Raw genomic sequence first — 72,089 nt, 5'->3', positions numbered from 1 at the left:
GATAGCAGGAAAGTGGCCTTCCATTAGTCATCTGTTGAAAGTGGTGATCATGGTGTTTGGGAAGTAGGTTGCAAATTTCTTGATAACATCCACCTCGAGGAAGTCATTGCCAGGAGTTTTATTTTCATTAGTTTTGTCCAGTGCTGCTTTTAGATCGTCATTTGTAAAATGTTCTTCAGTATTTTCTGTTGTATAAGAATCGTTAGTGGTAACAATCTGTAATTGCTCTTCAGTTAGCTGTGCATCATCTGATGGAAAGAGGGCATTTAGCATGTTGTGGACAGAGTCCTCCCACGTGAAGGTGAGAGAACTATCAGGCTTTACAGTTGTACTGAGGACTACTCTAGGGAGTTTGTTCACAACGATACGATAGACAACTCCCCAGGGGTTATCATTTCCTGTGATCGAGACCGAATTCTGCCATGAGGCTTTTTTGCAGCGTCTAATCATGGTAGTATAACTGTTCCTTAATAATCGGTAACTGTCTTTTGCGGTTTCGACCTCCAAGGGTGGGAGGTGAGCACGGGCTCTCTGAAAAGTCTTACGCGCTTGGTGGACTCTCTTCCTCATGTCTTGTAGTTCAGCATTCCATCAAGGGACTGCGTTTTTGAAGGGGATTGCCATAGCACAGGCCTCTTTGATGGTATTGGAGAGGGAAACTGCACAGTCCTCAGAGGTGATGTGATTCAGTTGTGAAGAATCTTCATGAAGTCTTCTTACAAGTTCGGCTTGAAAACGTGGCCAGTCAGCTTTCTTTATGCAGAATCGCGCTACATCCATTGGTATTGGGGGAACGCGATCCACAGAGCTGCCAAGAGAATAGGTGATCGTTCTGTGGTCATAAGTGGTCCATGCTTCATTAACCTTCCACTTGCTGAACTTTTCAGAAATAGTCGGCATGGTCAGGGTGATGTCGATGGTACTTTCCCAGAGGGTGCTACTGTATGTGGGGAGATTTCCAGGCTGGTTGAGTACTCGTAGTCTGGAGGCAAGGATGAAGTTTTCAAGTTCCTCCCCATTTCGAGTGACCGTACGATAAGGTGTTTGACTATGCCACAAGGGGGAGCAATAATTCGCGTCCATGGCTATGAGTAGCTAACCCCTTGAGAGAAAGTCAAGTGCTGTTTGTATTATGGCTAGTTAGTTAGTTAGTTATTTGGTTTTTAGGAGCATTAGCAACTAAGGCCATATTGCTCCTGTATTATGGCGATCGCAATTGAGATGTCTTCACCAGGTCTACTATAGAGTGAGAGCAGATGTAAGGATCACATGGCAGTAAGAACTTGAGCACAGGCACTAAGGGATGTACAAAGTGGAGCTACTTTAGCTACAGAGATTTCAGTGTTACTGACTAGGATTGTGGCCCCTGGTGCATCTGTAGTACCTTAAATGATTTTGCATGAAGCTGGATAACCTGTGACCTTACCCTTGTAGGCATAAGGCTCCTGGAGCATAATTATGTCAATGTTTTCTTCCTCTGTTTTTAATTTAATTTGTTCAACCACTGCTCTGGCATGCTGTGCATTAATCTGCAAGAAATTCAGCTTCTTCTGTGTTGGTGGTTGGGTGGACCGTCTATCCATAATTGGTTCTGTCTTGGTATATTCCCTTAAATTTTATATATACAGGGCAGTTTGCATCCTTGACGGAGTGCAGATGGAGTATTTTAGACCATTCGCAGTTTGCGCAAGCTGCTGGTTCCTCCCTTTTAGGACAGTCTTTAAAATCACGTCCCTGCTGGGCACAGTGACCACACGTTGTGACCCGTTGATTACAGGTGTGCGATGTGTGCCCAAATTGCAGACACCTGAAACATTTGGGAACTGGAGCCGAAGTGGACATAGTGGCATAGTGGCATAGTATTTAGGTTCAGGCGCCACCGGTGGTTTCCCAGATCTGCACCATATGTACTCTGTGATGAAATGCAGAACTACTGCACAGCCAGAAAAAAGTGTAATGTCTGGTAATGTAGCATTGTGCTTTGCTCTGTTGTTGTGTCTGGCTGCTTGGCCGCGGGGCCCCTACTGGGACTCCACGTTTCCCGCCACAACCACTGGGAGGTTAGCCAGGCTGCCCATTATACTCTGGCTGCCTCTGCCAGGGTTGCCTGAGATTCCTGACAGAAGCCATAAAAAAATAATAATAAAAAAAATAAAAAAATAAAAAATAATAAAAATAATAATAAAAAATAAAAATAAAAATAATAAAAAAAATAAAAATAAAAATAATAAAAAAAATAAAAATAAATTAAATTAAAAAAATGAAGAGTGAAAAAAAAATGAAGAGTGAGGAAAAAAAAAAAGTTGAGGCTGTAAAAAAAAAAATAAAATAAAATAAAAAGATAAGAGAGCATATGGGGGAGTAAGAGAAAAAGAAGAGGTCAAAATGTGGGGAACAGTAGTTAGAGTGGACCAAAGAGGGAAGGCAGTCCACTATAAGGAAGAGGATGGAGAAGGAAGTTGAAAATTACAGGAGCAGGTGTTCCTGTGTGTATCCTGCAACCAGGGTGAATTGCATTATGCTATCCCAGTAGGGGATCGCGGGGTTGGCACGTTATTCTATTCTGCCCTGAATTCCGCAAGTCTTGCTCTTCTACAATTGAAAACAGCCTGGGCCTAGCGTGTTAAGGCTAGGTAAGTGGCCTCTTCTTGAAGTAAAGTTGGCTCCTGATGCGGGGGTTTCCTTGAATCTCTGTGAGGAATTGAAGTCTGGAGTTGGCGTAAGTGGGACACTCGTACGAAAGGTGTTCCCAGGACTCCTCTTCACCACAGTGGCAATATGGGTTATTTTCTATTCCCATGGCTGTTAATTTTTGCTGGAAAGGTCCATGGCCTGTAAGCAGGAAGGTTACTTGCAATCCAGGCGAGTACCAGGGAGGAGGCTTTGGGGAAGTCCTACTTATTGAGGGAATAAACATTTTCGTGATTGCTCCTTTCGGCGTTGTGTCCCATGTTTCTTGCCAGAGGTTTTGTAGGTGGTCTGCAATTTTTCTTCTTTCCTCCTTAGGGTCATTTGCATGGTTCAATTGCAGGTTTAACAATTGCGTTGGGATTCCCTTCTTCAGGCGCTGGAAGAGACCCCTCTTGACAACTTCCAGATAGAGAGGTAAGTATCCTGCAATGACTTGTAATGCAGGGGTGCTGACAGTACAGCACGCCCTGGTGACCGATAATAACATAAATCTTTGAATGAAATCAAGCTTGCGCTTGTTCCTTTCCAGGATTGCCTTTTCACACCAGATGGAGGCTCCATAGCACACAATCGGGACATATACTGCCTTATATATTAATGATAGAGCTTTATTTTTTAGCCGAAGTGGACAGAGACGAGCAAAAGAAATTCAGAATAGAAGATTACTTCATATTTCAGGACTTTTGAATTCTCTTCTGAAATGAAGTGTGGTCTGCGCGAACAGAACATTGGTATCGTCACCGTCCTCCCCCACACCAGATTGAAAAGACCAGGGTTCGAATCCCATCGATGACGCGAGGAACTTTTAATGTGGGCTTTTTTCACTTCGTGGCTAAATTAGTCGTTCTCAGGGATAGATAACAAGGTTTTTTTGTCTAGAAAAACAAGTAAATCCATCAGAGAACATTTCAGAATAGAATACTATTGAAAGAAGGGGCCCTAATAGAATTCGAGGGAATGGACCCCACATAGACCCAGTGATACCGACACAGAGATCCAATAGAATTGTGCTGCCATAGCAGCCAGTAGGATTAATGGAAGAGAAACGAGAGACCAGCAGAAGAAGAAGCGAAAAAAACAAGGAACCGAACCGCCAGCTAGAAGATAGAAGAAATAAGAGTCAAGATAGGCCAATTGACCCAGTGCCAATGGGGTAATAGAAGTATGAACTTGATTTAAAAGTTAAAACCATCCTCAAGAGAGAAAATGTCCACAGCAAACAAGAGACCGAAGATCAGAGAATAGAAGAATACCTACACACATTGAAGCAGAATCTCCTCACACTCAGCAAGATACTACGCCGATGCAAAGAGAGCTCCCAGAGCTAAACAAACAACCAAATCTTCGATGAAATCCAAAGAGCCTTCTACAGGAGTATCGCATAATACGGGAGAAATAGAAAACGACCACCTGAAGAAGACGATTGAGGAGTTCTGAGGAAACATATGGTTTCCTCAGAATTCCTCAGATTCGGGAAGAAAAAGGACAACAGTCGATCAGGAAGTCTCTCAACTGGCGAACCCAGAAAAAGATAACTTTCACAAATATTGCAACAATATTTTAATAATGTTGCAAGAATATCACTTACACACGTGAGTAACCTGCAGAGCAGTTCACCCAGATGATACGTCACGCAAAGACAATGCTTGAATCAGACTCTTGTACACGGCCTACCTCGACTACCGGAAGGCTTTCGACTCGGTGCTCCACAGCTCTCTGATAGAGACACTAAAGATCAACAAAGTCAACCCGACCCTGCACAATCCCTAAAACCAGCCAGAGCAAAATGGAGGACCGCCATCAAAGTTCAGAACATCACAACCAGATCGATACCCATCAGAAGAGTAATCTTCCACGGAGGTGACCTGAGCCCACTATGGTTCTGTCCAGCACTGGTGGGGGGGATAATATAATGTTATTAACTGCAATTCACAGAAGATTGCTACCTTTCCTTGTGTATCTGTTATTTAGATTTTTCTTAGGTGCCCACACACTTACCAAGGCCCACTTTTTGCCACCTGACTGCTGTACACTGTATATCTCAGAGAAGATTCTCAGGATCGTGAGGATAATTTTTGTTTCCTTTGTTTCCCCTTCGTCAGTTTCCAGGATTCTCTAGCCAAATTGTGGGAGAGCAAACACTTAACTAGGCAAGCAAGACGTGTGTTGCTTAGAATAACAGGACTCAAAGTGAAAATAAAACACGAAATTTATTACATACAACATAATATACAACTGAATTAGAAAGCATATGATCGTAATATACAAAGTTGACTCAGAAATACCTTGCATATATTATTCTTATTCCAGCTTTACTTCACTAGTTAATCCGATTTGACAATTATACAAAGAAACATGATTCATTCTTCTTGTCTTATTTCCTAATCAACTCCTAACACTTGAACATTCACTATATCTATTTCCTTTACTTCTGGATACAAAACTGTTTCAAAAAGTAATAATCAAATATGCTATATTCATCATTCTTTGTTCTCGCTACACTGTTGCAATATACTTCTAGACCAATCTTCAGTATCCTAAAGTCCGTCCTTGTTACTAATCATTCAGATAAACCAATCTTCATCAATTAAAATCAGAGTTGTTCATATAACTTCATTATCTATAATTTAAAACATATTCCAAATCTTTCTTTATTCTAGTGCTACCCCTTTCAATAATTACCCTACTATTTTACTAACAGTCCTTCTTGTTAACTTAGAATATATACCTAATATATCGCTCACCTACTTCTTTCTCTTCTTCTCCACAGAGGTTGCAGGCTTTCATCTTAGGCTCTCCAGGCTGTCATCTTGGGCTTTCCTTTCTCGATTCCTTCATTTGCTTCCTCCTGACTCTGCTTCAGATAATTTTCCAGAACTCTTAGCTGCTTAGGTCTGGCATCTTTGATCTCTTGGACATCCTGCTCTGAATACACAACTCCTCCTTTACTACGGATCACTCAGATGTATCTTTCCCCAAGAGATCGTCATCTTTCCTGGTTCACTTAACTGTTTTTCATAACTTTTTTTTGCTTATCATACTTGAAACTTCCCTTTATGTACTGCTCTTAACTATTTTCCCCCTTACTGTCTAGGAGGACACGCCCCCACTCCAAGCACACAGGTGTGCTTGGAGTGGGGGCGTGTCCCTTCAATGTGTTTCGCACTTGACACTCATCACAACTGCAACAGAACCGTCACATCACGATCTAAACCCTTCCAATGGTAGCGAAATTTAACTCTTTCTCTAGTTTTCTGGTATCCCATATGCCCGGCTATCGGATGAGGATGATACTTCCTCAATACCCACCCCACCATCTTACTTGGGGGCCACAATCTTACTACCAGCCTCTGGTCCCCTTAATCCATCCATCCCAAATCGAAATATTCCTGCACTGTCCAACCTCGTGGAGCCATTTTCTCCGCTACTACTATGCCCACTACTACGTTCTCCCATTCTAGGTTCTGTATGATCTTTATAAGTTCTGGGTCCTCTCTCTGTGCCTTACTCACACGATCCTTTCCCAATTCGTCCTCAGGTTCCACTCTGGTTTTTATTCCCAGTATGTCTATAGGTTTCGGGTACCCATGTTCTCCTGGCTGTTTAAAATACTGTGCCCGACTCAACAAGTCAGCAACTACATTTTGGGATCCGGGTACATATTTTACCTCGATGTCGTATTCCTGCAACGCTGTGCTCCACCTGACAAGTCTGTCATTCTCATCCTTAATATCCCGTAGGATTTATAATGGTTTGTGGTCAGGTGAAACTATTATCTTGCACCCGTATAATAAAAACCTAAATTCCTTCACTGCAAGCGCTTCTTTCTCGCAGGTGGCCTAATTTTTTTCTTGCTTTCCCAGGGGTCGACTACAGTAGCCTATGGCTGCCTGCCCACTTCTTTTTCCTGTTCCAACACCCTGGCTATAGTCTCTTTTGACGCATCACAAATCAGAAACAATGGTTTCGGATGTGCTAGCAGAGGCATCTGTGTTAGAATTTCCTTGAGGGCTCTGAAGGCGTTCTCTGCCTGCTTGTCCCATATAAACCTCTGCCCTTTCTAGGTCAAAGCTGTTAAGAGCTTCATTATTTCTGCGCCATTCCTTATGTAACGTCGGTAATAGTTTACCGTACCAAGCACTCTCCTAACCTCTCTCACTGTCCTGGGGGGCTTCAAATTTTGAATTGCTTCTGTATTCCTCTTGTTAGATTTTATTCCCTCAGCGGAGATGGAATGACCCAAATATTCAATCTCTGGGATCAAAAATCTGCATTTAGACGTTTTCAAGGATAGACTGGTGTTGGTTAGCCTTTGGAATATATCCTCGAGTAACTCTCTGTGTCTCTCCAGCGTGGAGGAATAGACAATAAAGTCATCTATGAAGCACATGACTCCCAGATCAAGTAGGTCAGCAAAAATGGTGCTCATAACGCACTGAAAAGAGGCTGCAGAATTTCTTGCCCCTTGCGGCATCCTAGCCATTTAATATTTACCAAATGGGGTTTGGAAGGCAAAATATTTCTTGTGCTCTGGGTGGAGTGGAATTTGATAGTAACCTGAGTTTAAGTTCAGCTTTGAAAAGTAAATGCTACCTGTAGACTGCTCAGCATCTCAGACTCATTTGGCATGGGGAAGTCAATTGATTGCGTGATTCAGTTTACCTTCCTAAGATCTAGCCCTGTTCTTATTCCCCCTTCAGGTATATTGACAACTAATAGTGGACTATTCCATTTGAACTGCGACCTTTCTATTATTCCCACCCTTTCCATGAGTAAAATTTCTTCCCTTAAATTTGGAACTTGGGCTTGAGGAATTTGGTATTGAGAGGTGAAAATGTGGTTTTCCTGGGTCACATTCACCGCATGTTCTGTCAAATTCGTAGTTCTGATTCCCTTACCTCTGTGGGCCAATGATATCCTTCATCAAATCCGTCTACGTTTTCTCTTTCTTGCGCTACACACGTCTCTACTTCTTTACAGGCTCCTTAGATATTCATGACTGGTGAATGGACCCCTTGGTCAAACAGTAACCTGTCACTTTACAGATCAATAATGCACCCAGTTCTTCTCAACAAATCTACCCCAACTACCACATCGTACCCAGTGTTTATTACGCCCGGCGCAACTAGAAACTGATGTTTCACTAGCTCATCTACCCTGCCCATCACTGCCTCCTCTGTAACTAAATATTTGGTAGACTAGTCGCCTCTTCCTGTACCTTTCAGGGTGTATTCCATTCCCCTAATGTCCCCGTATTTTAAAATCCACAATTCGCTTTAATTAACTCATTACACTTTCAATATTTCAACATTTCTTTTTCTTTGCTTAATTATTTCTCCCAAATGTATCATTAAACTTTCTGGCTCGCCAGCTGAATTTTACAGTTTCAGCAACTGACTACAGTGAATCTTAGTTATTCTAGAGAGACACAGCTTGCACTTGCCATTTCGGGGAATTTTCCTGGCTGGCGTATTGCCAATTGTGGGTGGGAGGGAATAATATAAAGTTATAAACTGCAATTCACAGAAGATTACTACTTTTCCTTGTATATCTCTCATTTAGACTTTTCTTAGGTGCCCTCACAAAGTCCCACCTTTTGCCACCTGACTGCTATACACTGTGTATCTCACAGAAGATTCTCAGGATCTTGAGAGTAACTTCCTTTGTTTCCCCTTAGTCAGTTTCCAGGATTCTCTGCCCAAATTGAGGGAAAGCAAATTCTTAACTAGGAAAGCAAGGCGTGTGTTGCTTAGAATAACAGGATTCAAAGTGAAAATTAAACATTAAATTTATTACATACAACATAATACAACTGATATGATCATAATATACAGTTGACTCAGAGATACCTTGCATATATTATTCTTATTTCAGTTTCCCTTCATTGGTTATCCTGATTTGACAATTAAATAAAAACGCCTGATTCCTTCTTCTTGTCTTATTCCCTAATTAACTCCTAAATAGTTGAACATTCACAATATCTATTTCCTTTACTCCTGGAAACAATATTGTTTCATATATTAATAATCAAATATGCTAAATTCATCATTCAGATCTTTGTTCTCACCACACTGTAACAATATACTTTTAGAGTCAGAGCCAGCGGTTCGCAACCGGTGGTTCGCGAACCCCTGTGGGTTCAACTTCTCGAATATTTTCATTAGAAGTGAACTTCTAATGAAAATATTCGGAAGTTGAAGCTCTTTGAGCAGGGCAAGGTTTCATAAACTGGAAGGTGGACTGCAATGTGCTATCATCGGCAAAACTATGGATAGGACCCCGGTCAATGGAAGAAGGTCATTAACAGGCCTGACGTAGCCGAGTGGTCAGTGCGAAAGTGCGATAACATGCGCTCTTTGAGTGGACCGGGGTTCAAGCCCGCGACTACTAAATACGATTAATGTTTGTACTGATGATTTATTGTACACTCCACTGACCTGGTGGTCGTACCGGAGTGTAAACAAGAACAATATACAAGAGGAAAAAGAGTGAGAGAAAGAACTGAACCTTGGGGAACACCAGCATTAGTGGAAAAGTTAGAAGACAGAGATCCGTCTACCATAACCCGCAGTGAGTGGTCAGAGAGAAAACTGGATATCCAGTTTCAAAGAATAGCTGGCAAACCACAGGATGGAAGCATATTTAGAAGACCTTTATACCAAACACGATCAAAAGCCATAGAAATATCAAGAGAAGTGGCTTGAGTTTCACCAAACTTTTACATTAAATTTGTCCATAGATGGGTAATATAAGCCCGAATATCACCAGTGGAACGACACTGACGGAATTCATACTGGTGATCGTTGATCAGATGAAAGATTTTCAGAAAGTTTAAGAGTTGGCGGTTAATTCATTTCTCCATTACTTTGGAAAGAGTATAACTAATCGCAATTGGACGGAATGCATTTGTCACCCTTTTTAGGAACTGACTGGATATGAGCAAATTTCCAAGAAGGAAAAACACGTTTGGAGTAAGAAAGTGAAAAAAGTACGACACCAAACAGGAGTAAGTTCAGGAGTACAAGTTTTGAGAACAAGTGAAGAAATACCATGAGGACCTGGAGCTTTCTTAGCATCAAGATTCGTCAAAATCCTTCTCACATCCTTTTGACGGAAGACCACAAGAGACATTGAAAGGAGTCTACTGGGAATGGTTTGAAGTGATTTACCAAGATAATCAATACATGAGTTGGAAGAAAGATAGGCTGCTAGTAGGTCAGCTTTATCTTTGGTTGATTTGGCAACAGAACCATCTGGTTTTGTCCGAGGTGAGCAAATATTGCGACCAATAGCTTTTGCAAGAGACGAGAATGCTCAATTACCATTTGGACAAGAAGCACGTTTTCTACTTTTAGCCTGTTTAAAATCTAGTTTGGACTGATTAATAATTGCATTACAAAGTTTAAGTAATACTTAATAATAATTGTTAATTATTACGCAATGTCGCATATAAAAACGTTGCACTGGAAGTATTTTATAATAAAAATTCAGAAATATCATACGATTTCAGAGAATATAGACTTAGTGGTTCGCATTAAAAATATTAGTTGAAAGGGGTTCGCGATGAAAAATATTACGTTGAAAGGGTTTCGCGAGTCAAAAAAGGTTGGGCACCCCTGTTGTAGACCAATCTTCAGTATCCTAAATTCCTTCCTTGTTACTAATCATTAAGATAAACCAATCGTACACAAATCTTCATCAATTAAATCACTCTATTCAGAGTTGCTCATATAACTTAATTATCTATCATTTAAAGCATATTCAGAATCTTTCTTAATCTCTTCACTTCCCTTTATTCTAGTGCTACCCCTTTCAATAATTACCCTACTATTTTATTAACAGTCCTTCTTGTTAACTTAGAATATACCTAATATATCGTTCACCAACTTCTTTCTCTTCTTCTCCTCCAGCGAGGTTTCAGGCTTTCATCTTAGGCTCTCCAGGCTGTCATCTTGGGTTTTCCATTCTCATTTCCTTCATTTACTTCCTCCTGACTCTGCTTCAGATAATTTTCCGGATCTATCGGCTGCTTAGGTCTGGCATCCTTAATCTCCTTGACTTGCTGCTCTGAATACACAACTCCTGCGTTTGAACCTCTCCACCAATCCCAAGAATTCTCCTAACTTTTCCTCTTTTCGATTCGGTCTTCTCCGAGACTTATGTCCAGCTTCTGCATACATCAAACGTTTCTTGATCACCCGCATTTCACTGGCCTGTTCTGCTTCTACTAACTCTTTTTCCGCCAGTTCCCTAATGACCACACCTTCCCTAGTACAGGCTGCTGCTGCTGCCGCGTTTGTTTACTGTCAGTTCACCCCTTTTCCCACGCATTTACATTTATGTTACTTTCTCTTCCATTTGAGTGCTATTCAATATGCAGATCTATAATCGCTTATTTCTAAATCCAGTATTCTTGCCATATATGCATCTCTTTGATGTCAAAATTCCCTTTCCATATCAAGGATTTGCCATGTCAAAGAATAATTTATTCCCAACTCACCAAACAAAAACTTCCAATAAACTAACGCTCCATATTTGTAAGATCCACTTCTTACAGTGTGTTCACTGATCGATTTTCCTGTTTGTTGGAAGAAAAAACCCAGTTTCTGGGAGGGGTGGGGGGGAAACCTTGCTATCTACGCCTGAGACCGACTAACTCAGCCAAGGAGTGAACAAAGCCCACTGAAGTTCTTCGCGTCATCGACGGGATTCGAACCCGGGCCTATCCATCCCGTGTGGGATGGACGGTTATGATACCACTGTGCTACCTGCGCAGCCTCCTGCTGACGACAGTGGAGTGAGTGCCACTGTCTCCCATATGGCTACAAAACTAAGAGCAAGACCATTCACCCCATCCTGCCGGAAGTGCTTGCTGTGCAATCGTGCTAGTGACCACCCAGGAAGGAAAAAGAAGCCAGCGCATGAAGTGGAGCATCAAAACGAATGCGTTCTTCATACGAGCACACTACGAAATAATCAAGCTAGAAACCAATATGATAATGTACAAGATGAAACTGCACATGAAGTAGTTGGAACGATTCCCGACTGTTCACGTCACCGAACAGGAATTGGAGACCAGAGACAGACCATCATCAAGAAGACTCTGATAGCTATTGCAACCTTGAGAAGAATCAAGCAGGACCTGAGCGAGCAATTACAAAGAACTTTGACGACATGGAACCAGAGGAAGATGAAGAGCAAGAAAAATTCAACCCAGAGTACCTGAATTGGACAGAAACGAGCAAAATATATCCAGAATAGAAGACTAGTGGAAGAAGGGGCCCTAACAGAATTGGAGGGAATGGACCTCATAAAGACCCAGTGATACCAACGCAGAGACCCAATAGAATACGATGGAGAGTTACAGATCACCTCAATCGACAAATAATACCACATTATCTAGAAAACAAGGGTGCAAGACTGGAGACCATCCATATACTGTGCTGCCATAGCAGCCAGTAGGGTTAATGGAAGAGAAACTAGAGACCAGCAGAAGAAGAAGAAGCAAAAAAACAAGGAACCACCAGCTAGAAGATAGAAGAATTAAGAGTCAAGATAGACCAATTGACCCAGTATCATTACGGTAATAGAAGTATGAACTTGATTGCAAAAGTTAAGAGCATCCTCAAGAGAGAAAATGTCCACAGCAAACAGGAGACCGAAGATCAGAAAATTGAAGAATACTTTGACACACAGAAGCAGAATGTCCTCGCATTCAGCAAGATACAATGCCGATTCAAAGAGATCTCCCAGAGGAAAATAAACAACCAAATATTCGATGAAAACCAAAGAGCCTTCTACAGAAGTATCGAACAAGACGGGAGAGGTCGTTTTCCACCTGAGCAGAAGACGATCGAGAGGTTCTGAGGAAACATATGGTGCAGTGAACTAACACATAACATCCGAGCCCCTGGAGAAAACTAGAACGAAAAAAAAAAAAAAAAAAAACAAGGATGTGAGCGGAAAAATCAAAGCTATGAGAGAATGAGAGATTCGGGAAGAAAAAGGACAACATCAATCAGGAAGGCTCACAACTGGCGGACCCCGGAAGAGATAGCGTTCACAAATATTGGAATAAGAAGCTCACTTGCACACGTGAACAACTAGCAGATCATTTCACCCGGATGATACGTCACGCAGAGACAATCCTTGAGTCAGAGATCTACACGGCCTACATTAACTACTGGAAGGCTTTCGACTCGGTGCTCCCTAGCTGGTTGATAGAGACATTGAAGATCTACAAAGTCAACCCGACCCTGCACATTTTCTAAAACCTGCCATGGAAAAATGGAGGACCACCATCAAGGCCGAAAATGTCACGACGAGATCGATACCCATCAGAAGATTCCACGGAGATGACCTGAGCCAACAATGGTTCTTTCTAGCACTCAAACCGCAATCCACCATGCTCAATAACAGCAAACACGGGTATACCAAAACGAAGGGAGGAATCATCTGTACATCCTCTCTCTTATCTGATGTACATAGATGGTATAAAACTTCATGCTACAATTCAGAATCATTTCCAACAGCTGCTTCAGATCACCGAAGAGTTCAGCACTGACATCATGATGCAGTTTGGCCTAGACAATTGCAAAACCCATGGATTGCATCAATAACATCCACATTTTTGTGGGGAGGGGGGAGATTCTTTCTATCTACGCCAGAGACCAATTACCTCAGCCAACGAGTGAAAAAGCGCATAAAGATTCCTCGCGAAATCGACGGGAATAAATAAATAAATATTGAAAGAAGGCGCAAAGGATGTAAAATTGAATAGATCCCTTAGTAAATAACTTCGCATCCAGTATAAAATCTTCCATGACTTTGGGATGGTAATTTCCTTCACATTAAAACTGTGAATTAATGCGGTTAATTCACAGTTAATTGAGGAGTGGTTGGTAAGTTTCTTAAACTTGAACACACAAATGAACTTTAGACCATTTGGGTCAAAAAATACATTAATCACAGATTTTTGGAGATAAGACGAGCACTTTCTGAAAATAAACAGGAGGTGTGGTCGGCTCACCTTTGCATTTGCATTATCCCTCACAATGGGAAGTGGGTCAAGGTTAGAAAGACTTTCCTTGTTAGCGGATTTACGAGAGGGACAGTATGGGGTCAATTTGGACAATAGGGGAACACAGAGATAGCATGGAAAAAGAAAGTTACAAAAAATAAAATAAATAATAATGGGAAAATGAAAAACAGCTGTAAGACAATAAAAAATGTTGTGTACTCATGGTCGAACCTAGAGTTCAAGGGGCCAGGCGATGCGGATATCTTACCTTGTTGAGATAGAAGGAGGGGTCTTCGTTTGGATTTGGGCCTTTTATTTTGAAAACTGGATTATTATAAATTTGCTGGCCTGCAGCAGTAATACAGTCTGTCTTTCTTGAAACCAAAATGGTCCCCCCCCCCGACTGTGTGGATATCTTTAAAGCCTAAACTTTGCTGTCTGCTCAAATATTCCTCATCTCATTTGATTTTTCATTTTCGGTGAAAATGCACAGTTATCTGGCAATTATCTAAAAGATACAACGTTGGTTTTCTTTGTCTCAAGGAAGTTTAGTGCCCCCCCTCAGCAAGAAGGAAGAAATTCTGCTAAGCTGGTGTTGCTCTCAGTTCTTGCAATACCGGAAAAGAGGTAGTGGGGAGATACTGATGACGAATTTCCGTTACTGGTTTCTTGTCGTAGTTTTGAATAGGACGAATTAAGTTCTTGCTTGGATGTGCCAACGGCATGTCAAGTTCTTACCTCACGATCACCTCCGGGCACCACTGTCAACTCCATTGCCGCAACCAGCAGTATAAGGTAATCAAACAGCCATTTTGTTCTGCCAGTAGCCTTCAACCACATCAGCTGTTCTATCAAGTTGAATGAGTTGCTTTTTATATGACAACGCTAACTCCAGCATCCTCTCATTAATTTGTTCTGTTTATTTTAATAACCTCCGATCTCTTGTAATATTTAAACCAAACACTTCAAAGAGGTTATTTCAAATTTTACAAATATCGCTTTTGCGAGCTTCAATATACGTTCGCCATTATCCAATTTTCAAGTGAATACACTAGATGGCGCTTATGACCATTGAGGGCATAGTGACGTCAAATCTTCTAAAGTGAAACTTGTTTGGTTTTCGCATTCATTTCTTATGTTAAGTAGAAATTAACTCAAATATATTTAAAGTTTCACTGGATTCACCTCAATCTTTGCAGGTAATTTGAATGCAAGATGACCAATGAGTCGATATTTGTAAGAAGTTTATTGAAATGGATATTGGTGTGCTTCTGTCTAGCAGGTAAGGCCCTTGAACCATTTTACCGCAATGTACCATTTAACTCCTGTTTATATTCTGTAAATGTACCAAAAGCACTATAGTTTATTACTACATTATTATTATTATTATTATTATTGTAAACGAATTCTCTTGATAAATAAAATTGTATTGTATTGTAAAAAAAAAAATTGTATTATTATTATTATTATTATTATTATTATTATTATTATTATTATTATTATTATTATTATTATTATTATTATTATTATTATTATTATTATTATTATTATTATTATTATTTGTTTATTTCCATAAGGAAACGCCGACCGGGCTAGCCGAGTGGGTAAAAAGTACCTGCCTGGCAACCCAAAGGTCGCGGGTTCGATTCCCGCCTCGGGCTTGGATCAAAGTACTGCAAAAACCTTGGGAGGTGCAATGTGGCCACAGAAGCCGATGCGCCAACAACTACCAAAATCAAAAAAAATCAATCAAAACCATAAGGAAACCACCCCGGGACGGCAAAGTGCCAGGAGGGTGCTGTACATATCAGGGTATAAGATACTACGTGCAGTGGGTTACATTTACTCAACACGTAGTCTCGTCCCGAAATACATTTTATGTTTAATATATACAGTATTTACACATTAATCATTCTGTACATACATTATACAACTGATATATTTACAATTCACTAATAATTCCATCTATAACTTACATATTAACATAACTGTTACAGAAGGTATATTTTTACAGTCAACAAATTATTATTGTTCTTAAAGCAAAAAGTTTCACTTTTATTCACAATTCTTTGGTACTTTGCAGCCGATTCATATTTCGGTAAGTCTGTACGAATTCTGGAAGATCTCTTTCCGGTATAGGTATGTTGAGGGTCTGACGGCTCCGGGGATTTCTCCCATCTCCGCGTATGTTCTTTGTGTCGAGTGACAGTACCCTGTCTATGCCAGAGGTTTAAAAATAATGTATGGGTCATGTGGTATGTAGTTTGTTGTGCCCATTGTTCATCCGGCCTGTTGGCCGCCGGGCCCCCAGTGGGACCCGGCGTTACCATACCTAGCGACGGGGACGCCGGCCGGGTGTACCAAGAGACTAATTATACTCTGGCAGGTCCTGTCACTTACTTTCCTGGGATTTCGGTGACGAGGACCTAAAATAAAGGTTGGAGTTATCGCTAAGTTGGAGTTATCGGTTTAAGTAAAATTGTATTTAGAAAGCGCTGCGTGGGGTTTTACGCTGAAAGAACTATTTCTAGAGAGCCTAAAAGGTCGGGCAAAATTTGATGTGATTTAAATTTGGACATGTCGGGCAGTCGCTGTACAAGAGAAAGTGTTGGGAGGGGAGGGTGAAGACTGGGGGGATGAAATAGGAAGAAGAGGGGTCGGATAGAGAGGTGACCCCCCATTATCAGTGGGGCATGCCCATGCCCCACCAGAGTGAAAATATGAGGAGGCGAGGAGAGGAGAAGAGCAAATACCCCCTCCCCCTCCCCCTCCCCGGAAAAAAAAAAAAAAAAAAACCGCACAAGGGAGTGCAGTTTTGGGTCGACAGTAGGCCATTCAAATCATCCTAAAGTCTTGTCTTTCTGTGGTATGGTGAGTTTTTTGCTTGTGTTTTTTTATTATTATTTTTTTTATTTTTTATTTGTTTGACCTCCTGCATTCTTTCTAGTTGGGTTGCCTTTGGTATATTTCTATCATTGTTTTCCTTCTAGAAAATAGATCCTGGGCATATTGACTGAGTGCCTTGTAGTCCTCTTGAGTGCCTAGCAGTCTGGGTTCTTGGTTGTCTGGGATATATTGGATTGACGTTATTAGCTGTAGTCGTAGGTCGTCATACAAATCGCACTCAAACATTAAGTGTCTCCAGGACTCCGGGTTGCCACAGGGACAGTCCGCGTTATTTATGATACCAAGTTGGTGTAGTTTAGCTTTAAACGGGCCGTGTCCTGTAAGGAGGAAGGTGGTATTTCGACCAGGGTGAAACCACACTGGCGCCTTAGGGTACAGCTTGGGGAGGAATCTTCTGGTCACTGCACCTTTTTCTGTGTTGCTCCATCTCCTCTGCCAAATCTGGATGAGGTGGTCGGTGATTCTTCTCTTCTCATAGTTGCGGTCATTAGTGATGTCAGTGGTGAGGTCATACATTGTAGCCGATGTGTTTCTGGCAAGATGGTAGAGCAGACCACAGCGGGTAGCTTCGAGATCCAGGGGTAGAACTCCTACCAGGACTTGGAGGGCAGCCGTGCTAGTCGTTCTAGTTGCTCTCGACATGGTAAGGAGGATGGTCCTCTGAATGGTTTCGAGGATCCGTTTATTCACTTCTAGTGCCGCCCTCGCGTACCAGACAGGGGAGCCATATGTGATGGCAGGGATGAAGAGAGCTTTGTAGTACAAAGACAGGGTAGTACGTCTGAGTTCCCAGTCCCTGCGAGTGACTCTAGCGAGGAGGGCCGCGTATCTTCTTATCTTTTGTTTAATATATTCTAGGTGTGGCTTGAAATTTAATTTTCTGTCCAGGATTATTCCTAGGTATTTAATCTGTTCGCACAGCTTAACTGTTTTGTTCTCAATCTTAATTTGTGGTGGTCTTCTTAAGTCTAGCGTACCTTTTAGCAGCACCGAATTTGTCTTGTCGGGTGCTAGTTTGAGCAAGTGTAGCTTCGTCCAATCTAGCAGCTTTTGCAGGGCATCATTTGCTTGGATTTCTAAGGAGGATCTGCTGTCAGCCTCAATGGTCAAGATCAAGTCATCTGCATAGGCCTGGGCCTCCACACCACCCAGATCCATGGCGAGGAATTCGTCCAGGACAAAGTTCCACAGGAGCGGCCCCAGGACAGAACCCTAGGGGCAGCCCCTGCGGACTGGGCGACTGAGGCATTTATATGGTGTGGTAACTTGCACTGCTCTATCAGCCAGGTAATCCTTCATGCAATAATAAAGATTCAATGGAAGGTTGGCAGCTCTGAGTCTCGCCAAGACGCTCGGCCACCAGAGGGTGTCAAACGCCCCAGCGAAATCCACTGCGATGACAAGGAAGTATTTCCTTTTACAATGGGCGACTCTAGAGAGGAGGTTCTGTATTGCTTCGATAGTGGATTTGCCAGGAGTAAATCCGTATTGCTTTGACATGTTAGGATTTGTCATTACAATGCCTTGTGATTCTTGTATGTAGCAGCCGTTCGAATATTTTACTGATGGTTGGTAGCAGGGCATTGGGTCTGTAGGAACTAGGTGTCTCTGGTGGCTTTGTTGGGTTTTTTAGGATCAGTTTTAAATTTGCTTTTTCCCACTGTAGTGGAAATTTACCTGCTTCCAGGCAGCAATTGAATAGTTTTAGCAGTAATTCAGGTATATGTTCCGTTGCTTCTTTTGCCATCTCCGGTTCAATTAGGTCCAGTCCAGGGCATTTCTTATTTTTCGCGCAGCTTGCTGCATCCTGAATTTCTTCTAAGGTGAAGGGGGTTTCTATTTGGTCATTATTATAGGAATTATTTGCTTGGCAGATAGCCTGCTGCTCATCTGTTAGTGTTGTTGGCAGCTCCTGAAGGATGTTGTCCAGGATGTTCCCAATCGACTCCTCCCAGGTTATGGTTAAATTTCCTTGTGCTGTTTTGGTGGCTGTCACGACTTCCCCCCTGGAGAGTTTGTGAGTGGTAATTTTGTATACCACCCCCCAGGGGTTGCTGTTTCCTGACCCTTGTACCAACCTCTCCCATGATTCCCTTTTATTTTTCTTTATCTGTTCAGTATAACAATTTCTAGCGATTCTATATTGGTTCCTGAGTTCAGTGACTTCTTGTTGCGGCCAATTCCTCCTAGCCCTCTGAAATTGTTTCCTTCTGTGTTGTACTATTTTCCTCATTCGTGTGAGCTCTGGAGTCCACCAGGGCGTGGCCCCTGCAATGGGGATTCTTCTCTTCATGGCTTTCTCTGCTGCTTCTGTTATTATTTTTGTTAAATCCTTCTGGAGTCGTTCTGGGTTTTCGCTCCCGCATTCCTGCTCCCTCAGTGTGTGCAGGTATTGCTGGCCTGCTGTGCGTAGAGTCTCTCGGAAGGTGTCCCAGTTTGCCTTGCTTAGGGCGAATCTATTTAGCATGTGCCTGTCGGCAGCTGTCCTTGTCAAGTTCCTTTCTAATGTGAAGGTTATTGTACGATGGTCCGAGGTCGTCCAGGCATTTCTAACCGTCCAATTTGTGATGTGGGTGTCTATGTTTCTTGTGGCTAATGTTATGTCAATCTCTGCTTCCCGTAAGGTGTTGCAGAAGGTCGGGAGGCAGAAGGGTTGGTTTTTAACAACAAATATGGAGTTGGCCAGGTGCTCCTCGAGCCTTTGCCCATTTGTTGAGCCTCTTCTTTCAGGCGTGGTACTGTGCCAGAGGGGGGGATCTGCAGTTGACGTCTGCCCCCACTATTATCTTGTTTCCGCTTAGTGCAGTTTGAAGATTCTCCAGGTATGTTATCGCATAGTCGATTTCTGCCCCTGGCCTGCAGTATAGAGCAACCACATAAAGACTTCCCAGAGAGGTGACAAGGTGGGCACATGCTGCCCATGGTGTGCAGAATTGTGGGATTTTTGTGACCGTGATATGGGGGTTCCTGATTATCACAGTTGCCCACGGGGTTTCATCTGTGTACTGCACAATTTTGTATTTAATAGGATACCCCCGTACTTGCTTTTGGTGCGTGTACGGCTCCAATATTATGAGGATGTCAGCATTTTCATCGTCAGCTTTTAGTCGGACTTGCTCCGCCACCGCTCTGGCACGCTGTGCATTGAGCTGGTGGAATGTGAGAACGCTGGAGTTGAATTGTTTATGGTGTGTGGCCATAATCTATTCTCTGTTGGTAGGAACTCTTGATTTTTTGGTATGTCGGACACCCAGTATCCCGGATGGAGTGTGAGTGCTCCAGTTTCAGACTCTTACAGTTTGCGCAGGTTGGTGCGTCGGTTTTGTTGGGGCAGGTATTGTACTCATGCCCTTTGCCAGAGCAGTGGCCGCAGGTTGGCTCTCTTTGTGTGCAAGTATGAGTGGTGTGGCCATATCTGCAGCAGCGAAAGCACTTGGGAATGGATATATGTTCCCTGTATCTCAGGCTGCTCCATTCTATATATATTCTGTTTTGGGTGCTTAAGATTTGCCAAGCAGATGGCGCCAGTTCCACCGTCCAATTTACTCCCATCCCGTTCTTTGCTTTTATTTTGAACTTTGGAAAAATCAGCTCAGAGGGTTCCAACTCTGGGAAGTGGCTCTGTAAGTTCTTTCTATAAATCTCGTTGGTTAATTGCTGCGGATCCATGTCATACTCTACATCAAATATTAGTATAGTTGGGCCTTTCTTTTTCGGTAATTCTGCCTTTAGCCCTAATGTGGTTATTTTCTCATTTGCTTTTATTTCTTCTATCTCCTTCTCGCTCTCAGTCTCAATCATCTCTTTCCGGTATGAATTCTGGAAGATCTCTTTCCGGTATTTTGCATCCTCACACAGTTTTTCGGCATCTATGTGTAGTGAGTTAAATATTTTCGCTGCATTTGATGGGAAGAATCCTTACAGGCTACTAAGATTGTTCCGGACTGAACGCAGTGGATTATTTACTTCTCCGCAACGTCTACCAGTGGCACGCGGTTTGACTAGAATATTATCCAGGACTGGAGCATCTACTCTGCCTGTGAGCATTTGTGCGAGAGTGTGTATGTTCCTGTTAATTTTCCGCTGCATCCAGGGTGTGATGTTAAGGTTTGAGTAGAGAATGGCCCTTGAGATAGTAAAAGGGTGGCCAGCAACTCTGTTAAACCATCGCAAGAACCAGTACTCGATCCCAAGGACGGACTTATAATGTGAATCTGGAGCTGAAGCCAGATTTGCGAGGCATACATTGCAATTGGCAGGACACACATTAAAATGTACTTGGTCGCTAGATGATGATCACTAATTCCTACCAGTTCCTGTCTAGTAGCCCATAAAGCGGCGAATATTTTTGTCTTCATATGGGCGAAGTGTTGAGCAAAGGTGAGTCTGTCATCCCACTTAAGACCCAGGTCCAGGTGAGAGTGCACTTTTTCCACACTAGACCCGTTCACAGAGATCGAGATGTCATTTTTATTCTGCTTGTAAGCTATGGTCATTTGGGCAGACTTCTGTGCATTAATACGGAGCCCGATGCAATCCAGGTAGCTCTCAAATTCTCGAATTGTGCTATTTGCCATCTGACAAATACCTTCTGCTGATTCATGGTCTTTGGAAGTGATGAAGAATTTTACATCGTCAGCATATGTTATAAAGTCATGGTACTGTGCAAGAAACGGCTCCAGGGCGGCCGCGAAAAGGGTAGCCGAAAGAACTCCCCCTTGTGGCACTCCTCGCGAGATGGTAAAGCAAGATTGTAGCTTTTGGTGCTTAACAATAAGTTTTCTACGTTCTATCAGGCTGGTTATTAGAGTTAACAAATTTCTTCTTACATTAAAATAATTCCTTAAAATCGCAATGAGTGCTGGAGTTGAGACGTTGTCGTAGGCTGCGGAGATATCCAAAAAAATAATATCAATTTGCTTTTTCTCATTTAGTGCTTTCTGCACGCGAAAAAGGGTTTCCAGTAAGTTTGTTATTGTTGATCTACCCGAAATAACTGAGTGCAAATGTGGTGGTCTATGGCTGAAGCAGTGTTGATTGATGGTGGGAAGAAGCGCTTTTTCGAATACCTTCTGTAGGGTGCAACTGACAGAAATTGGTCTGTAATCCTTAGCCAGTTTTGGGTGTTTAATCTTTGGTATTGGGGTTACAATGTAATTTTTCCAAGCTTGCGGGAAAGCTCCTGACCTGATGATTTCCTGATAGATGTGCAGTAATAAATCTATTATAAATGGGCTACTTATTTTAAGGATGAACATTGGAAATTTGTCTGGTCCAACAGTGGCCTTATTGGGCAGATCGTTGATTGCTTTCATTACGCTCTCTTTGGTGATCTGTATTCCACTCAAAGGAGGTCTTGTTGGTTCCTCTCTTGCCGAATAGTTTCGCATGTTTAAATCTTTCAGGAGGTCCAAAATGTTGTTACCATTATCAGTGTTCTCAATTTGATTCAGTCCATGCAGGTTACCAAAAGTGTTATTAGCCCATTCCTTGAAAATGCATTCGGTCATATTTTCGGTGCTATTTCTATTGCTAGTAATTCTTTTTGCTCGTTTTAGTTTGTTACGAATAAAACTGCAGTGTGCCTGTCGTTTTGCTTTGATGAAATGTGCTCTTTCCTTCTTGTAACGAATGTGATCGAAGGGATGACCCGTTCTTTGCCATTTTCTATACAGTTTTTGCTTCCTGAGGAAACTTGCTTTCAGTTGTGGGTTAAACCATTCTTTTGTTTGGTATAGCTCTATTAGAGTGATCATTTCTAAAGCTTCGTCTACTGGCTTTTCTTGCAGGTCATTCCAGTTGTAACTAGTCAGGTGACTGAGAATGACCTCTGCATTAATATACTTCACGGAGAAAAGATACTTACTTTGCTTTTCCCAGTTCGTGTGGTTACCCTGCATGCATTTGTGTATCTTTAGTGCTGCTTCTATTTCAATGGGATTGTGGTCCGACTTAAATTTTATGCAGTTTTGCGCTAGCCTTATGTCTAAGGAACTATGATACAACAGGTCAAGTTGCTGCATTCCCCTTGTCACTGGTGTCGGGAGCTGCGTTAAGTGCAATGCACCCAATGTCGCATCCAGCTCTTTCTTGGCCTCCCTGTGTTTCGGAAGAGGCAAATTAAAGTCTCCCGCTATTATTGTGTCGACTGATGGCTTTAGATTTGTAGCAAGCCAAGCATAGAGTTCGTTTCTTGTCTCCTTTGTGTGCTCAGGTGGGAGGTATATGATGCATATCTGTATTTTCACGTGCTCTTTTGAAAAGGTAACGCAAATCCCTTCAATATTATTTGAATTGGTTGTTCGTTCTCTTATAGGCTGGTATTTATTTTGATAGCAAATTATAACCCCCCCCTCCTCCTCGCCTATCTGTTCTTCCGGTTCCCACACATTTGCAGTTTGCTGCCGCAGTTAGCCGATCTAACTGTTTTCCATTTCCCAACCAGGTTTCGATTAGGCAAATGAAATCCAGGTCCTCGTACATCATCATCGTTTGTAGGGTGTGGAGCTTATTTGAGATGCTCCTCACGTTTTGTGCAAACAGGTGGATGTGATGTTCTGCATCCCCAGCTGGGGGTAGTTTTCTTGATTGCTATTGAGCCCGATTCCTTGCATCATTTTTATCCAGTGGTCTGGCCCATCTGTCTCTGTAGGGCTTGACTAAGGTACCTACTGGCCAGGCGCTTACGTCTTGTAGGCGAGTTGCTTTATCTGGTGGACAAGAGATTATAAAGGAGGAGTAAGCTGGGTGTCGTGTTTTCACTTGCTTTACTTCTACAGTTATCCCATGTTCGCCCTCACACATGGCTTTAATGTTTCTGGGCTGTGTTGTGGGTCCCAGCCTTGATACAAAAATTTGCTCTCTGGTTGCAACGGAAGTAATGTACATTTCAGAAAACCGTTTGTTTGTTTCAGGTGTGTTACAAGAAGTCACGTTAATACTTTCTCTGTGAACTGGATTACGTCGTCGGCTGTCCTCGGCGAGAGTAGGCATGAAATTTTGGGATGGGCGGGTTTTTCTACCCTCAAAAGTGTTATGCTTTTTAGGTAGCATAGTGATATGCGCATAAGTGAGTGGGTTTGCAGGAACATGATTTGAGGGGGAAGATGTAACTTTGGCGTTCGTGCTCTTGGAATACATGCATGCCCCAGTCATTTCAGTGGATTCCTGTTGTTCTAATATTTCTGAGACTTCTTTATTTTGGTTCCGACTTTTCCTAGTGGAATGTGTGGAGCCATTTTCTTGTGCTGCCCCTAAAGTTTCACTGGGTTTGGTGCTATTGCTTGCGAGGTCCTGCTGCAGACAGACAGTTCGCGGCTGGGCTTGAAATTCACATATTATTTGGCTGTCTTGTAGTTTTACAATTTGTTCTGATATGTTTTCCCCGAATTCAATTCTTTTCTTGTCTTCTGTTTGTGATTTTCAATGCTCATTTAAATATTTTGTTTTCAGGAGATGTGGGACTCTTTCGTCTCCAAGATCCGGACCAAAGACTGGACGATAATGCTGTGCCTCTGCATGTTCCAAAGAATTTTTCTCGACCTCGCGTACGAAGACAAACGTGGAAAAGAGGTAAGAGTCATAACCCCCCCCCCCCCATTAAATATGCTTAAATCCATAAAGTAGTCTGAAACCAGTGGGAGTTCCAGTTACAAACTTCCTGGATTAATTAAACTCAAATATTGGAGTTTTCGAAATGATTAACTCTTCGTAGATGAACTTCGGTTCGCCTCAATCCCCCCCCCCCCCCCGAATAATTGGAGGTGGCAAGAATTTCACCTGATCGTACGTTTAGGTGTAACACTCATAGAATAAAACTGTGCGCTGTTATATTGGCTGCCATTAAACCACTTCCAATGGACTTGTAAACTCCGTTTGACTCTAGTTGGCTTTGCTGTATTATAGAAAGAGTTCATCTAATAAATATTATAACTGGTTGCATCATATATTGCTTTATATAAGAAAATAAGTATTTTTGTGTCTCAGATCTCTATCCGTTTTCTTTCAGAATGCGGGTTCTCTTTGAATCCGGAGTTTATTGGTTTTGGACAGCGTGGCCCTAACCGAAAATATCCGTGGATGGTAAGTACTATTTATTAAGAAGTTTCTTGTTTAAGATAAAATTGCTTTTTTTAAGCAAAAATTGAAAATTAAACATTGGAAAGTTTTTAATTAACTTGAGGGCATATACGTGGGAAACTATTAAGCAGTGATCCAATAAAAAATCTTTTAACTACTGAAATATTACAATTGTTCAATATTGGTAGATGTACAAATGAATATATAAATTTATTCAGTTTTAAAACAATCCAGCAACTTAGTAAAGGCTAAGATCCAAATTTATACATTGAATCCAACATCGAAGAGGAATTTCAATATGTCAGTCCGAAATATAATTTCAATATGTCAGTTTGAAAAGTACGTGGCCTGAATATGAAGAGTTTAGTTGAGGAGTGTGGTAACGTGTTACTTTTTCAATGTAGCAGCTTTCGAGTCAGTACACTTTTACCACTGGTGCTGCGATACGATGGTTCCAGCTGAAAAGAAAGTCCCACATGGGCCTCCAAGCATTGATATTACTGTCGGTGGGAAGGTAAACGACAGCCAATATAGAAGATGGTCCAACATTTCAAAGCAGCACTCATGCAGTGCAGTTATGTTAATGGGAGACTTGTGAGCAGTCTCGTTGTCCTGGTGGAACAAGACTCATTTGCTGAGTTTTCCTTGGTGTTTTTCTTTGATGTTTTCATGCAGATGCCTCACAAGGTCTGTAATATACCCCTGTGACTGACTCGCCTTTCTGAAGGTAGGCCACTATCAACAGTCCGCCAGTGTCCCCTTCATCTTGCCAGCAGACGGAATCGACTTGGCTTTCTTTGGATGAGGAAATCAGCTGTTTCCACGGTTTAGATTGCTTCTTTGGCTGAAAGTGGTGGACCTACGTCTCACCCCTGGTCACCAACCTGGCAAAGGAAATTACTATTTAATGTGGTATACATTATGTACAGAAATTTTTCGCACTGTACCACTACCCATTCTTACTCGGGCTATGAACTTTTCAACCCCTCATCTTATATTTGGACTGCATTGCACATAGTGTTTAGGGTGAAACGACACCAATGGTTTCTCAGAACTCGAGATCAGTTCTCTTGTGTTGAATACAGTGCATATAAAGGCCAGATAGTGTGTGATATGAAGTATATGTAGTGAAGTGTACAGTTTTGTTGTTCATCTGGCTTTTTAGCCTATAGGGGATCCATGGAGCACCACCGACCACTAGTTACTTTACCAAGAGAATGAAGCTGGACCAGGTGGTAGAGATTAAGTACTGTGGCAAGGCGAATCCTGGTTTCGCCTGAGTTTACCAGGGAGGACCTATAAAAAAAGAATCAGCACTTTTTAATGGAAAGAAGATCGTGGGAGATAGCATAAGTTTGGGAGTACAGATGAAGGCGAATGATAAGAAGACTTCTACCAGGAAAAGAGGAGTCAAAGGGACAAAGGAGCACTCCCGTACAGGAAGCCTGTCCTTCACAGGCAGGCACTGTTAAGAGCAGAAAAAGATTTGAGGTTGTAGAGCCCACCTGACGAAACGTTTGGGATAGGAGGTGGGGGAAGTGGCTAATTGAAGGGTTTTAGGCATTGCTCACTGCCCCCAATAAAGACATAAGAAAAGGTGCTGTATGCAAGGGGGGAGGCGCTATGGTGCGCTTTGTAGACATGTAAGTATAAATTCCACACTGGCAAGACCAGCTAGAGCCTGTGTAAGCAGATTAGCATTAATAGAGGCATGTGATGCAAGGAAGCAAGCTTATACAGAATCAGCCAAAAAATGAATAAATAAATAAATTAAAAATTCCCATTTCACTCCCATTCATTCGAAATGTTCTTCTATATCTGCCTTGAATTCATTTAAGATGCCAACTTCCAAAAGGACAGATGGAAGTTTGTTCCAGCAATCAACCACCCGCTGGCTAAAGGCAAATTTCCTCACATCTATCCTACAACTGTCTTTCCTCAATTTGAATTATGCCCCGTCAAGTGCGGAATCTGATCAAAAGAAAGAATCCCATCAGCCTTAAACACTTCAATCAGATCGCCTCGCAGGTGCCTAGTCTCCAGACGTTGCAATTTGCAGAACTTTAGCCTTTCTTGGTAATAGCAACCCTTATTTCTCCTCACCAATTTCGTTACCCAACTCGTTCCAACAGTTCTACATTCTTCCTAAAATGAGGACTCCAGACCTGTACTCAAGGCATAGCCATACCATTGCCTTATACAAAGAAATAATCACCTCCTTGTCCCTGATAGCTAAATTCCTGTATAGAAATTTTGCAAAATTCCAATAAGAAAACGTTATATTTGACTGCACAATTACTCCCAAGTCCTTTTCATTCTCCACTACCTTGAATGTAGTAGCTCATATTTCATACATTACTCTGGGACTACTGCTACCCATATTCGGTACTTTACTTTACATTTGTCAATGTTAAACTTCAGTTGCCGCCTCTCAGCCCATCTGCCCCACTCCTTTAAACCTAGTTGCAGTAGCGTACTGTTATTAACAATCAATATCATTGATAAATATAGAAAACTTCATCAATATCATTGATAAATATGCAAAACAGCGATGTGCTCAGCACAGACTCCTGGGGATACCACTAATAACATTAATCCAAGAAGACCAGTGTCCATTGATTACCACTCTCTGTCTTCTCCCACACAAACATCCCTTTATCCATTGCAGCAACTTGCCCTTAATGCGATAACTCCCCAATTTGTACAGCTGTCTTCCATGTGCAACAGTATCAAAAGCTTTTTCTGAAATCCAAGTACATGATATCAAAATTAATTTTTTTGCATCCAGTCTTTTGTGATCACATCATAGTATCCTATCACATTGGTCAGACAAGACTCCCCCTTAACAAACCCATGCTGCGACTGAACTATAACTGCAGTCTTGTCTAGATGATCACACAGTGCATCTTTAACCAGGGACTCCATTATTTTACCCGGAACAGAAGTTAAACTAACAGGTCTGTGACTCGTATCCCCCTTTGATCCCCTCTTTGTGGATTGGGGATACTTTCGCACATCTCCAGTCTGTGGCGACCTCCCCTCAGTCAAGGATTTATCATAATAATGGCTAAGAGTTTGCTTACTTACTTTGCTGCTTCCTTTAATATAACTGGATAGATCACATCCACCCCAGGTGCCTTTCTTATGTTAATCTTCAGAAATTTCTCCTCCACTTTGCTTTCAGTTATTACCAAATCATTGAACTGCCTGTTAGAGTTTGATTTGCTTCTGTCCTCCACCTCCTTTCAGACTTCCTCATATCAGAATGTAGATGCAAAATATTCATTCATTTGGTCAGCTACCTCAGCAGGATCATCAACAGTTGAATCACGGATATCAAAATCTCTTGCTCCATGTCGGCCATAGGGGACATTGCATCAGCAAGGCAGGGAATGTGTCCTAAATAGGTCTCTCCACTGGTCAATGTGATTTTGGATGGGGCTATCAAAAAAAACAAGCACTCTATATATATATATGCCAACCACATAAACTCACCTGTCATAGATGTACACGACACATTTTGTTTTTCAGTCTCAGCTTTACAAGCACTCAGGAATCCCACGTGCACCCATTCATGCCCGGTACTTTCATTACCAATGCACTGCCCACTTAAACATCCATGATTACATTGGGTGGGAAACATATGCCGACAGACCAGTCTTGTCTTGGTTTGCCTGAATGAGGACAGGACCTCATGTGGGATAAGTCCTTGCGAAGAAATTTCATCTGCTGATTAGTATCTTGAAGAAACAATTACTGTTGTGTTATTTGCTCGCGTGCTGCAAAAACCGCTTATGCATATTCATCAACTGGCCAGTCGATGAATTGCTGGGCAATTGCACTAATGGCAAAACGTGAGGTCAATGTCATTCTCCCATTTGGTGCTACTGAATATTGATAATTTATGAAGTCTGTTCAAGGCTGTGCCACAGGTCCTCCAGTTGCTGTCCGTTGCTTGTGCCCCTTCGAGCATCTGTGCAGCTGAACCAGAGACCTTATCTACAATTTTCTCCACAGACACTGGCAACCTGCAGCCAGATTATGTGGCAAGGGTAGTCTGAAGGTAGTGGATGCTGGGGGCACTATCTTCACCTATAGTAAGGAGATATTACGAGGAGGATTCCCAACTGTATTTTGGGTCCAAGTTCCAGAGAAGAATTGACGAAAAAACTGATAAAAGTTTTATTAGTTTTTTTCACCAGTTTTTCCTTCTCTAAAAGGTTTCAAATTTGAAAATTTGTAATCATAACTTCTGTGCTAATCGTAACTCAAGTTAGGACCCCTATCCTGAGTTGGTGGAAAGAAATGTAGAGGTGAATAAGAATATCAGCGTGGTGGTCAACGTACATTAACCTGTTTCCCACTTTTCTTCGAGATACTGTGGATCGAAATTAAGTTCTTCTTTTGCCACTTAAGTACAGACTGTCTGATGGAAGAATTCTTATGACAGCATCATACGAATCCTCCAATCTTAAATGTAAAAAAATTAATTAAATAATAATTGACAAATAATTTATTAAGTTAATAATTAAGTTTATTTTTATTTTTAAAATTAAATTTAATTATTTAAAATTTAAGTTTAAATTTTTAAATTGCCAGCGTTCTTTTTTTAATGTTTTATTAATTTAATGAAAAATCGCTCGTGAAATTAATAATTTATAGGTGGCGCTAATTCGGGTTCGTCGTTCTCAAAGAGGTCAGGAGGCTTTATTGTTTCAATGTGGCGGGGCCCTTGTTTCTCCTCGATATGTCCTCACAGCGGCTCATTGTCTTGTGGATATTAACGGAAATAATATGTAAGTGAAAATATCTTGTGTGCTTTTAAAAATTATGTAAATTGGTTAAATTTCCTCTCAGAATTTTTTGATTAAATATTAACTCGAAAAGGATGACCTTTGGAATTATTCTTTTCGATGACCAGTCAAGGGCACCTTCAACAAACTTTTTTTTTTAACTTCAGGTCACCAAATGAACTCAAAATTAGACACGGATGGGTTTATCTTGAGTATGGGCAGAACTACAACGTCGAAAATATCACAATCCACCCTTATTATAACGAGACTGACTTGAGCAACGATATCGCCATGGTGAAGCTAACCAATGCTGTTAGGCCTGTTGAGGATGATGTCATGGCAATATGCCTACCATCTAACGCTACCCTTGATAATAAATTAGATACCACAGTCACAGTTGCTAATTGGGGACAACCCAATTCAAGTAACTGGAACAGCATAACTGGTTGGAGAAATCCTCTATGATTCAAATTGAATTATGATGTTTTTATGTCTTCTGTTATTTACTGATAACTTGAATGACTGTTTTTTTTTTTTTTTTTTTCGACAGCGCCCAGTTCCCCCATTTCCTTGCAGGAAGCCAGCATTCAAATTGTAAGCAGAAAGCATTGTGAGCCAGTTTCACCTCTTGTGACTTCTAACGAAAACTCTAGGAGTTACCTCTGTGCAGGAGACGTCGATGAAAAAAGAAGGGCATCCAAGGTAGATTATTAATTCGTTAGATCCCCTTTTTTATATCATGTAAACGATCCCATTTTCCATCTTTGGAAAAGGGGATCTCTTCCTCAGTATAAAATTAGAATCCCTTTTCAAGTTTAAATATCGTATTTATTTGGACATGAAGCCGCATTTTGGGGGTGGGAGAGTCACAGTATTTCCACAATGTTGACAATTATTTTTATAATTTCAGGGTGACCCTGGCGGTCTGCTGATGTTAAGAGAATCTCGGAACAGATTCACTATAATTGGTGTGGTGTCAGCAGGATCTGAAGAATTTTCTCAATCTCGAACTCCCGCCATTTATACCAGAGTCTCACAGTTTATGAACTGGATTCAGCAGTCCATGATATCATAACAGACTGGTACCTTTCTCTTTGTCTTCTTAAAATGTCCGTACAAATGTTTTATGCGTGGTTTTCAATGCCATGGATTATTTCTATTCTGTTCAGCACCATGAAACACTGTTGTTTGGAGTGTTATGAGAATATCATCCCCTGATGAAAACGTTTTTACTAGAGGGTGACTTCCCCGGAGGGGAATAACACAGAGGTTGAAAATTACTGTGAAACATTGATGAACAGCACTTCCATTTTAGGCTTTTAATATTTCTTCTCGGTGTTTCTCTGGATAGATCTTACAAGATATCACACGTGCCATTTTCATATGCTCATGAGCCATTTGAATAACTGTAATTTCAGATTGAAATTTGTCCAGTGTTTGTGCATTATTAAGACACATTAAACGAATATCTCACTTACCTTTTGTCCTAGTATAATAAAACGTTTTTGAGTTAGTGTTTGTTTCTTACATTTTTAGTGAATAGTGTAGGTGAATCCAAAAAAAAAAAAAAAAAACTAGATGGAACAGCATTACAATTATTGTAATTTTTAATATAAATAATTTAAAGCTAGAAAATTTCTGCTACTCCAGAACTTCGATTGGGCATCGAGGTCCTGGAGGAGAAGAAATGGTGAGGAGGAGCTTGTTCTGGTGTCGCACCCTTGGTCCCACTAGAAAGTTGCACTCTGAATGCCAAAACATATCCTTGATAACCAGCATATATTTGATCAATGAGGAAGGTTTGAAATACCTGTCCTGGTGAAACTAACCTGGAGAAGGTCAAACATTGACCATTGGCGGGATGGATTGAAAAGCAATGTTCTTCAGCGCAATCTTCTCTGTTGTCCCGATGAAGAGACAGTGTGTTTTCTTGCTACCATTCTACTCACAGTCTGGATGAAATTACAAAAGAATTCATCACAAATTGTTTGAGCTGTGACAAGAAGTTTCTTCTCTTTGCAGGTTCAGAGTTTCTGAAGAAGGTGGCGCAGCTATTTAGTATTTTCTTTTATCCATTGAAGGTAGCTGGATACCTTGACGAATACTGAGGGTCGACTTCCACTACAATTTATTCCGTAAGATACAATGCCAATAAGAATCCATTGGTTATTGACTTTCACCATCAGGGGACTTCCTGAATCTCCCTGAAAGAAATAGAAACAAATAATTAGTTTATATAACATTTTGTTATTTTACAACGTGATTCAGCAAGCATTTCCTCACTTTGGTCACTGCTTATTGAATCTTAACTTTTGGGCAGTATATTTGGGATTGATATGTGGATTTGGAGCTTTCATTGTTAAACTTTATTAAAACATATCTTCATAATAATTAAGTTTGTTGTAATAACACGAACAGATTTATTGCTAAAATAATATCTTTGAGTGCCTGATTTAGGTGGTCTGGAGGCCCTGACCTGATGCACATATGTTCAGGTCCTAACAGTAAAGATGTGGGAGATCCTGGCCCAACAGTAATTGCATTGCTTCAGGGATCTGTTGTTTTACAAATCTCAGAGGTATGCATAATTTTGGTATTATATTGTCCTTCAACGTGTATTGGAACATTATCCGAAAAATTCTATTTTTTCTGATTAGAAAAAGTAAAATTTTAATGTAAAAAATTGATTCATGGCCCAAGTAATATCAATAACTATTCTACAAAGTAATATTTCTTCGTCTATTAGAAGAAATTTTCATTAATTTGGATATATCAACTTACAGGACATGCACCAATATTGCCTTGGATATTTCCAGCGCAGATGGTATTGGACAAGTGCTCCCCATCCATGTTTCTGAAGATTTCTCTACAGATGGTCCCGTTCAATATGGGAACTGATGCTTCTTGAAGGACTGCTGCCATAACATTTCCTGAAAATATAATAAAAATTTTAGTTTGTGCAAAAATATTTGAAAAAATATCTCGCCAAAATCCAAAATCTCAAAATGTTTTGCATTGATATGGGTTGGGCAAAAGGTTTGCATATCGATATGGGTTGGGCACAAGAAAATTATATCCCACTGTACTTACTGTGGTCTGTGTATCCCCAACCAATGAGGGTGGCATTTTCTGTTATGCCGAGTAGGTCAATCGATGGCAGACATACAGGTTGGAACATGGATAAAGATCTTGCAATCTTCACGATGGCCAGATCATCTTGGAGGATCGTATATACAAATGATGGATGAATTTTGATCTCCTCAATGTCGAGCTCGACACTGTTATTAAGGCTCTCTGATCCAGCATGCACGTACATGAGAGATTTGGATCTGAAGATAAATAATAAAAAATGAGAGATGGTGGGAGAGACTGGCTACAATTACTTTCTTTTTTATTCAGAAATGGGAAGATCACTTGAGATGAACTTACATTGGCTGTCCAGATGTGTTGTGAAAACAGTGAGCGGCAGTGAGGACGTATTGGTCCGATATCACAACGCCCCCGCACTGATAGGTTTGAGGCTCCAAGAAAAGAGCGACCTGTAAAACACCAAACGGCTAATGGAGTTTGAGTCTGGGTCAAGGAACTAAGAATTCGCAGCTGATGTAACTAACATGAGGTAATTGTTTAAGAGAAAAATTGGCTTTGTGCACTTACCATCCAAGGCCACTTGTTCTGTGATGTAGGCGAACCTCCTGACACGAAAGGATTTGAATCACCGGGTTGGTATCCGCATTCTAAAGAGAGATCAGATAGTTTACAGAACAGTGCTGTTCGTTTAAGTGCTGTTCAGATAGTTTACCGAACAGCACTTAAACGTGGTGGAAATAGTATTTTAAAAAAAATGAAAATTTTCTCAGAAATCTAAAACCGCAATGTACGCGCACCGATGAACAAAAGTTAAGGTACTGGTGACGCAAGTGCAACAGCTGGCAATGTATTTGTCATAAGCCAGTGAAATCTTGTATTGAAATACATAAAGATCTAGCACAACAGTTCAATCAGGTAACGTTCAAAAAGGAATCTCATGCTGTTAATGACCATATCCAAAGACTTTAATGGTATCCACAGGGAGGCGTATTGTCAGGACTACCATTTACTGCGACCCTAATTGTAAGCTATCTGCGAGCAGTATCAGTGCTATTTTATTTGTAATGTCCAACATGAGAAGATAACACGCGTAAACCCACACAACCCTCTCCTGTGATCTTCCAATATAGCTCGAAAATATAAGAAAATATTTCATTCCTCCCTTTATGCAAGAAGCAAAAATTAAGTGATCAGAGAGGGGAGGAGGTTACTTCACATTTTTAATAAGTAACATAATAGTAATAATAATACTTACTTATTAATAGTAAACATGGAATAACTCGTGATGATAGCCATGAAATTTTAAAGATTAATGGTCTTTCATTATATTGGGTCTTTTTTACACCTCTGCTATAAGAAATTGATGTAAGTTTTATTTTAAATAAAATGCGAATTCTCGTAAATGGTCCTGGAAACAAAACTTACGAATAGGTGACTGTCTCTTGGAGCTTGATGAATCCGACTGCCCGGCCCCTTCTGAATTAACTCCATTCTGCCCCTGAGGAACACCTGCAAGAATATTTCATAAGTCATGTTCTCCTTGAGCTGGAATGGAAAACATATAATGAAAAATATATTGAATGTAGGGCTGTTTGAAAAGTAAGTGGCAGATGTAGTAATATGTCGTTCAGCTGGAAAACATGTACTGAAAAATACAGAAGATATGAGCACCATTTAGAAGAATTAAGAGGTTTGGAATTTGGTGCGTGTTTTTGTTGAATATATATTTTTTTAAAAGAAAAAAAAATACTTACCTAAACTTGGTAGATAATAATCGGTGAATGGATTGTTACCCAGTTGTCCAGTGCTTCCAGGTGCACTTCCACTTTGCCCTTGATTAAAGCCAGGAATTTTTAGGAAGTTATTTTTCCGTACACCTAGGAAACATTTAAAAAACTGTGGTGTCACTGCAGACTCCAATAAAAAATTCATCTTAAGATTGTTAATGGCTCAGAAACTCAGTTATAAACAAACAATCTTGATTGTACAGGTGACGTGTGTACAATGATATCATCATGGTAGCAGTGCCAGGAGGTTACAAAGGTTGGATTACATAGGACAGTATTAGGGGCATACAATATAAAAGGACAAGGCCATGACTAATTACACGAAGGTGATCAATTATACTCATTAAACATAAGACACCAGGAATTTATTGATATATAACGTGCCACTATCATTAGATTATCATTAGAATTTAAGATTGCATCAGTCTGGGTAGCTGCATCGATCACTTTCCAATGATATCCGGTGTTTTTAAGGCATTCTGGCAGGTGACAGATTTACCATTTTGCTTCTATACCTCTTACTAGTGGAAAATTTCATGAGGAATTGGTGGAATTTCAGATTTAACCATCAATGCCTTCTAGCACGATTAGCTTTAGGTTAGACATGAATTGGTTAGATAAGACAAGCCTGTTGGAATTCGCAGTCAGTACAGGTGTGGCTCGTAGGTGGGGTTGAAAAATCTACTAAGTGCAGCTTTTTAAGAGGTTAGGTTGGGAGATAAATCCAGTCATCATTTTTGCAATGAAGATGAGTCTTTCTTTTGTTTAACAAAGGATGGTAGCCTTCTTACGATTAGCGATAATGTCAGGGAGCATTCAGAGATATATGAGGCCTATCTCACTAATCAATATTTTGCTGCATAGGTTCGCTTAACAATAGTTGGGGCAGCAGATGCGCAGGTTTCAACACCATAAAGGATTACTGAATATACACAAGACTCGAAAACAAGTAATAATCATATTGCATCAAGTGTGGCCCCGGATAAAGTCATTCTCTTTCAGGCCTTAGGTAGAGGGATCGGTTCGAAAAGTCGGAGATAGCCTCCTGCTGACGACAGTCGAATGAGTGCCACTGCCTCCCGTATGGCTACAAAACTAAGGGCAAGCCCATCCACCCCAACCTGCTGGAAGTGCTTCTTGTGCAACTGTACTAGTGATCTCCCAGGAAGGAAAAAGAAGCCAGAGCATGAAGTGGCGCATCGAAATCAATGCGTTCATCATACGAGCACACTACGAAATAATCAAGATAGAGACCGATATGACAATGTACAAGATGAAACTGCACATGAAAGACTTGGAATGATTCCCGACTGTTCAGGTCACCGAACAGCCAATTAGAGACCCGAGTCAGACCATCATCAAGAAGAATCTGATAGCTATTGCAACCTTGGGAAAAATGAAGCAGGATGGAGCGAGCGATTACAAAGAACAAAGAACTTGGACGACATGGAACCAGAGGAGGAGGAAGAGCAAGAAGAAATACAATCCAGAGCACCTGAAGTGGACAGAGACGAGCAAAATATGTACAGATTAGAAGACGAGTGGAACGAGGGAATGAACCTCACAAAGACCCACGTGATACCGATGCAGAGACCCAATAGAATCCTGTGTAGGTTGCAGATCACCTCAATCGACTAATAATACAACATTACCTCGACAATAACGGTGCAAGATTGGAGGCCATCCATACAGCCGTACACTGTGCTGCCATAGCAGCCAGAAGGATTAATGCAAGAGAAAAGAGAGACCAGCACAAGAAGAAGAATAAGCAAAAAACAAGAAACCACCAGCTCGAGAAATAAGACTTCAGCAGAAGATATAAGAATTAACAGTCAAGATAGGCCAATTGACCCAGTACCAATGAGGTCATAAAAATATGAAACTGATTGGAAAAGTGAAGAGCATCCTTAAGAGAAGAGAGAACACGTCCACAGCAAACAAGAGACCAAAGATCAGAGAATAGGAGAATAGTCAGGTAATCTCCTCGCACTCAGCAAGATACTACGCCGATGCAAAGAGAGCTCCCAGAGGAACATAAACAACCGAATCTTCCATGAAAATCAAAGAGCCTTCTACAGAAGTATCGCACAAGACGGGAGAGATGGAAAACGGCCACCTGAACAGAAGACGATCAAGAAATTCTGAGGAAACATATGGCGCAATAAAGTAAGACGTAACATTCGAGTCCCCTGGATAGAACTAGAACGAAAAAAAAAAAAAAGAAACCAAGGACGTGAACGCAAAAATCAAAGACATGAGAGAATGACAGATTCAGGAAGAAAAAGTACAACAGCCGATCAGGAAATCTCACAACTGACGAACCCCAGGAAGAGATAACTTTCACAAATATTGGAATAAGAATCTCAGAATGTTCAAATCCAGTCGATAACGCGAAGAACTTTAATGAGTTTTTTTTACTCCTTGGCTGAGTTAGTCTGTCTCAATCATAGATAGCATGGTTCCCCCCCCCCCAGAAACTGGAATTTTTCGTCCAGCAAAACAGACAAATAGACCAGAGAACACACACAATTAACAGACATAAGATACATAGTACGGCAGATGAATTTAATTATTCGGATGGTCTAAAAATAATAATATCTTTTCTTCTTTTTTGGATGATACGCTACGCAGAGACAATCCTTGAGTCAGAGACTCTTGTACACGGCCTACATCGACTACTGGAAGGCCTTCGACTCGGTGCTCCATAGCTCGCTGACAGAGACACTGAAGATCTACAAAGTCAGCCCGACCCTGCACACTTTCTAAAACCGCCCATGGAAAAATGAATGACCACCATTAAGGTCTAAAATATCACGACCAGATCAATACCTATCATAAGAGAAATCTTCCACGGAGATGGCCTTAGCCCACTATGGTTCTGTCTAGCATTCAACCCACAGTCCACCATGCTCAATAACAGCAAGCACTGGTATAAACAAAACAAAGGAAGGAATAATCTGTACATCCTCTCTCACCTGATGTACATAGATGATATAAAACTCCATGCTGCAACTCAGAATCAATTCAACAGCTGCTCCAGATCACCGAATAGTTCAGCACTGACATCAATGCAATTTGGCCTAGACAATTGCAAAACCCATGGATTGCATCAAGGACATCCAGTCGGACGAAACTACCAGCTGAAGAGATTGAATCTATAACAAGACAGAGAGACATACAAATATCTGGGGATGGTGCAAGCCCACCAGTTAGAACATAAGGAGATCAAGGTCCGCCTGACTGAGAGATACCATAAGAGATTGAGGAGCCTGCTAAAATCAAACTGAATGGTGGAAACATAGTCACACAGTCCCAGTACTAACGTACTCCTTCGAGATCATAGATTGAACCAACACTGAGCTGCAGGCGATTATGAGATCTACGAGGATAATGATGATGAACAGCCGCCAACACCATCCGAAATCGGCCATCAAGCGACTGAACATTGTCCAGAAAGGAGGGAGGGCACTCATTGACATCATTGGAAAAGAGAAGCAGAGGGACATTACAACCTCCAGAATCACTTATAGAAACGTACAGCGCCAATCTACTAAGCCAAAAAAAAAAAAAAAAAAAAAAGACAAAAGACAATCAACGCTCAAACTCACATAGACAGAAGAAACAAAGACGAAAATATGTGCATGGAGTGAAAAATGCCCATAAAAGTTCCTCGCATCATCGAAGGAACCCGGGCCTTTTCCACCCGGTGTGGGGAGGACGGTGACGATACCACTGCCCTCGCAGACATTACAATGATAACCATCGTGAGGACATAAATAAGATGGCTTCCAACGCTTGGTTCACGAATGAGAAACCCTCACCTGAGAACGAAGGATTCATGCTTGCCATCCAAGACCAGGTATTCAACACCACGAACTAATGGAAATACATCGCAAAGGACCTCGGAGTGACAGATTACGCATGCTGACGATGTCACCTGGCACCAGAAAGAATCCAGCGCATCACTGGGATGCAGGGTGATGACCCACATAGATTACACTCACAGACATGAAGATGTCGCCAGGATAATACATCAGAAGCTAGCGCAAAAATACCAGTTGACCAAATAAATTGTATCTATTCCAAATATAAACCCCAGGCTGTAGTTGAGACCCCTACTCACAATATATACAGGGGTCTCTGCCATAATAACGGACAAAACAATTCCGCACAAGACACCAGGCATAACCCTCATCAGCAAGAAGGAAATGTTGATGAGGGTTATGTCCCAACACCAGCAATCATACTCCAGAAAACATACGAAGAGAAGATCATGAAGTACTTAGACCTAAGACAGGAAGTCAGAGATATTATTATTATTATTGTTGTTCTTATATTATTTCTCACTGATTGGGGGATTCCACTCCGTGATGGGTACTGCTACCAAGTACACAGGGTGGTTGTAATGTCTGGTGTTACTGTCGGTCGAGGAACTCTCTGACTGCCCTACAGGTGTTCAGGATTGCGACTTTCTGGAATTCCTTGTAGGTGTTCTCTGGAAGACCTATTGCGGCTAGGCTGCTATGTAGAGTCTTTGGTACCATACCGGTTGTTGACTCGATGATTGGGATGGTTGATACTTCTTGCATATGCCACATCTCCTTGATCTCATGTCTCGGGTTCGTGTACTTCCTAATTTTTTCCTCATGGGTTTTCTGGACATTGCTAGTGTTGGGCACCGCTATGTCAATCTGGCAGGTAGCCTTCTCCATCTTGTCCGCAAGGGTTATGTCCGGTCTGTTGTGCGGGATGGTCTTATCCTTTATTATTATGGCGCGGTCCCAGTACAGCTTGTGGGTTGGAGTCTTTAGTACTGCCTGGGGTTCGTACGTATAGTACGGTACACTTGCTTTGGTCAACTGGTATTTCCTCGCTAGATTCTGATGTATTATTCTGGCTACCTGGCCGTGTCTGTGAGTGTACTCAGTCTGGGTCAGAGGTTCCCAACTTTTCTCGGTTCACGGCGCCCTTACTGTCCCAGTAATTTTTTCACGTCACCCCTAGGCCAAAATAAATACCTAAACAGTGGTTTTCGACCTTTTAATATATACCTATATAATAATTTTATTCTTTATACAGAGGTATTAAATAAAGATCAATTACAGATCACCACAAAATTAAAAAGATACGGTACAATGGATATTGTATCGTACCCTTTATATTTTACCCTTTTTATAATGAAATAAATATATAAATTAAAAAAATAATAATAATGACTTTAAGTAACATAAACCCAAATTACACGGCACTCCAAGAATGTTGTTGCGGCACACTAGTGTGCCGCGGCACCCGATTTGAAAACCACTGGTCTGGGTGATCACCTTGTACCCCGCGGTGATATGTTGGATCGTTTCTGAGGCCAGGTGGCATCGTCGACATGTGTCATCTGACATTCCGGGCTCCTTCGCGATGTATTTTCTATAGTTCTGGTGTTGAATACCTGGTGTTGGATGGCCAGCATGAATCCTTCAGTCTCTGGGAAGAGCGTCTCGCTTGTGAGCCATGCATTGGAAGCAGTGTTATCTATGTGATCTTGATGGAGGTCATTGTAGTGTCTGCCATGGAGTGTCTTCTTTATCCACCTTTCTAACTTCGTTTCTTGTACCGTCTGGGCGGGAGAGTGTTCCTCGCTTAGGTTGAGTGGGGTTTACCACTTATCTAACTTCCTTATGGCCTGTTGGAGTGGTGCTGATGTTCTGGAAGTAATCCTTCAGGTTAACTATCGCTGTTTTCTGTTGTTCTATCAGGTCTATCAGGCCCCTTCCTCCCTCTTTCCGAGCTATTGTTAGTCTCTCCACTGCTGACTTCGGGTGGTGTTGGAGACTCTTGGTCATCATTGTCCTTGTCTTTCGCATGATATCTTCTAGCTCGGTGTTAGTCCAATCTATGATCACGAATGTGTATGTTAGTACTGGTGCTGCATAGGTGTTTATGGCTTTAACTGTGTTCCTTCCGTTCAATTTTGCTTTCAGCAGGCTTCTGAGTCTCTGATGATATTTTTCGGCCAGGCACTTCTTGATTTCCTTTTGTTCTAACCGCTCAGCCTGCATCATCCCTAGGTATTTGTCGGTCTCTCCTGTCATAGCTTCAATCTCTTTACCAGTCAGCAACTGATAGTTTCGGCCAACTAATTTTCCGTGATGCAGTGTGTGGGCCTTACCCACGCACTGCACCACGGAATTTTAGTACTCTTTGAGTGAGAGACAGAGACAGAGAGAAGTAGGAGGGAATCTCCAAAAAAGAGAAGAATGATGATATCCAGCTGATGACTCTGGATGTGTCAAGCCCATAGTCACCATATTTGAGCCCTTGGGGTATATGGAATAAGTAATGACCATCCGATCACCTTCTCAACCAACGGCATGGTGTCAAAGAGGCTCCATAAGAGTCTAGCAGCAATAGGCCTCCCAGAGAACATTCACCCTTTGGGCACCCTTTGTGTGCCCAATAAGCTGCTCCAGGTGAATTCAGCTCCACGAGAAGGAGAGCTGAATTCAAGAACTGAAATGCGAAACTCCCAGAGAACTGCTTAATTTCTCACATTCGTTCAGTTTCAACTCTGCTAAATACAGATTTTCAGTGTATGCGCCAATTAATTTACATATTTTAGATTTAGAAATAATGTCCATTTTTCACAAGTTAATTCGTCATCATGTTGCGTCATAACACAATCTACTTTCATTCCACTCTTCACTGATTTCCTTAAATTATTTTTCAACCAATACTACTTTATTTTTTTTAATGCCTTAGCTATTCCATTAGGCGATTTAAAGGTAAAAACTTACCAAAAAGTTTCTGGGAAAAGTCGTTGATCGGATTAAAACCTTGTTGCCAATTGCTGGGTCGCTGATTTTGTTGTCCACTTTGCCATTGCTGAGGAAGATTTCCAAAGCCACTTTCTAGCTGAGCTAGAAAATATAACAAAAAAAAAAAATATATAAATAAAATGTAGGGGTAGCCCAAGAACCACATATTCTATAATTGAAATCTCATAAGACACTGGGAATCTCATAAGAACTATTGGAGAATTTCTGCTAGATCAGAAGTTCGAGGATAAATCCTCTAAGTCACCCTAAAAGGCTTCTAATGAAACTGGCCATTGAAAAGGCCTTAAACCTTTTTGTAATTCGACTAATTTCTTTCATAGAGCTATGGCTAATCAGAGGCACGCAATTGATGTGTGGACTCTAATAAATTGGTAGGGCACTGTATTAAACTTTGAAGATCTTTATGATTATTATCATAAATAATTGTGATAAAAACTTACGTGTACGTATTTTGTTTAAAAAATCGGAACCGCTTTGCCATGGTCTTCCTGTATCTGTTCCGCTCCACCCCTGGGAGGGAACATTTTGAGGAATTCTTCCTTCTTGGGCACCTGGAGAGTACAAGATACAATGGTCATTAAATTTTCTTCAAAAATGATAAAGGAAATATGCCTTCTCAAAATATACAGCCATTCATTGACGAGGCTTTTCAATAATAATAAAAAAAATTCTCTTGTCATGTCCGGGATTCGAACTCACACCTTTTCTGCGTAGGTGGACAGGACATACTGTCTGTACCAATACGATCTAATCAGGCACGCGGGAACTATTTGCATTTAGGAAATTTTTCACTTCGGGATTTACCTGAAGAGTCATCCTGTGGAACTCCTGAAGCGGGTCTGTTCCTTTGTCCATAATTCCTGTCCTCATTGTTTTGAGATGGACTTGTCTGTGGGGGCGCTCCAATGTGAAGAAAAAATCTGAGATTGTTCGTGTTGTTGCTCTGACAACATACAGCTGTAAAAAATAAAATAAAATAAATAATAAAAAACAAAAGAAAGAAACATCACACAGTGGTTTGGACAACTCAATTCAAAAAGAATGGAGTCATATTAGAAATACGTAAACCCAGTGAGAATAACACATTTCGAAGATAAAACTTACCTGAAAGTTGGTTTAAGATATTGGCAACCATGATGATGGATATTGTTGCTTGTTTCCTTCTTGACATCCTAAACGAAGAGAGAAAGACTAGCCCTCCTACTCTCGGGGATCCTTCTACCAGTTCACAAGATGTCGCCTATCAGCCAGTAGGTTCGAGACTTAAATTTGCTGAAAGAACAAGCTGATCTATGAGGTTCTAGGTTACAGCAGGAACAAAGAATTCAGTGTTTAGAAAAAGACATGAAAAGTTTTTGAAATATTTTGCTGCGGAGGATGGTAGGTGTTTTTGCAAAGACATTATTGGACTTCTGAAAGATCTAGGTGTTGTGCAAAAGTCAGATGAGCGGCGTTTATTCATAGACGCCTCAAAATGAAGTTTAAAAGCAGTTTTGCTTCATAATGGCAACGAATTTCCATCAGTTCCTATATTTAATTCAGTTGGACAATACAGTCATTCAGTGCAATCAAACAAGGTTCTTCTTCCGCCCCTGCACTTGGATTGATGAAAAATTTCGTGAAGGCACTAATAAAGAAGATAACGGATTTGCATAGTTAAGAAGTGGGTTTCCTAATTTAACATATTAAGGAAGGAATTTTCGTAGGACCCCCAAATTAAGAAACTCCTGAAAGATGATGTGTTTGAATCTGGGAGATGTGGTTGATGAACAAGGGAAGTGGTTTCCTCAAGATATTTCCACGTTGGAAAAGCGATGAACTCCACGGACCGTGTGGTCGCACTGGAGAGTAAACAGAAAATTTATTTATATATGTGTCAAGCGCCATGTATGTCCGTCCGCACGTAATAACTCGACTCTCAGTGGGTGGATTTTCATGATATTTTATATTCTGCTCTGTTAGAAAGATTTATCTAGCCATCCTAAATTTAATTAAGGTCGGGCCAGTTATTTGGCAATTATTATTTTTTTTTCTTACATATCAGAAGGTAATTCGTATCCCATATACTGTGATTGTAGTACTCGATGTTCATACTTAGATTATTGCACAATTACCTGAAGTTTGTTACCATGCGCTGATTGGAGGAGTGAATCTGCAACTATTTTAAAGTTTCCTTACGATATTTATAGTTTCAGAAGAAAGTCGGGCATTTCTGATGTATACCACGCCTTCTAGTGACTCATAAAAGTTTGAATAGACCAATCCCAGAGTGCTTTTCCAATTAAACGTTTTTGTTACGTTTCCAGTCCATAGATTCTAATCTTCATGCTAATAAAACACCATTCGTTGTACGATGACAGACTTTTTTCTTGGTGTCTACTAAAAGAGTCAGCAGATACACAGTTATCCGAGGACATTCCAACAAGACAAATAAGAAATGTTTCCTTACCTGAAAATTGTGGTTTCTATAGGTGCGTTTCACTATTCTGCTGGGAGCATCGAAAATGGCTGAAGAAGGGTTTTTACTGGCTGAAAAGTTGCATCCCCTCTATTCAGGAAGTGCAATGGCCACCAATTGCTAGAAACACGCTGACGTTGTCACGCCAGCGATTTCTGGTAATTCTACAACGGCTGAATAAATATTACTCACAGGACATCGGCGCTTCCTTCTGTTGTCGAAACTGGTTTTGCATGGCGGAAGTCGTTGATAAGCTTCATAAACAAATCGACCACTGAATACACAACATCCCGTCCCTGACAAGATGGGACGAGATGTGTGTTTATTCTGAAATGTCTCTCTGGTTATCACTGTAAAAGAGATATAACAAAAAATTCTTGGGCAATGTGTTATATTCTGCAATTTTATTTATTTATTTTGTTAGTAGATGGAAGAAGAAGAACAGGAATAAATATCCAACAAGTCGTTTATGGTTCAGTAATCAAATGTTTCACCAAAGAGGGCAGAAATGCTAAAGAAATCCATAAAACAATTGCTATGGCGTTTGGAGAAGTATCGCCCACTTATGCTACTGTTCGAAGATGGTCGGCAGAGTTCAAAAGAGGACGGAAGTCAAATAAAGATGAACCATGGTCTGGTTGGTCACCTGAAACAATCAATTCTGAAATAATTGCTATCTTTGGAGAAAAATATTTTAGAAAACAGAAGCGTTGGATCTTGAAAAAGTACTTAACATTTCTTGTGGAAGCATTTCGAAATGTCCAGAATTTGCGCAGGATGGGTTCCAAGGAACTTTTCCGTTCATGGCAGAGGTTGGAGCCAAAGGAGAATATAAAATTAATTCTTGCTAATCCGGATACATTTTTATCCTTTTTGGTGGCTGATGATGAAACATGGCTATATTTTTATGAATCTGAATCCATATTGGAAAGCATACAGTGGAAACACAAGTAATCTCCAAACCATAAAAAGTTACGAACCCAACTAGCATCTGAAAAAGTAATGGCATCGATTTTCAGGGACACAAAAGGATTGTTAACTGATCACCTGAGGAACCGCATCTTCGTGGGACTCATTTTAAAGATGATGAAGAGCTAAAAGCAGCTCTGCAACTACTTTCCAAGTTCAACATCACTTAAAGGTTCAACTTGCCCATTCAGGCACTGAATCCGTGCATATAGTATTCCTGAAAGAGCTATTACTGAAGTGAGTACACCTAATAAACTGACCACTCACTGGATAATCAGTGTCCGAAGATGAAAACTTACTTGGAACATGATAGAGAATGTTGTTTAGCATGACGATAAATACAGTGGATTGTTTCCTCCTTGTGTTACAACGGCTTAAAAGAAACGAAAAATATTTTTAAATAATTTATTACTTTAAATACAACAATTCTAATACAACAATTTTTCCATTGCAGATAAGTCCTGGTGGAAACGCTCTCCTTGTTCATCACTGACATCTGCTACGTTTTTTGGAAATAAACCCAGATAGGAATGAAGGAAATGCATTTCCAATGACATTTGGCACCTCATGTTCTTTTAACATTTCATTCAGCAAGTTTGTCACCAGTCGCTCACAGTTCTCTTCTTTTCGAGGAATCCACGTACCACAGCCTTGAAAGATCTCCATGCAGCCACTTCAACATCATTCAGGTTTCTTTGAAATTCTTCATCTTTTAGGAGCTTTCTTATTTGAGGACCTATGAAAATTCCTTCCTTCGGCTTTGCATGAGAAACATTTTCAGTAAATACGCGAATCCTCTGCTTTCTTTATTCAGTGCCTTAGTGAAATTCTTAGTCAGTCCAAGCTTGATGTGTAAAGGGGGAAGAAAAACCCTTTGTGGATCAATCAATGGAACATACTTTACATTGTTTTTGCCAGGAATATATTCATCAACGGCTTTTGCAATTGATGACTCTACATACCATGATTCTGAGTGTTGGCCCTGCATGCCACATCGTGATGCAGGTTGGTTTACCTCAGTCCAAGCATATAACCATCACCGAATCCCAAACAGAAACATGCTCGTCACTGAGCACGAGAGGATATTATCCTTGTCACAGGCACTGCAGACGCTGACAACGAATGAATGGCATCAGAGGCAGACGAGGGAAAGAGAATGAGTGGTGGTACTATGATGTTGGAAATCCAATGTATTTTGAGCGGATTGTCCCGTTCTAACGTTTTTTCTCATGCTATTGGAGCCCGGGAATATCCGAATACTTCCTGTAATCATTGTTGCTAAGGGCATCCAGCTGTTGCGGTATTACGACCTCACGAATAGCGATTTCCCGTGTGCACAACACAACTTCTGATAACTGAATAATCGGGCCTCTTTCAAAGTCCGTCGAGTACCTAACATCTCATAAGCGACTTAAAGGCGTTGCACACTCTTACAAGGTCATCCGCTCACCGTGTTGTTTGTTTGCCAACATCAACGCAAGTTTTTTTTTTTTTCTTATAGCACCTTTACATTCCTGATTCAGAGCAGTTATTGGGTCTTCTACTGCCCTGGCGGGCTTGACGTGCCAATCATTTACGTCCTTATACGTCACATTTATGCAAATGACTTTTTCAGATATATCCATCCATTCTTTCTAGGGATGATGAGCAGTGCGCTTTCAACTCCATTTATCCTTTATTTATTTTTAGCTTTGAACAACAGCTGCATGTCCTTAAGAGGTTAGGAATTCATTAGTGAAATACCTTAAAGGCATAAATAAATGGTTACAATTCTATCCAGGATTTTTTAGAACTTGGCGGTTCTAAAAAAATGATTGTGAAGCATGTGATTAATATGCAAGCCTGGCTACCGTATATAATTGGCCCAGTTGAGAAACTGAAAGTAATTTTCAGTCTCTCAACTATCTTTTTCTACTCTATAAAGGAAGGAAACATACGGAAGCCTAAAATAGCTACAGGCTCATTTGTAATAGTATCACATATGAGGTTAAGGAGGCCAAGGCTGAGTATGAGAAAGCACTGGCTAATAGAGCAAAGAATGGGACAAGGAATATTTCACGTATGTTTTTTTTATCAATAGATGGCGTTAGTTATAATTTCAGAATTTTTAATTTTGGTACGAACTGGGGTTGTTGATGTCCAGCGGACTTCGACGTTTCCTCTCAGCTAATGGGTCCCCACGTGAATATATGTGGATGTATATTAGTATTAGTAATGGCCATGTGGTGCAGGGAAGCCTAAAGCTTATGCTGCACCAGTGGGAAAAAAAGTGAGTCACACAATAATAAAATTAAGTAAATTTAATAAATAATGAAACGAAGGGAAATAGAAACCAATGCATTTCCCTCCTCCCGCAGGTAACTATTCAGCTGACCTTTGAATTTCCCCCAAACCGTCAGCTTCAAGTAGTGGTAGTGGCTAAAATAAAACTTCCTGCAATCCAGTCTAAACATTTCCCCCCGTAACTTGAATTTATGTCCCCTAGTTCTAGAATCATTTATAACATTGAAATTTTCATCCTCATTCATTTTACTTATACCGCTCAGAGTCTTAAACACCTCAATCAAGTCTCCCCTAAGGTGCTTAGTTTCCAAGCTCTGCAACCCACATATTCGAAGTCTTTCCTCATAAGGACGCCCTTTTGCCGATCTTACTAGGCGAGTTACCCGTCTTTGAATCCTTTCAAGAAGCGCAATGTGTTTCTTTAGCTGCGGTCTCTGTACTTGAACACAGTGTTCCAAGTGTGGTCTTACAATAGCCTTTGTATAATGGGATTATGACGTCTTTATCCATGGGCCTTCCTTGCAATCTGTCTACAATGCTCCCAAGTCCTTCTCCTCCACTACCGGCTTTAGTTCAACTCCGCCAAGTGTATAAGTTATATTGGGGTTACTGTTCCCCAGGTGACGGCCCTTGCATTTTGCCCAATTCAAGCATAGCTGCCACTTTTCTGACCATTCCTGAAGTCTATCCAGTTCACTTGGCGGTGATCATTAACTACTCTACCAATTTTAACATCATCTGCCAATTTAGACATCACGCCCTCTATCTCTTCATCAATGTCGTTTATGAAAATTAAAAACAACAGTGGTCCTAATACTGATCCTTGGGGAACCCCAATTCTTACATCAACCGAATATGAGAACTAACCATTAATCACAACCCTCTGCCTTCTGCCCTGAAGCCATCCTTCTATCCATCTAAGGATTTTCCCAGTGATTCCAACCTGTTCCAGCTTATAAAGCAACCGCTCATGTGGGACTCAGTCAAAAGCTTTGCTGAAATCTAAATAAACAATGTCGAAATTATTCCCTAAATCCAGCTCGTGAGTGACCCTTTCGAAATAGCGAATCAGATTTGCTAAACATGATTTTCCCTTTACAAAACCATGCTGAGTATCCTTGAGAATTTCAATTCGATCCAAATGATCCTGAATTCCACCCTTGATCATTGCCTCCATGATTTTCCCTACTACTGAAGTCAGACTGACAGGTCGATAATTTCCCACTTCACTCTTAGAGCCTCCCTTATGTATGGGAGATACATTGGCACTTTTCCAATCCAAGGGAATCTCCCCAGAGTCTAGTGATACTTGCATAATTAGCGTCAATGGTTCAATGCGCTCACTTGTCATCCCCCCCCTTAAAATTATAGGGTATATGTCATGAGCTCCTTACTCGCCTGTACGCTCGAAATTTTTTAAAGAATGTATGTGAATATAAAGAAAACGAATGAGATCGGACTCTTGTGAATTGGATGTGGGGAACTTAGAAAACCCAGCTTATGTTGCTGATGAATTGAATAACTAATTCGTATCAGTCTTTACTGACGAAACACCATGCCGAGAAGGGTCTGTGCGTGTGAAGTTGAGACATATCAAATTAGTGATTTTGAAACTACTGATGGCTGTTAATTAAGTGGTCGGCAGTATGAGTATCGCTAAAACTGTAACCCTGCGGGGGGTTTTCACATGCGACCGTGTTTCGGATTTATCAATATTGGTCCACACCAAATAATATTCGGCCAATACGAGTCCTATGGTCGAAAAGAGCTCTCGAGACGACAACAGAAGCTGTGGAGCTGTCACTACAAAATGAAACCTGATGAAGCCCAAGACGTAGATCTCATAGAGAGTGAAGCTGTTCAACGTCTGTGGGCTAATCACCCTAACTTGCTAAGCCAACTGTATAATTCCTGTCTATCTTCCCCATCATATGGAAACATTCCAACATTCTCCTGATCCCAAACAGTATAAATCCATCACAACTTTTCGAATCCTACCATCCTACTGCCCTGCTTCCCATCTTGGGCAAAGTTTTTGAGCGGGTTCTGCTTACCAGGCTGAGACTCTTTTATGATGCCCATAATGCCCAAAATCAACATGAGTTCAAACCAGGTTGCTCTATCGCAGATGCTCTTTTAAAAATTTCACACGATGTTAGATCATCACAACCTACTTATGTGATTGCTATTTTTATCGATTTCCATAGTATGCTTGATAGCATGCAATGGCCTAGTGTCTTCAAGCCTGCCAGGAAATCAAAGTACTCAATTGGCTTGTACAAGTGTCTCACCAACTATTTTGAGCACAGAAAGGTCTCTATAAAAAAAAATACCATTGTATTACCAAGGAAATTACGAGGGGATATCCCCCAAGGATCCATCCTGGGACCTGCTACCTGGAATATGGTAGTTGATAAATGGTCAATGAAGGAGTTCCAACACACTACTACCCCTTTCTATGTAGAAGATCCCGCTCTCCTCATTGAGAGCCCATGCGCTCAGCACTGGAAACCTAGGCCAACGTTGTTTCGTCTGACCTGACTGCCTGGATGACAGTTTTACAAGCTTACCATTGCCATCGTAAGGTAACGGGCAACCTCATGCTGAAGGGCAACCTTGACATTTGTCCTCCTCCAACTATAAGGATCAGCCAGCAGTCTCTCACCCACCTCCGTTTTGTGAAATTTCTTGGTGTCCCTCTTGATGACTCGTCCTTTGTCCCTCGCCTGAAGGGAATCAGGGCAGTTTACCGCCATGCTCTGACGTGTCACAAGGAGAGGCTGGTAGTTGAATGGTAGATCCTTTCAGCTCATGTCCACTATTTTCATTCCAATTGTTTTCAATGGTGCAGAAGTATGGTACCACCGGACCAAAAAGCGGTTCATCCAAGCCCATCTCGAACAGACAGAGAATTACTAGGAAGTAATCATCCTACCCGCGCTATTACTAGGAAGTTTTTTCCCTTGGTTTCTTCCACTGATAAGAAGTGCTTTCAATGGTTTACACGAAACCTAAAGACATCATATCTGTTAACTGGGCATCTCTCCACCAAGAAAAGCTGCATGATTTGGGTCTTTCTGAAGATAATCTATGTTTCTGGGAGAAACTAAAGACTGCGAACACTTAATCTCTTCTTACACCACCTATCATGACTTCCGGTAACGACTACTCACAGATCTTAACCTATCTACTGTGCAACCTTTTAGTGCACTTCAGTTCCAAATATGCTTTACAGCTTTTCTCACATTCTCTACTTCTCTCTTCAAGCAAAGATGCCACATCCTGGCATCAACTCCTCCACAAACCATCCTACAACAAGCTCTCAGTCACCTAAATTGTTTCAGCCTGCTTCACTAAGTCATTCTCGATGTGCTCCATTTTAGGGTCACCTCTTCAACACTGGATTCTTGCTTTTCTAAGCTGTACCAGCTGTCTGCTTTTGCTAAACTTCACTTCTGAAGAGGATTATGCTGACGATGGCCCCCTTCCGTGTCGTGAGATTTCTGCTCTTCAGGATGGTACTTTCTGCTTTACTGCTGCACTTATTCTTCGCTGCTACCTGAAACCTTTCCTTGCTGACCTGGATAGACCCTTCATCCAGGTGGGAATCAAGTGCAGACCTATGACAATGCAAACTCGGGTCGTCTCTCCCGAGTAGGATCTGCTGACGACGAACTCTCCGTCGTAGGATTTACACTGCCCTCCCATTAATATCCAGACACCCCTCCATGGATGGAGGAAAAGGTCTTATGCATGCAACACATCACAGAACTATAAATATGCACACTGGGTTTCGAACAGACAATCGCAAAAGTAGGTATGTAGGATGACACGTTGAACAGAATTACCTCAACAGTTCAACAGAATTGATCACCTCAACAAATGCTAGACGCCGATTAACATGGTGTAAGGAGAGCGAATCCTGGACTGTAGAGTGGAAAACAGTCCTATGGACAAACCAGTCGAGGTTTGCATTCTACCAGTCTGATTTCCGTTCCTGGGTGCAGCAAATGCCAGGAGAACAGTTCCTTCCTGATTGTATCCATCCAACAATGAAGTTTGGTGGAGGCTATGTCATCGTATGGGGCTCCTTTCATAGTTTAGACATGGGCGTGGAAAAGTTAGATTGGCAGCTCAGAGTTCTGATCTGAACACTATCGAGAATCTTTGGGATGTATTTAATCGTCGGTTACGTGCACGCCGAACTCCCCCAAAGAACAAGGCCGAACTGGTGGCTGCGTTAAAGGCCGAGCGGAGGAACATTTCACCTTACATTTATAAAATAGCTGGTTGAGAGTATGTCGCGAAGATTGAAAGCCCTCATCAAACAAAAGGTTTCAGCACAAAATATTAAATGAAACAATAAAAGCGCTTTTTTGTCTAAAGGCAGGTGTCTGGATATTAATGGTAGGGCACAATATATGCTGTCAGGAAGGTATCAATTAACTACATTCTGACCAACCTTTCTTTTCTATTTCCTTACACTCTCCTTTCAATTTTTTTTTTTTTTTTGGTCCCTGTCAGGAAGCTCAGGCGACCGGGGCCGAAGCCAGACAGAGTACAGTGGGCCGCCTGGCTCACCTCCCACCGGTTGTGTCTCTGGAAACTTGGCCGCAGGGTCCCCAGTGGGGACCCTGCGGCCAAGTTGCCAGAGACACAACAACAGAACATAACACTACTCTGACACAAACTCATACCTTCCAAGAATTTGTCTAGTTCTTCCTTGAATTTACGTAAACCACAACAACAGATGGAAGCCTGGTCCAACAATTAACAACCGGCCGGCTGAAGGCAAACTTCCGCACATCTATCTTGCAACCACATCTATCCTGATCCAACCAACCAACCAACTTTCTAAAACTGTACTTCGGATCCAAGAACGTACAGGCTGACCTCTCTCATCGCCTATAAAAGGAAAAGAGTTTTATCTCTCTGTTCACTTTTTATTGACCACTTGGATGCTTTTGATTTCCTTGGTGGGAAAGCGCCCTCGAGTGTCTTAGCTGGATGTTCTTAAGATAAAACTCTTTTCCTTTTATAGGCGATGAGATCCTCTTCGTTATTACTTTGTCCATCATCGGTATCCTTCTGCTTGCAATGAAAAGCAAATTTGACATTGCCATTGAACCATGGGTATGTTCTTGATGTGACTCAAACTTCTGTTTATGCCGCAGGCAGCGCTGTTTGTCTGAGTTCGTCAGCCAAGCAGGATGTACTGTATATCTCCTGCCAGTTAAAGTCTTTTAGGCATTTAAGAATTGATTTAGTTTCTGATATTTAACTGAAAAGATTGTTTTTTGATGTTATTTAAATTTTAATATTAATTACAATCCTCAAATGCATAACCAAGTATAGAAGCATTAAAATTCAGTTGCCAGTTTTCGGACCATGAATACCATGGATCTCTTAACGAAATACATGATATCCTGGAAGGATGGATTTTTCATGCAGCAAACAATTAATAGAATGCCCATAAAGTTACGCATGTCATAAAGAATCCGATTGTTCATCTGTTGATGAAATGACATTCTGCATCTTATTCTTCATATTCCACATATTATTGCAATGATTTCTGTCCTCCTCGCTTCTTTCCATGACCTTCGTCTGAACATATTAGAGGTGACCCCATTTCAACATTCCACGAAAGTTCGTTGACGCGTTCTTTCGCAATGCCCAAGGGACCTGTGGCTTTTGTTGATGGCGTAATGTGTGCAAGAGGCAGTTAAAGGTTACCACTGGCACGTGGAACAGTGATAAATTGAGGTAATTTTCTTTTACGTCAAAACACAATGCGTTAAAATTGCGTGATCCGGTACAACCTTGACTCTTTCACAACGCTGCATAAATCATTTATTGTTGAGGATTTTCCATGTATTTTTCGACCTTCAAGGAGATACACGACGGAGATTTAAAATTCTTGTGTTCTTCTTTGCAAATGTCACATCAGTGTTGCAAATTTGCCTTTGCAACACTGATGTGACGACTGAGATATAATTTCCTGTATCAGATCACCGGGAGATATGATGTAGGATGTTTACACATTTTCATCCAACCAGGTCAGACAACAAGCAATGGGAGCTACTGATTGCCAGAGCTCTTCTATAAATGTAAAAAAACTCTGCAGTACTGAGTCTGTAACCGTGGTTATTTTAGCATTGGTATCAGTAAGGCCAAATGAGGAAAGATTCATCTGCATCATTATTAAATGAACCTTACATTTATAAAATAAATAGGCTTAATAATAAGAAGACGAGTTGTTAAGCATAACCTCAGCTTAAGAAATCCCATGCTGGGATCTTTTCAATGTACCATGCTTATTGAGATCTCGTTTAATCGCGTCCTTCACGATTTACTCCTTGGTCGTCCTACCACAGAAGTCAAATTCACTGGCTTTTAGTTACCCCACTCGCCTTTGCGGATCAGTGAAATATTAGCCTTCTACAGTCCAAGAGAATCTTTCCAGAGTCCAGTAATGCTCTCATTAGCATTTCGTTTGATACATCATATGCAGCCTATTTAATTATAACTCAATATAGGACACATTGTCTTATTATTCCCATAAGTCCTCCTTGACACTATAGTGGTTTCACTACTTTTCACTTAGTTTCGACAGCTCTGGCTTCGATTCCTGTTGATGACTAGAGAACATCCTCTTCACGCGAGGCTGTAGTTATCGGATCTCAGGAGGAAGAAGTATGGTTTTTTCCTGTGAGATATTCCGGGTTTTTAATCTAGCACAACATGCAAACTTGGCCGTGAAAACACACCTGAACAGATATGATGCACAAAGCAACAATATGGCTTAAGTCGCTAATACGCCTAAAACCCAACGTTAGGCTCATGAGGGATTTCTTGTGAAGACCAAGAAATATGAGACTTATAACATAACTTATACAACACCTTGGCCACACCTTGAGAACTTGGTCAGTCCACACCTTGAGAACTTGGTGAGACCACGCCTTGAGGTCTGGAGGCCTCATTTTAGGAAGTATGTAGAGTTGCTAGAATAAGTACAGAGAAGGGCAACAAGATTGGTGAGAGGAACAAAGGAGGTTCTCTTACCAAGAGAGACTTAAATTCTGCAAATTGCAGCATCTGGAGAGTAGGCATCTGCGAGGTGATCTGATAGAGGTGTATAAAGCCTTGAATGGTTTGAGCATGCTCAATGCTGATGGGATTCTTCCTCTTGCTCAGATTAAGAACCTGAGGGGGCATAAATTCAAATTGGGAAGATATTTGTAGAATAGATGTATGGAAATTTGCCTTTAGCCAGCGGGTAGTTGATTGCTGGAACAGTCTTCCATCTGTTGCTGGGGAAGCTAATAGGCTAAATAAATTTAAGGCTGAGTTTGAAAGGCATTTAGAAACAATGGAGGGGTGAAATGGGAGTGTTATTTATTTTTTTTTTTATTTTTGGCTAATGCTGCACAAGGTTGCTTTCTCGCGTCATATGCCTTAACTAATACTATTATGTTCGTGTCATTTGGGATTGAATAAATCCTTTGAATAACTTCCCATAGAATATTTTTATCGAACAGTAGACAGTACTCTCTCCAGTTAATTGAGCCGAAGAAATATCTTATTCCACTACAGTCCCTGCTCTTGAAATTGAATTCCCTTTACCTTGGACTTTAGATACAATCCATTTTACAGTATTCTGGTCACTCTGCTATTGGTCCCTCCACTGTCAAGTTTTTTGTACAATTAAGCTCCTTAGGGAGAATTAAATATAAGAAATTAGAGCGCCTTATACACTCTCGAATGTTGGTATCAGTAGCAACCTTCCAGCCTGTTCAAAATCTGTCAGCGTATAGTGTATTTCATGTCCACGTATTCCTCTTTATAAGAGGCAGATAGAAGTAGCTCATAATGAGACAATCGTAATTACTAGCTCACCAAACATCTGCATCACCATAGTCTGATGACTTAGGGAACATTACAACAACCTTCGGGTAATTCTTCATCAGAAGAATCATTCCCCACCCTTCTGTCCCTCCCTATCTCTCCTACGAAATGAAATTTTTCATCTCGCATCACGTCCCAATATGTCCAACTACATCAGCATTACTTGACTTGAACCAAAGCTCAAATTCATTTCATTTGTTTTCAATATTTTTGGCATTACTGTAGAGAAAAATTAAGTTTTGTACGTTGTCCTTGCACCCTGATGCACCTCTTGTAATTGTTTAAAAATGTTATTTTTTTTACGATGTGGTTTTAGACTGCTGGTAGATTTTGCTTTTATTAGTTTCGCTTTCAGAATTTAGGGTAATCAATGGTTGCACACAAGCGCTCTCAGAGAGAGAGAGGGCGAAAGTAACCTCAAGCAGTTCTGAACCGAATTTCCTAAACACCCGAACCACCAGCTTTTTAAATATCTTAATGCCTTCTCAAGAGCGTTAGGAAAAACCCTTGCACCCCCTCTGGTTAAGTGAATGCTGTCCTCACAAAATAAATTCCGTATACCAAGTAAGGCAGCCCATGTCTTGAAAAATATCCCCATAAGCTTTCACAGTCCCTCAATGAACAATAATTAAGAATTTCGCTAATTGGTGTGAAGTGTGTTTGATTTAGTTGGTGTATGTTCTTTTATATGGAACTCTACTCATCATAGATCCAAAATCTCGATTTATTTGGTTACACGCCACCACAGAACCCGTGGTAAATATGTCACTCAAAGGTCACCAAGTAAGGCTTTTTCCAATGCCTGTGTCGTCGGAGATCCATTGGAGATAGTCGGATACTCGGGTGAAAAGCGAATATACTCCCGTCTGGCCACAGTTGTATCCACCAGCAGCTACGCCAATGATGGTCCATGAATTAGTTCGGTCCTCGATCATCAGAGGTCCTCCGGCATTTATCTAGTGGAAATAAAATATTCAGTTAAGAAAACGGAATTTGATTAGCAAATAAAAATTTAAGGTTGAGTACTGAGGTTTATGCAACGACGAAAGTACACTAAGTAACCAAAAAAGTATGTTATATATAATATCTAAATACTGGGTCACCTCTTTAGTTCAAAACATAAGATTCCACCTGATTGATGTTCAATTTAGGAGTGGTCCCCTACTTTCCACGGGACCACGACTTACAATGTTCCAAACAACAGAGGCGTTCGAATATTCAGAAACTTAGAATTCTGAATATTTTTATAGAAATTACTCACCTGACAGGAAGGGGTTCCTCCAGAAGCTGCAACTCCACACACGTCATTACTGCGATTCGGTGGTAAAGTGGATTTACTGGAGTGAGATCCTTGACATTGAACTGAAGGTACCACGTAGAACTTGGCTTCAGTGAGCTCCTGATTTGATCCCTCTGTGTAAATAAATATATGTAGGGGTGTTTAAAAATTGCATGGACCAAAATGAAGGAACATTTGTCCTATTTTTAGCCTGTATTCTTCAACTAAAAATAACAAAAATTCCTGTAAATATATGTGGCTCAAAAGTCTTTATTTCCAAAATATTAAACGTCATTCATAAATTAAAAACCGTGTAAAACGGCAAAACATATTTATTTTATATAAACTGCCCTACCATTAATATCCGGACACCCCTCCATGGATGGGAAAACAGGTCCTATGCACGCAACACGTCACAGAACCAGCTATAAATATGCACACTGGGCTTCGAACAGATAATTGAAAAAGTGGGCATGCAAGATGCAGCAGAATTCCCTCAACAGTTCAACAGAATTGATCACCTCAACAAATGCTAGACGCCGAATAATCTGCTGTAAGGAGCAAATCCTGGACTGTAGAGCAGTGGAAAACAGTACTATGGACAGGCCAGTCGAGGTTTGCATTCTACCAGTCTGATGGCCTTTCTGGGTGGGACGAATGCCAGGGGAGCAGTTCCTTCCTGATTGTATCCTCCCAATAATGAAATTTGCTGGAGGCAGTATCATGGTATGGGGCTCCTTTCGTGGTTTGGCTTGGGTCCATTAGTCGTTATCGACAAAACGGTGAATGCTGAGGAGAACCAGGTCAGTTATCCACTTCCAACATTATGGCAATACTTCGGGGAATGTCCATACCTGTATCAGCAAGACAACGCGCCATGCCATGTTGCTCGCGTTGTAACAGAGTGGTTTGAGGACATGGGTGTGGAAAAGTTGAATTGGCCAGCCCAGAGAACTGATCTGAATTCTATCGAACACCTGTGGGATGTATTGGATCGTCAAGGTACGTGCACGTCGAGGTCGCCCAAAGAACAAGGCCGAACTGGTGGCTGCGTTAAAGGCCGAGTGGAGGACCATACCACTTGACATTTATAAAATAGCTGGTTGAGAGTATGTCACGAAGATTGAAGGCCATCATAAGAGCAAAAGGATTCAGCACAAAATATTAAATGACACAATAAAAGCTCTGTTTTTTGTCTAAAGGCAGGTGTCCGGATATTGATGGTAGGGCAGTGTATATATCATAAAAATATGACTTTTTGAAACGGTCTTTAAACAATACAAAACATAATAATTTTGTACTACACTGCTCAACAAAATTAACAGAACAAAAATGTGTTTTTGATTAATATTTTACTGGGAAAAATGTCGCCGAAGGCGAATATTTGATGTTATTGGCATTCTGGAATGCTAATTCCAACTGTCCAATAGAAGTCAATCTACCTCCTTACAGAGCTGCAAATTATACAAATTTTTCATGGCTAAAAAAATCACGGGTTGCGACCACATCACTTCATTCTCAGTTTTTTTTTGGCTTGCACAGGTGGGACAGCCACATCTCTAGTGCTCAAGATGGCAAGTCATCGTCGTTTCAGATGATTCTTTGGAAAGGTGGGCCGTTGGACGACTTGAAGTCGAGCAGTCGCGGGCGGAGATGATTTAATATGTTACGCAGTGTCGTCTCGACGCTATGGAAGCAATTTCAGGAGATAAGAACCATTACAATAACAGCTGACAAAGGTTGTCCGAGGGCTACGTCAACCAGAACAGAGCGGTATTTGGCTCTAACAGCAAGACGAAACTCTTCGATGTCCTATCATCAACTGTCTCTTGTGGTTGCTGCAGCCATAGGTGAAAACATTTTCAACATTACTGTGTTAAGAACGTTCAATTCAAGTGAACTCCACGCAAGGAAGCTACTGGCTTGTGTTCCATTAGCCCTAAACCACCGCAGAGCTCATCGAAACTGGTACCATGAACATGTGACGTGGATCCATGTATCCCATTAGGAGCCAAAATGGGGTACAGTTCTGTTCTTTGATGAGTCCCCTTTCAGCCTACAAACAGATTCCACACACTACTTCATTAAAGATTCTATTCTATTCTATTCATCTGGAGAAAACGAGGAATGCAGTGCCATCTCTCCAATATCAGAGAAAGGGACACTTACAGTGGAGGTGCTCTTCTCGTGTGGGCCAGAATAATGATCAATGGCCGTACCCGTCTTCGTGTTTTTGATAGGAGTACCGAACTGTGCATAGGTACCGAGGACAAATCCTCGAACCCTATGTGCGACTTTTTAGGTGGGCGGTTGACAGATTTTCTTTTCATGCACGACAACGCCACTGCGCATAGAGGTCAAGTGGTGGAGGAAGAATATCTTCAAACTGAAGATATCCAATGAGTGCTGTAGCCAGCAAAATCACCAGAGTTAAATCAGATCACATATGTGTGGGACACCCTTGAGCGTTGCCCAACGGTGTGTATTGGTGAATGAATGGGATTTGTTGCCACATAATCTTATGGACACTGTTTTATACAGACATAGTTCACCGCTGCCAGGCCTGTTTAGCCGTTGGAGAGGATCATACGTCATATTGATGTCATGTGACCATATTTTCGAGCATCTTGTATCGACTTCTTTAATGTGATCTTTTTGGGAATTCTTATATAATCCTTATAAATGTCCCTTACACCTGTCCGTAGTTTCTCTCTGTCTTCTCATTTCATCGCTATTCTATGGTACACCACCATACCGAATTTTGTCCCCCTTCATCGCAAGCAGCACAAGTAACATCATGTTTTCTACGTGTTCTATTAATTTTGTCGAGCAGTGTATTACTACATGAATCATACCATCTATTCAGTTGTAAGTAACCAGCGTTGTGGGACATATGCTGGCAGTGTCAACGTGTCTGTTAGTTTGGTTTCAGGTTCCACGATTGCCTCATTCCTCTTGCCTTTTATGGTGTTTCCTTTTTTCCAATTTAACTGATATGATTTTAATTCCGGGTGAAGTTCATGATAATCCCGAGTTGCTGTTCGCAAATACTCCAAAAATTTTTGAGGAAAATGAAAATAAGCAGCTGAATAAGAATGTGCAAAAAGGAGACACAGAACAGGAGTAAGCTCAGGAGCACAACTTTTGAGAACAACTGGAGAAATAGCATCAGGACCTGGAAGTTTCTTTCTTGTCGTCATTGTTCAAGGTTTTCCTAACGTCCTTTTGACGGAAGACCACAGAAGGCAATGAGTGAAGTGTATTGGAAATGGCAGGAGGTAGTTTCCCAAGGTCGTTAATACGTGAAAAGAAAATTAGGATGCTAGAAGGTTAGTTTTATCTTTAGCTCAGGTGGCAATTTAACTATTGAGTTTTAGTAGAGGCAGGAGTACAGATTGGCAAAAGTGCTGCGGCCAATAGCTTTGGAAAGAGATCAGACTGTTCGGCTATCGTTTGACCAAGACGTGCGTTCTTTGCCCAGCCTGTTCAAAATCTAGTTTGGACTAATTAATAACTGCTTTACAATTGCGAGCATTTGGTGTAAGCAGAAAATGAACCTGGAGATTTGGATGCTAGCTATTTGTGATATGCAACATTCTGATCTTGACAGACTTGGCACATTTATTGGAAAACCAAGATGCAGGTGAGGGACAAGGTTTTAGCCTTGCAAGAATAAGTTCATTGACACCATCAGCAATCATTGTCATCAGAAGATTTAAAACAGTAATCCAACCAAGGAAAGAAAGAACAGAAATCTCGCGGGTACACCATTTTTTCCTTCTTGTAATACTAAACAACACGGAACTGAGAATAGCCAGGAGAAGAGAAACTCTATTGGAGAGAAGACCATTATGAATTTGTGATGTGGGGTGCCAGCAGTATCATTAACATTGACCGTGTACTTTGAGGGGTTTTGGTGAAGAAAACATCGAGTGTTAGTTCATCATTAGAATTGTCTGGTATTCTGTTTTGTAAATAAATAAAGTCTATCAAAGCATTACTAATTGTTCTCATTATCTCATCAACAACCTCAAAGACTTGAGACGCATGTTCCCAATCTAGCCATCGATCTGGATAAATTCTGCCAGCAGCATATATACAGACACCAGAAGATAACGGACACCTATACAAATCTACCCTTATGACAGACCACCAAAAGGAAAATTGCCGCGACAATGCTTCCCATGACACCATGAATGAAAAATAAAATTCAGTGAAGTCGTCACTGGTCCCCTCTCTCGGCATCTATTACTTCCAAGACACCTGGCTGTGAGCACAAAGACAGTCAAGATTGAAGAGATACCACGGCAACAACCGGTGATGGACTGCCTCAATCGTTTAAATTTTTCAAAATATTTCTGTACAGCACTTTTTGTTAAATTAATATTCTCAATTTGGGACAGTTGGTTATTCCACAATTTTCAAGTATCTAAAATAAAGGGGAGGGACCTTTCAGGCTTAGCATACATGTGCTGCATGTAACCCCCGGACACATGTCTCTGCCTTAACCTCTGAATGTAAATATCATCTCTCGAGCTTTCTGCTGTCCAGGGAAACAGATTTTATAAATAAATAAATATCAATTAATGAATAAATATCGATATAGGTGTCAACTATTAACTAAAAATTGAATAAGAACATTGAAATTTGAATAAGAACATTGAACATTGAATAAGGCATTGTGAACATTGAAATCACCAATGAGAAATGGAGAATTTCTTCACTGTAAGGAAAGTTAGATTGGTGAAATTCTAACTTTCTTTACAGTGAAGGCGAGAAGAGAAGGTTTCTTAGGGGAAGGGAGAGGCTTTCTGTCCTTGTCTGAGACCTACTAATTCAGCCAGGTTCCCAAAATAGTACACAAAAGTTCCTCGCCGTCTTCTCCACACCAGGTATAAAAGACCTGGTGTGGAGAAGTGATTATAACCACTGAGCTACCCACGAGAACGACAGAATGGAGTAAAAAAAAAATGTCATATTAGGACCTCCCGAAAACTACCTCATCTACCAATCATGTGTATTATGTCCATAAATTGCATTGTGTTCTCTACTCGATTTGCCTATTTTTCAGATCAAAAAATCCGAGTTTCCGAGGGGGGGCCTTACTGTCCATGCTTGAGACCGATTAACTCAGTCATGAATCGAAAAAAAAAAAAAAAAAGTCCATAAAAGTTCCTCGCGCTGTTGACTGGATTCCAACCCACGCATTTCCCACTCGATATGGGAGGACAGTGATTGTAGCCACTGTACTACTGCCGACTACAGAATGGATTGGAGAGTTTTAAACTAGAGGAGATCAAAAAGAGGAATTCTCTTGCAAGGAATATCAGATTGGACATACGCACATGTACCATCATTTGAAGAGAAAGAAATCATCTAGCGAATGATTAAAGGCAACCGATATTTGGAATTCCTCCAGAAAAAGTAATTGAAGTCTGACAGACTGCAGGTGGAAAAGAACTTGGTCTGGGCGGCTATGGGTGCGGGATTTTTGCTGGCACCCACTGGTATAGCACTAGTAGTTGCGGGATTTTGCCCATTAGGACAGGTCCACCTCGTTTACGCTTAGTTGTGGGCTCCCTTCTCGACGGACATTGGGCAGGCTTTCCTGGTGAAAAAATAGCCAAACAAACAAACAAACATAACGTTACACACATTTGTGGTCTTTTACAGAGTTCTGTATTCATCACGTAGCAAAGCAGAGTAGAACCCACGGTCGGGAGCACCTGAATATAAGATACTACACATTTCTACATGTAGATGGAAATGGACATCGCTGGGACTGTGCTCTGGAAGACTAAATATGGGTTTCACTTCAGGCTTCCACTAAGCAAGCTGGTATGTTGCAACCGATGATAAGAGTCATTTACCACCTAGTTGCCTGACATGGACGCCATGCCTCTACCCCTGCTTCCTAAGAACTTGCACATGGGGGGAATAGACAGGATTGCTAATACTTCCACCATAATAAAGATGCAAACAGTCTTTTTTTGTTGCAGAACGACCGCACTTCACTACAATTTGGTCCACTTCACTCACAAGTGGGACCCGATTGTCAGTTCCATCAGTGTTTCTGACTCCCAGGTTGAAAGCCCTAACCAGTCATACCCAGAAAAGTCAGTGACACGTCTCGGCGACCAAGATTTCTGCCTTAACTTAGAAAGAACCAAAAAGAAGAGTTGAAGGATTTTTTTTTTTTTTTTTTGATCATTTAATTCGCAAAAAACCACGCCAATTTCGGCGAACTGTCATTAGATAGATGGAAAAGTGTATGAGATGCATAACTGAAGATTTTAAAACTGGGATAGGTTTTGTTACACGCTGTTTTTTTCCGACTTGAGTGGTTGTACGGTGGCGCTACCATTAAATGATCAGTCTGTTTAATTCACAATTTCCCTAATTACGTATGGGTAGGGAATTAGGGAGGATGCGATTATAAACTGTGAAGTTAGTGTTGATGCCATTTGTCAGGTTTTCAGTTCTGTTCAAAATTCCAATTCTAAATATGTCCTCGGTCTCTTTGTTGATTTCAAAGATGCATTCGACACTGTTTGGTGGCCGAGTGTCCTGCGAGGTCCAGAGAGGCCGGGGTCTCTGCTCCTATGAACGATGATTTAAGACTGGACTTTCAACTGCTCACAAATGCATTTGACTGCTCCGAACTGCCAAGATTGGTTAACTGTTCTGAATGTCTTACTGCCTTCTCCACTTATGCAGAGAAATTGTTCAAAGGGAGAAAAAGAATTCTTATTCGTGAGGTTCAGTAAAACGCTAGACTGTTTCTGTTTCTTTGGATTACTCTACCTGATGTATTGATCAGTCTGCTGGACTCCGAAGCCCCCCAGTATTTATTTATCATCATTGTATATAGTCTTTTTATGTATCATTAATCGTTGTACATAGTTGTTATAAATTGTACACAATGTATAGATTACTTTCAGCTGCGAATAGGGGGAACCCTGGACCCCGCCAAAAAAATAATAAAATACTTTGTGAAGTTAGTGAGCATCAGGGTCTTTGGCATCGGACCATAGACTCGGCTACAAAGAACAGTGGTTATTGGAACTAAATTTGAGCAATGGATGGTTGAGGGAGAGGAATCTCTTACCTGATTGACTCCATCCGAGAGCTGTTAATCGTGACCCAAGCAGCTGCTCTTGAGCGAGGCCCGGAGTAGGAAAGCAGATGGGGTATTTCGTACTGGTAATTTCGATCTCCTCTGCCAGGTGTATAATCGCGATGTTGTCGTGGCTTTCTCCTACCCTGTATTGGTCGTGCAATATGATTTCTTCCACGCTGTGGTATGTCGCATCCTTGCCTACCGTCGTGCCATCAGATCCCAACAGGACAGTGAAATCATCTGGGTTCCTAAGGTTAAAAAAAAATCACAAATTCCATTAATTGCCAAAATAATGTGATATTGAATATGAGGGTGAAATTGCTAAGCCTTTCAGGTCAATCCGTGTTGCGAATGATGCAATAAAATAGATGGCGCTGGAGATAATGTCAATTATCGATTGGTATTTCGCATGAAACAGGACTATATTCGCGAATCCAGTGACAAACTCGGATCAAGAGATATCTTCTGACAAAGATATATTAAAAAAGGACCGGTCAATTCTTTTTGGAAAGGGTCAAGATGCATAGAGGCGTGAACAGATGGTGCTGCAGCCATGAAAGGACGGCCTTCGGGGTTCATGGCAGAAGTGAGAAAAGTAAGCCCAGATGCGAAATGTGTTCGCTTCATTATACACAGATTTGAGTGAACTCAATGAAGTGCTGAATGCAGTTCAGTCCGTAGTCAATTCTGGAAAAAACCTTTCTGTGACTTCGAGCTTTTTTAGTATTTTATGCTGCTATTTGGAGTCCACCCACGAAACTCTGCTATACCTATGATGGCTTTCTCGTGGAAAGATTCCGAGAAGAGTCATAGAATTTAGCGATGAACTTCTGCTTATCCCAGTAGCCAAGGGTACAGAAGTATACGTACTTCAGTAACCATGGTTCCTGCTCACTTGACTACTAAAGACGGTGATGCTCTTTCATTCTCTCTCTTATTGTGAATTCCTCTTGCCTTTTATGGTGGATTGCTCTTGTCTTCAACAGTGGATGTTGATCTTTTGAAAATTGCTGTATTTAGTGAGTAGCGTTCTAAACACAACGATGAGTCAAAGGTGATCTGACTTTCCCAAAAAAAATTCAGGAGGCTGCAATTTATGACGTTTGGTCTACAATCAATTGGTTTTCTTCAGATTTTTGCTTTGGGTATGGATTTGACGACATACTGATTCTATGATTTTGGATGTTGCACACACTGCAGGACTTTGCATACTGATGGACCAATAAATCCAAAATGTGCCGTTACAAATTTTCTCAATTAACAATGGGAATCCATTTGGATCCAATATGAGCTTAATGGGGAAGGTACTTATAATTTTTTAGGTCTTCTTAATTTATCTGATTTTCAAGCGGTTGGAAAAGTTCACTGCCCACATCTGGTAGATCAGGAGATTGTTGTAGCTCAGTTGTCTGGCCAAAAGCACTTGCCCGTTTCCTGAAAGATTTTCTTCTGTCTGTGGGCGTTTGGTTGCCTTTGCCGTCCAATTTGGGCTTTTATGTGTCTTATTCACCGAGTCCGGGTAAGATTTTCTCTGTTAATGCGATATTCATTATTCGAAGAGTCATTGGACGATCAGATGCAATCAGGGTGTGAACTTTTTATTTTATTTTATATTTTCAAGTTAACACCAACGTCATGCAATCTATTATAATCCATAGTCAGTTTGAGGGCAGAAACCTTGCATTTCCGGAGTTCAGGGTGCACGATAAATCTTTCGTCTGAGAGTGGCCAATTTGATGATTATGCGAAACAAAAAATGTTCTAAAACAGCAGCAGTTTTAACCATTGAGCTAGAAATTTTAACATTGGGAAATGACTGGACAAAAAAAGATTTTTGGCATCAGGTATGGAAAGAAGGAAACTGAGGCCACGAACTAGGATAAAGGAAAAAATCAAGTTCCTTATCGATGCCAAGGACAAGACACGGAACCGAATGAACTCTGTACTCTTCGGTGAAGACAACTACAATTATGACCCTGACTTTCCCAGAAAAATTCCTGTATAAACTCGTTAATTGCAGAGTACAACAGTTTCCAAGCTGTTGGTTCGTTTTTGGCGAGTTACTATTAAAGGATATTCTTAGGTCGAGAAAGTCAGTCTACGTTTTCTTTACATGCGGATGTTACTAAGACATCCGGGGGCGGGAACAGAAAGAGAAAGGATGCACCTTTGTCACCAGGAAGCTGAGCATACAAATTACATCATACTTAAATTTCTTCACTTGAGCGAGCATATATGTCTACAAAGCTACGCACACTGGCCAAAAAAATACGAATCTTTATTCAGTATCCAATCGGGCAGCCCTTGTCTCGAATAACAGCAAGAATGGGCCGGCCTCGGTATGGATTCGTAAGTTGTTTTTGTAAGTATTTCGTGCAACACGCCGACGGATGCCTTCGTGAGTGATGCAAGCAAACAGGAGTCTATGGACTCCTCGTGCATGGCGCCCATTATGTAGGCAGGTGAGCGTGGTAGCTTAATGAAAGACATCTTTTCTGGTTGTTCCCTGGTGTGTATGGATCGATGTTTCGCTGGTAAGGTCTACTCGCAGCTCTTAGGAGACCCTTTGTACCCTGCCATGTTGCATATTTCCTCGGACAGAAACGGGATCTTCCAAGACGACAATGAGCAGTGTCATAAGGCATGCACTGTGCACAAGTGGTTAGAGGAACACAGTGAAGATATCACGCATCTGAAGTTGCCACTAAATTCGCCTGATCTCAACCTAACTGAACACCTGTAGGGTGTTTTGGAGCAGGAAGTGAGGCAGGAAGTCAGTGCAGTTGCAGATCCCTACTTCAGACATCTAGCGGAGTCAATGCCTAGGTGAAGCAACTGTTATCCAGGAGAACGGTGGCCCAACGCGGTATTAGGTAGGTGGTCACAATTTAGTGATCACTTGGTGTAAATCCCACTGTTCTACAATGAAATTTATTACCTTAAATTCTAGCGTATGGGCAGTTCTGGGAGTGGGGCGACGTGCCCTAGTTCCTGTCCTTGAAGCATTCCAAAAATACGCAATTGGATTGAAATCCAGACACTCTGTTGGTTGGCCATTCCACCTGAAGAACATTCTCGTGTAATTCGTTTATCATTTAATTCATTCCATGCAGGTGAATTCAAGACTTCTGTAATGCTTCACATTTAGCCGACCGTTCTTTTATCTGTAATCAACCGAGTGTTTCCCTTAATGATCCATCTCCACTGTGGTGTCAGGTTGTTATTGGGCCTGGGATGAACTGCTGGAAGAATAAGGCATATTCTTGGAGAGAAAGGTCGAATTTCGTATTTTATTCCATTACGTTGAAGTATCATTCCTGATATTTTTCAGGCTTCGGCAGCTTGCTTTTGTTCTATCACCATACTTCCCAGGAAACCGAGGGTATGGACTGGAACAGATCGATCCCCCCTGCATTTGCTGCACTATAGAAAATTCTACAGGGCTGGAAGTAAATCCCTGAACTGAGTCAGCTAGTACGATATGATTTGAGATTAGCAACTAAGAGATAAAAGATAACTGTAAATATGCTATTTAGCTATTTATAAATACAATAAAATAAAGAAAGTTTAAAATCTTACGGGTTTTGATCGTTGAAGCAGTGGGCAGCAGTTAAGACGTGTCTGTTACTTATGAGGCTCCCTCCACATTCGGCGGATTTGCCTGAAGGTGACGACTTGATAATGGAAGCCTGAAAAGAATATCATCATTCAATTTATTTCTTAGAAAGTTGGTGGCGCAGAAAATGTTGACAATGTCGCTTTTGTGAATACGTACCATCCATGGCCATGAGTACTGTTCAGTAGTGGAGCCTTCTACCACGTTGTCCCAAAAGCTAGCGAGAGCAGCGCTATCTGTAAGTAAAAACCAACATTTAAATGCCTTTGGATACACCACCACAACGCCATAAACAAGGGGGAAGAGATTGTAACATATCTCACTTACTGTTGAAAAGCTGGGTGGAACTCGTCACAGTCTCTGAATCCTTTGATTTTAATATGCGTGTCCGTCTGAGTCCACAACCTTTAAAAGATGCGGAAAAGCAAACAGGCATTAAAATAAAATCACACGCTTCCATGAATAGTAATAATATCACTAGGGTTATTTCGGTATAGCACTGAAAGGAAGTTTTTGGATGGTTGACGGTATTCAGAGGACTTACCGGAAGTACGCAGATTTGGCACGGTAGTGATGAACTGAGTGTCAGACGTAGCTGTTTGTACTCGCCCAGGGCAGCACATGTAGGGGACATCGTCATCCCAGTCACAGGGCCGATCACGGATGTAGTTTATCCAGTCGGGACAATTAAACACGCTCACACAGATCCCCGGCTCTTTGGTAATCGCTGTACATTTACCTGACCTCCGTACTTCAGGGTCAGTCGGATACACGACGGTTCTTTTGGGAGACGAGTTGGAGTTTTCCCCTACAAAAGGAAATTTAAGAAGTTAATTTAAGGACAGATTAACAGACAAACTGTAAACTAATGCATCACAATTTATGACATTAACGTCGTTCAAAACTACAGTGGCCCAGTTTACTCATTAAAATCTGTAGCTGATTTTTTGTTAGCTGAAAGAAAAACCCAAGTTTCAAAAAGAAAAAAACTTTGCTACCCAAGCATGACACCGACTAGCTCGGCCACTTTATGAAAACTGCCATTAAATTTCCTTACGTCTTCGATGGGACTCGAACTCGAGTCTTTTCCTCCTGGTATGAGGATGACAGGGATTCTACCACCTGATCTACCCACGAGAGCCAGGACCGATGGATAACAAACTCATCTAATGGAATTCCACCATTACTTCAATATGGGGGCGATCTTCTCCAATCCCATAAACTATCCGAGTGTATAACTATTAAAGGCTTCACGTGGAAATTAAATTAATAGTACTTAAAAAGGGATGGAAAAGAGGAACTCCTCCACAAAGGCTTCAATGAAAGAAAATTGGAATTGATAGTAACGTTTCAGATCTGCTTTGGGATTCAGTTCTCAAGACACATCGCCTCTACAATATACTATCCAATCCAGTGTATCTAGTCGCCTGTCCAGGGCAGCAATTTGTCTTGAGAAGTAAATCCCACAGGGGATCGTAGGCGTTGACCGCAGTTGCAATTTTAATTTAATTAAATTTTGAGTAGGTAATTCTCTTTTACACTTCTGAATAGCAATCATAAATAAGCCCTCCTACTTCAAATGCTGGACAGGGGTTAAACTAAACAAATAAATAATTTTAAAATGTACTTGGAGTGTATTTCTTTTTGAAGTTTAGAACCAGATGCAAAGAGTATATTTAGAATCTAACGAAGATTTTGATACTATTGTAAATAAAAGGAGGGAGATGGATAGAGAGGCTCCAGTTCTGTAAGTTAGTGTTTGTAAACAAAACCCGGTGAAGGAACAGTTGTTCCCTAACCACTTTTATTTGTTTTATAAAAAAAGAGGCTAAAATAACGAACATAAATTATTCAACCTTGAAGGGATAATAGAAACAAGCCTGTACTTACCAATGCTTGCTGAGAAACTCCACGAGACTGCCAAAACCAGAACGCAAACCTTCAACCACATTTTGTTGTCTTCTTACCTGCAATGAGAGACTTCGTTTTAACACCTTACTTTATACCGAACTTCTTTTAAACCCCTTTGAACTCTCCCTCAAGTAGCAAACCCTGAATGGTTCTCACGCGCACACCCACCCGATGATCAAGATACCGCGTTTGCAGCCCGGCCGTTGCGAAATTCCCCTATTTACGCTCGTGCGTAATTAGCCTGTGGGAATGGGGAAAACCCACCAATCTGAGCAAGAGGTTTTGACGCGTTTGTTAGAAGGACGCCGTGCGAGGGTACATCCTTTTTATGAACGCTGTCTTTAAATAAGCCGGAAGTAAACGCGAGTGACGCGATCTATACTGACCCACCAAAAGTAAAGCGATATCGCTTCAAATAGAAAATGTAGCATTGTCCTTACTGGGCCCTTATGTTGCCCGTGTGACCAAAATCACGTGATAAAGTTCCTATTACAACAAATAACTGCGGACCCAAAGTAGATGAGACATAGTTCCTTCCGGTCAAAGGGCAGCTTCAGAATAACGTGGCAGATTAGGCGGATTCCTACCTGATCGCTTTGTGTCCTTCGGTTTGTCGCGGTCCCATCTATGCCCCAGCGCTTTTTAAACAAGAGCCGGCCGTACACCTTTGTAAATACGACTTCCCAGTTATTTGAAACGTGTCCTGCGTGTTTCCGGAGAGAGGAGCATTAAGAAACTGGATATTCTAGTTAGGGTCCCTTAGGGTAAGAGGATTTGTCGTTGATCGTGGAGGCAACGCTTCGTGGCTGTACAGGAATCACCATTTCCTGTTTCAAATAGTAAATAAATGCCTTGTAAACTTGTTGACAGATTATAGTGACCGTGTGTACCAAAGAGGTAAGTTTAAAGGGCAACAGTTGAAGAGAAATGGGTTGAACGGTCCATTCTGTGTCAGAGCAAACATTTTTAGGATACGTAATGTGACTCGCGGCTAATTGATTTAATAATACTCCACGCATTTCGACTTTAAAGATTTTTAAATGATTTAAATCAAAATTTAAGTATTTATAAATTTTGTTTATTCGAACAACCTTGCAGAGGATTCGAAGGGTTGCTTTTTATGGGGGGAGGGGGTTAGGTTATGGGATTCTAAGGGTGACCAAAGCAACTAATGATTAGTGAGGTCAATTTATGATAAACATGTAATAGCCCAGTGAGTTTTTTTGCTTAAAACTCTATAAAGCGTTTAGTGAGTTGGTGTATTGTAATGTCGAAATATACATTAATCTGAGGTAAAATAAAATGAAAAAATTTAAAAAACCTGTTCTTTTTTCTGTGGTTACAACTCGGAAAACATTATATAAATAAATACGAGCTCTGCTATGAAGTGTAAACAGTGATAGTTCCTTTTTTTTATTAGGATAATTATATATCTGTGTACAGTTTGAGATATCAGGGGCAACCATCGGACTCTTCTCTCCATTAGGCGCAATTTCAACAGAAATTGCGCCTAATGGAGGCGCAACAGAAAGAAAAATATATCCCGAACAGGAAGGTAAGGTATCACATTCAGGATGTGATACTGTGCAACGTGAAAACTCAAGATTTAATATTCCACTGAATCCAGGGTGAATCTCCTTTAAAGACAAGAACTGTTTGTAACTTTTAATGAAGAAACTGAAATTATGAAGAATTAATATGGTGGACCACTAACTTGATGATATGCTCTCGTCTATTGTGTCATGAGAACTCCCTGGACTTGAAGATTTTCTGGACAAAAAGCCATTCATCCCTCACTCTCGAAACCAAAAAGGCCATGGAGTGAGAATGCTCAAAGTTTCCGCTCCACCCTCTCTACTGGTACTCTATCTTACTTTCAGCAGACTAGCGAATCAAGGTCTTTTCCAAAGAGAAAGCGTCAATGTTATCCACAATGACCTCGAAGGGCTTCCCGATTCATTAGGAATTTTTCTTTTTCTTTCAATTCCGAAAACTGGTGATGACGTTCGTTGGGAAACAGCTTCAGCAACCAACGTACAGAATACTAATTGTTCTGTAAATTAGTACTTTGAAATCAAAGTATAGGGATGCCAATAAATACAGGTACATTCAAAAAACCCCCGGAAGTTTACTATAAAAGTTTATTCGGTAAACAGTTGGGCTTACTAAGATAATTACCTTCAAAGTACCTTCCTTCTACTCACACACACACTTGCTCCACCGTTATTCTCAAGTTTTGAAACATTTTTTAATAAAATCATTTTTTTAGAGCACATAAGGCACCTCGGGTTTTTCTTTCATGCCATCAACTGTAGCCAAATGACGACCCCGAAGCCCATTTTCAAAGGACCAGCCACAAGTCAGACGGTGTAAGGTCCGGGGGGGGGAGAGGGAGGCTACTGCATGATTGTGATTTTTTTCGCAGCCAAGAACTGCTGAACTGACATCGCGAGTATGACTGGGCACATGGTCATGGTGCAGGATCCAGCGGCCCTTCTTTTTGGAGGTCGATTTCGCCTCATATTCTCACGCAAATATGTCAAAAACTCAACATATTTTTGGATGGAACGGGAAGGACATGTACGACCGATTTTCATGCCCTGATCGAATTAGTTGTCGTTTGAGTTTTGCATGGTTTTTCTTCCCTCAAATAAATACCAAAGAAGAGTAAATGATATGTGTATCCACTTTATTTCCTAATATTTCTAATAATTTATCCAATTATTTAAATATTCGGACTACACTTGCGCACACCTTTCTCTTCTTTGTAACTGTTCCAAAAGATCTACACCCTTCTTAAAATGTGGCCTCCAGACTTGTATGCATTCAAAATGCTGCCCGATTATTGCCTTATACAAGGGTAATCACCTCCTTATTCCTTCTGGCAAAGTTCTTGTTTATCATTTACAAAATCACATGAGCTGTCCTGGTAACGCGTCTGCAATTCTTATAGAACGTCATATCTGATTGCACAATTACCTACCAAAGTCTTTTTCGTTCTCCTCTGCTTTGATTATTGTACCCCCCCAATTGGTACATTATACTGTGATTACTGCTGACCATGTGTGGTACTTTGCGGTTATCAATGTTAAATTTCAACAGCACTCTCAAGGGTGGCACAATGCGTCCAAACACCGTCCTCCCCAGACGGATGGAAAAGGCTTTTTTCCTAGCCTGCGGCCAAGTTAATCGGTCTCAGGCGAGGGATACATGATTTTATCTCCTTGAAACTACGGTTTTTTGTCCAGTAAAGGCAAATTGACCACCTACACTCCCATTTTACAAACGTATTATGTACGGTGCATTAAGGTCTAATCTCTGTGCGCCTAAAACCTTACAACAACAACCTGACTT

At 41.1% G+C, this 72,089-nt stretch overlaps 3 protein-coding genes across 3 annotated transcripts; 1 reads left to right on the top strand and 2 right to left on the bottom strand.

Annotated features, from left to right (window-relative positions):
* Positions 1-14,431: 14,431 nt before the first annotated feature.
* LOC150083851 (clotting factor B-like) lies at positions 14,432-30,852 on the top strand. The gene is made up of 8 exons (XM_090375816.1): positions 14,432-14,506; positions 14,911-14,993; positions 24,071-24,190; positions 24,627-24,700; positions 29,360-29,493; positions 29,658-29,914; positions 30,041-30,192; positions 30,401-30,852. Exons 2-8 carry the CDS (start codon positions 14,927-14,929, stop codon positions 30,563-30,565), a joined length of 969 nt encoding a protein of 322 aa, XP_090231942.1. The 5' UTR covers positions 14,432-14,506; positions 14,911-14,926; the 3' UTR covers positions 30,566-30,852.
* A 273-nt stretch (positions 30,853-31,125) lies between these two features.
* Positions 31,126-43,803, bottom strand: LOC150083850 (serine protease 30-like). Its single transcript, XM_090374898.1, has 12 exons — positions 43,644-43,803; positions 42,299-42,466; positions 41,999-42,151; positions 41,635-41,745; positions 41,153-41,275; positions 34,335-34,457; positions 34,006-34,089; positions 33,148-33,227; positions 32,920-33,029; positions 32,581-32,819; positions 32,272-32,420; positions 31,126-31,694 (listed from the first exon to the last, which is right to left on the bottom strand). Exons 2-12 carry the CDS (start codon positions 42,363-42,365, stop codon positions 31,542-31,544), a joined length of 1,392 nt encoding a protein of 463 aa, XP_090231024.1. The 5' UTR covers positions 42,366-42,466; positions 43,644-43,803; the 3' UTR covers positions 31,126-31,541.
* Positions 43,804-55,517: 11,714 nt separating this feature from the next.
* Positions 55,518-69,398, bottom strand: LOC150083849 (clotting factor B-like). Its single transcript, XM_090375814.1, has 9 exons — positions 69,323-69,398; positions 68,715-68,791; positions 67,369-67,632; positions 67,152-67,229; positions 66,984-67,060; positions 66,788-66,897; positions 63,197-63,456; positions 56,071-56,222; positions 55,518-55,765 (listed from the first exon to the last, which is right to left on the bottom strand). Exons 2-9 carry the CDS (start codon positions 68,773-68,775, stop codon positions 55,586-55,588), a joined length of 1,182 nt encoding a protein of 393 aa, XP_090231940.1. The 5' UTR covers positions 68,776-68,791; positions 69,323-69,398; the 3' UTR covers positions 55,518-55,585.
* Between the last annotated feature and the right edge of the window lie 2,691 nt (positions 69,399-72,089).

The sequence above is a fragment of the Mastigoproctus giganteus genome, chromosome 6, assembly GCF_048544385.1.
Source record: "Mastigoproctus giganteus isolate SK-2022 chromosome 6, ASM4854438v1, whole genome shotgun sequence".
Lineage (NCBI taxonomy): Eukaryota > Metazoa > Arthropoda > Arachnida > Uropygi > Thelyphonidae > Mastigoproctus > Mastigoproctus giganteus.
This window is presented reverse-complemented; position numbering and strand designations above follow the sequence as displayed.

Excerpts from the sequence above, each read along its gene's own strand:
- LOC150083851 (XM_090375816.1), top strand. The coding sequence starts at position 14,927 with ATGACCAATGAGTCGATATTTGTAAGAAGTTTATTGAAATGGATATTG. Across the intron at positions 24,701-29,359 it reads ACCGAAAATATCCGTGGATG|GTGGCGCTAATTCGGGTTCG; the intron begins GTAAGTACTATT and ends AATAATTTATAG. Across the intron at positions 30,193-30,400 it reads AAAAAAGAAGGGCATCCAAG|GGTGACCCTGGCGGTCTGCT; the intron begins GTAGATTATTAA and ends TTATAATTTCAG.
- LOC150083850 (XM_090374898.1), bottom strand. The coding sequence starts at position 42,365 with ATGTCAAGAAGGAAACAAGCAACAATATCCATCATCATGGTTGCCAAT. Across the intron at positions 42,152-42,298 it reads TATCTTAAACCAACTTTCAG|CTGTATGTTGTCAGAGCAAC; the intron begins GTAAGTTTTATC and ends TATTTTTTACAG. Across the intron at positions 32,421-32,580 it reads TTGGGGATACACAGACCACA|GAAATGTTATGGCAGCAGTC; the intron begins GTAAGTACAGTG and ends TTATATTTTCAG.
- LOC150083849 (XM_090375814.1), bottom strand. The coding sequence starts at position 68,775 with ATGTGGTTGAAGGTTTGCGTTCTGGTTTTGGCAGTCTCGTGGAGTTTC. Across the intron at positions 67,230-67,368 it reads GCCAAATCTGCGTACTTCCG|GTTGTGGACTCAGACGGACA; the intron begins GTAAGTCCTCTG and ends CATCTTTTAAAG. Across the intron at positions 63,457-66,787 it reads TGCTTCAACGATCAAAACCC|GAACCCAGATGATTTCACTG; the intron begins GTAAGATTTTAA and ends TTTTAACCTTAG.